We start from the raw sequence: 58,159 nt of genomic DNA, 5'->3' as shown, positions 1-58,159 counted from the left end.
TTTTTGAAATAGGCTTCTTATCCCCAAATGCCCTATACTGGTGGTATCTGCTTGCTTCTGAAGCACAGCTGTGAGACCTTAACTACAGTACTTACTGCTTGGTCCGTGTGACAGTAGCTGGTTTTCGGGGTTGGTGCTTGCTGACAAAACAGTATCTTGACAAACAGTATCATTTGGGAAGGTCAGTTTTGCAGCATCCTTCTCACCATGCTCTCCCACGTGGGAGATGATTTCGTTTGCCAGTGGGGTTAGGGAAAGGGCATTCTCTATAGCGGCTTACCTCTAAGGGCCCAGCTTTTTGGGATGTAGGACAGCAGCACAAAACAACCAGCCAATAACATCCTGCAATTTGCCCAAAAAACCTTGAAAAAGTGAAAGGAGCCTAGCCATGTGGCAACAGCTTTGGGATGAGGTGGGAAACCAGAGGCCCTCCAGATGTTGCTGAACTCCAACTCCCATGATCCCCAACCACTGGCCATGCTGGCTGAGGCTGATGGGAGCTGGAGTCCCAACAACATATGGAGGGCCACAGGTTCTTCATCCCTGGCATTCAGACTGCATGAAATGGAAGGCCTGAGCTGAGGAATTAATCGGGTGTTAGGTCCCAGTTATCTTTTACCTCTGCAACTAATAGGCAAGGGTGTATGAAGAGCAAAGGGAGCCTGGCCTCCTCACTTACCTATTTGGGCAGATGCTTGCTGAGCTAAATTTTGTGAGCTGACGTCAGGAGAAGATTATTCCTGGTGCTATACTTTATCTGGGAGATGTGTCCCCATTGTTCCTTTACCCAGTAGGGATCGGGGACTCAGTGGTCAGAGGCAAATCTTTGGTAGCTATTTTGTCAAGATTGCCCATGCATGTCAACACACCACTGGAGGGTTGGTGGCTGTCTTTTTTAAAAAAGTATATACCTTATTAAGGAGATGGAATTTGTTCACAGATAAAAGCGCTGTCATCCCTTTGCCAGTTTGTCCAGCAGAGGGAAACCAAGGGCATGCAACAGTTATGACTGTCATTCAAGGAACCGTGGGATTTGTGGTCCTGGGAGAGGCCTCAGGTCTGCATCTGAATTCTAGGAAAAGGACGGGAGCCATAAAGACAAACTTATTTGTTTGGGACTATAGATGTGGTCTTAGCAAAGATAACCCAACAGCCCCGAATGGGCTTGCACAGCTTGGAGAGCTGCAGCATGTCTCTTGGAGTAATGGGGATTCAGAGGGGTTTTGAGAGCAAACGCCACATTTTCCCAGGATTTATCTCCCATGTTTTCATGCAGTCCCCACTACTACCACTGAACTACTCATTCTGTGGTTTCGGGACTCTAGTGTGCATGAGATCCCTTCCTTCCTTCCTGTTACAGGTTCTCCAGTATCAGTAGCTTTCCATGCATCTTTCAGGTACAATTTTGAAGTTTTCTGTTTCAACACTGGCAAAAATAAGCACCTATCTTTAAAGCATGCACTCTCCCTGCCCTCCTCATCCTATGTTGACCGTCCTCCCATCCCTGTGAGAAGGGCAACTCCTTCTCCCACGTGAATAGTTATTTTGGCATGGCAGGCAGATCTGTGGAGGTAGGTTGAGACAGCGGTTCCCTATATATCCCTTTTGGAGCACATGCCAAATGCCAAGAGGTCAGGAGCTGAAGGCTCAGTATGTCTCAGAGAATTCACTACAGAGCTGCAGGTACCATCAAGTGACATTGAATTAATGGTGGCTGTTCCATGTAGCTGCTGTGTTTGAAACAGCCGAGTGAACTGGTCTGCAGTGGACCCCTTCTTGCAAAGGCTTCCTTCTTCCCAGGACTGAGCATTCAGAAAGAAATACAGAAGAAGGGCATGGGGGGGGGGCGAGAATCAAACTAAGCGCAGGTTCTGTCATTTTAGAAATGTTTCGTTGTCAATGCCAGCCCAAGACTTCTTGCTGCCTGCTGGAGAGCGCCAAATGGTGTCCCACAACCACCGCCATGTTGTGGCAAGCACACACACACACACACACACACACACACACACACACACAGTATTGTCACAGCATTCGGACATCAATTCCTTCTAAATCCTCCTGAAATAACCTGGTTCATTTTGCTGCCCTTTAGTAGGAGAAGCCCAGTGAGACCTGCAGTGTGCATTGTTTTTGAACAATAACACGGAACGGAGGCATTTGAGTCTCTGTGCCATTCATTTGGGGCAGGTTGTTCATCATGGCTCTCTATTCTGAGTTGGATGCCCTTTGTTTGTTTGTTTGTTTATTATTTATTCACTGAATTTATATACCACCCTTCATCAAGAGATCCCAGGACGATTCACAGAATGAAATACAAGATAAAACACAAGTAAATAATTAAACCAAAATCAAAACAATAGACCCTGCCCGCGTTTTTCTGACACCTTTTTTCTCAACCCTGCCTTGTGCTTTGTTCTGTCCTTGCCCAGACTTCACATCCTCCTCTCTACTCACTCAAGCAAACCACATCATGCATTTCCATTGGGACAAGTTTCTCCCTTGATGAGTTCCCTGAAGTTTCTGTCCTATTTCCACTTGATCCTGCTCTTCCCCAGCATATGTGTCCTCCTGATTCATTTTGTCCATCGGCTTTTCTGGACTACCATCAGCTGACTCGTAGTTTTCCACCTTTCCTCTTTTCCCTTCCATTGCTTAGGAGAGTCTGCTCTTGAACGATGTTTTTCTTGACTTTTTGACCTGTTTTCACACAACATCTGATGCTCTGGGGTCTTCAGACCGAGGCAAGTTCCAAAGGGCACCCCAGAGACTGTGCCATCATTACTGCTCTCACGTCTGACATGAGGGCAAGCTCTTGGCCAATGTCAGGGCAGAGCTGTGGGCTGATAGTAGTGTCCATCACACTGGAGACCAGTGGTACAGTACATATCTTGCATGCAGAATGCCCCAGCCTAAACCCTTGGCATCTATAGTCGAGAAGATCAGGTAGCAGGAGATAGCAAAGACCTATTCCTGAGACTCTGGAGTCCCACTGCCAGTCACAGTGCTAGGCTAGATGGAGAAATAATCTGGCTATGTCCCTCGTGGTAGAAAGGAAATAGGGTGACAATGAAGAAAGGAATGCAGAGACCAAGAGGGATAGGCATGGAGGCATGGATGTGTGGATACTTGAAATGCACACAGTGGTCTTTATCTCTGCAATAGCCAGGTGTGATACCTGGGAACCGACGGCACGGGTTTGCAGAACTTCACATAGCCTGCAGCTTAAGCCTCAGCCTGTAAATGCAAGTCAGAAGCCTTGCAAGACATCCAGATGCCTAACTCATTGCATGCCAGTGTCTGCATAGGTCCGTTCAATCTTTTGATTCTGAAGATCCCAATAACTTGTAGAACAAATCCTTGGAATTTCATTCATGCGGCAAGTTTCCTTTGATTATACACACACCCTTGTGATGAAATGAGTGCATCTATCTCTTCTGCATCTACACTGAGCAGGGCTGAGTGTCGTCTAAGCCGCCAATAAAAGCCGAATTCTGCGACCTGTATAAATTATGCAACTTAAGCACGTTTGCAAGTTTTGGCTTATTTTGCGTACATCATTCTGCCTCTACTAACCCTAGGAATGGTTAAGGCACTGAAGCCCCACCTCTTCACCACTGCAAATCCTCCAGAGCTCTCTGGCTTTGAAGATCATATTAGATGTTGCTCACATGCTTGGACCAGAAGCTTTCCAAAAACCATAGGATGCTACATTTGGTGCCCAATACCAGATTCTCTGGATTTTTTGTGTGTTTGTGCAGGATTGTAGAACACATAACCCTGCCTTAAACCATCAGGACCATATCAGTTGAGCAGCACCAATTTGAATCCAAGGTGTCTAGACTGCTCTGTTGCCCTGGGATTATATGGGATGCTTCTGCATAAACTGGGAATCTTATTTGGTCATCTGTTTGGGACGGGGAAAGATTGCCTGTAGCATTATATATGAAGCAGCCCTTAGAACAGGAGTTCCTTTGGCTCTCAACAAATGGTGAAAATTCATCACAATATTTTATTCCTCAGCTGAGATTTGTTTTTAAAGGATCGCATTTGCAAAGCACTTTAGAGACCTTTGACTGTCCCACAAAATGTAACTGTCGTCAGCCAAAGGTTATCTCATGATTCAAATTCTTTTCCAGCCTGTTTTATGGCATTCCTCTTCACACCCGCTGCTTCACATCAAACTCTGCATTTATTTTTCTTAGCCCCCAAAGGGAGTATGCCATTACTGGTATTTCTCAGCCCCCACACTAGCTAGGCAATGCAATTTCCACCCCACCCGCCCCTCACTTTACTTTGTTTCCCTTTTCTGCTTTTGTGTCAAGGGTCAGAGGTGAAATTGGCACCATTTTGGAGGGCCTGGCTGGAACCGAAACAGCGCTTTTGGCTTCCAGGTTTGGGTGGCAAGGAGGCATGTGTATGTGGGCAATGCGCACGCAACTTTTGCTCCTTTTCCAACCCCAGTGAGACTCCTCTGTCTCTCCTTCCCACAAAGCTATCATCTGATAATCTCTATCTTCTTTTGTACAAGAGCGTGGTCCCATGTAATTTTATCAGGCAATATGAGATGAGCAGGCCTATTGTTGTACTGCTCTTCACTCTGAAATGCAATATTTCAAATATCAGTATGTATATATTTAGCAAGGTTGGAAAGCAAGACAGCTTTCGTCTGCCATCCAAGGAGCATCAGTATTGGGTAAAGAAATGGGTACACGCCATCAATGCCTACCGTAGCAAAAAAAGATGACCCTATCAATACCATGAAGGGTTAAGGGATTATTGGTACAAGGGGTTTAGCTGCTTTTCCTTGGGGTTGTGCATCAGTACGCCCTGAATGAACATGCATTAAAGAACAGGGCCCTCATTGAGCCAAATATGGAAATGGAGACACAGTTTGTTTTCTTGAGAAGGAAGCCAAAGGGAGTAGCACTGATAGTCATCTGTTACGGCAGAGGAAGCTGTGGATTCTCCCTGGTCTAATAGGATTTGTTCCAGGGTTCTAAATAGCTTCTCTATGAAAGCTCTCCAAAATGCCATGGCAAGAATGTCGTCTCTTGGTTGCTAGTCAGCGACTGCATACTATGTATATTCATGTTTTATTAAAAGCAAGCCTAAACGCAGGTTCAAAAGAGGACGTCAGTCATTCTTCTTCCTAGGAGTACAGACTGTTTTGATGCATGCGCTTCATTATCCCTCCCTATCATGAAGCCCACTCATTTTGTGTCCTCCCCAAGACTTTCTTATTACACGGCCCTTGTCACCTTTTGGACATTTTGACTTTAACTGGTGAACACACCCGATACAAGTCTTTTTGCCCAGTCTCATAGCTTGTGTCAATCTCGTAGCCTGCTCAATCGGATAAACGGTTCTTTGAGCATCGTGGCAGAAAGCACACTCAGTCTTGCTATAGGTTCTGCGCTTCTGGTGCAACGGCACAAGTTAGGGACATCAATAGGTGTTTTATGCCACACATGAGTATTGACCTGCATTTCCGGCCCCCTTCCTGATGCTATACTCTTTTATTACTCTTATGATAAACAGCTAATATAAAAACATAACGAGAGACCTGCTGTGATCCTGTTCTCACAGTGGCCAACCTGGGGCCTAGGCAAAGCTCGCAAGCAGGACCTGAGTGTGACAGCAGCACTCTCCTTTCTTGTGATTTATAGTAAATGGTATACAGATTCATACCAGAAAGGAAACCGGAATATTTATTAGGCTTGGTTACTAAATGTGCCTGCCATTGACTCAACACTGCTGTCCTCACAAGTTAGCAGTGCTCTCTTACACATAGTTTTTTTGTTCATTTGTTTGCTGGTTTAATGAATATATGACTACCCCCTACTGGGGGGGGGGAGTCCTCACTCACAAGGTGGCGTTTCATTAAAGCGTTAAAAATGAAACAACTGAACAAACACAATGGAAGCAAAATCAGATCAACAACATAAAGGGGCTCAGCAGTAAGGTCTAGAAAAAAGCTCAGCGAAAAAGGAAAGTCCTTTGGGGCCACTCAAAGGTCAGAAGAGAGTGGGGCAATCAGAATTCCCTAGAGGGGGAATTCTGCAAGTATGAGGCCACCACTGAAAAGGCCCTGCCCCAAGGACCCACGGACATGATCAAACCAAGTTCTTCTACAAATTACCCATCTCCCCACTACTCTCTAGCCTCCAAAAAGCACTTCACCTACTCCCACCATTCTTTTTCTTATCTTTCATCAGCAGTGGCCACAGGAGCAGTGGAGGCACAGAGGCAAGATTGCCGCTGCAGCACCCTTTATAGAACTACATCTCCCCCACCGCCCCATTTTTCCTACATGCTGTTTACCTAGCACATCCGAGTGACCAAGGGGAGGGAGGAGAGCACCTACCTTCTCTTGATACATATCTTCACCGCAGTCACGGCCAATTAGAGGGAAGAAGTGAGTGTACTCTAGTATATAGGAGGGATAGCTTTGGGGAGTGGGGAACGCTTCCAGAGATTGCCAGCAGGGCTGGGCGTTGCCAGGAAATCCTTTGGCGCAGATTTCGTTTTGAGACATACAAATCTGGGGGCTTCCCTCTCATTTGAGATGGGTGGAATTCTGTTTTCGAGAGTGTCCTCCGGAGGCCTTGGACTACAATTTCCACCAGCCCCAGGAAATGCCGCTGATGGGAAATGTAGACCAAAACTCCTGGAGGGCACCAGGTTGGCAAAGGCTGCTTTGCATAGGCAACCTCCCTGTCCTATTGCCATCTCAGCAGCGCCAGGAGTGAGCAGTCTCTTTGGTGGTACCCATATAACTCTGCCAAGTGTTTGTCATCATCATCTCTAATTTGTAAAGCATCCAAAATGACGAAGGGGTTCACCATTTAAAATGAATGGACTTCATAGGATAGGAAAACATAAGCAAGTGAAAGAAGCCAAAGAAGGGATGGGAAAATGATTACTAACCGATGCACACCATACATTTGAAGCACATGACTCTATCCCCCCGAAAAATAATAATTCTGGGAATTGTAGTTTCCCTCTAACACAGCTACAAATTCCCAGAACCCTTAACATACTACAATTCCCATAATTCTTTGGGTGAAGCCATGTGCTTTAAAAATACATTGGATGTGCTTCTAAGTGTATGATGTGGTTCTGAACAGCATAAGCTGGAAGAAACTGCTATACAGAGTTTAAAAAAGATGACAGAGCTTTTAAGGGCCAACCTGCACATGATGCCAGGAGATCTGGGCTGGATTTCCTACTCGTTGTCCTTTCGAAAACCAACAAAAATTTCCAGTGGGGCACAGCTTTTTCCCTGTGAGCAGTTTCTGCCATTAAAACTTCACAGGGAGCTATGTTTCGCTCCCTTTGGGTTAGAAAACAACTTGTGGGGACTTTAATTGCAAAAAAAAAATGGCGCACCAGGAAAGTGTTAAGCTCCCCCCACCTTTTCATTTATAATATATAAAAAACACACCGCACCAGGACATCTGTGTCACATGTAGCTTAGCCTCGAAGAGGAAGTGAGCACCAAGTTCCAGAAGCAACCAGAGCAAATTATTGAAAATGGGACGGGATGGGAAGACACCAAGCTTTGTTGCAAGATTAGATTGAGCAAAACAGACAGATTCAGAAGGCGCATGAGGAGGAATCTGTGAGAAGCAGCAGGAAACTGCAAGGTGGTGGAGTGGCAAGACCAACACCCTCTGCTGAAAGCTGCCAAGGGTCTTCTTGCTGGTTTGTCTGTGGAGGCATCACAACTGTGCTATCTACCCATTTGTCTCTCCACCCCTTGGGCTGGAGCCCAGTAGCAGAACTTCTGCTTTGCATGTAGAAGGTCACAGATTCAATCCCTAGCATCGTCAGGGTAGACTATCCTGAATGAGATGGAGCAGGGGTCAGACTCTGTGTAAGCCAGCTTCCGACGTTTCTAAGCAAGTCCATGTGGTGCCTCTACTTGAACTAGGGGTAGCCAACATGGTGCCTCTGCAAAGTTGCTGGACTCCCAACTCCCATAATTCCTCACCATTGGCCATGCTGGCTGGGGCAGGTGGGGTTGCAGTCCCAGCACAATGTTGGCTACCTTGTGGGTGAACCTGGGGTCAAACGTGGCCCTCTGGGCCTCTCTGGATCCTGAGACCTTCCCCATGCCACACATTCTCCAGCCATTCCCCTTCTCTCCAAGACTCGGCCCTCGGTGGCCCTGCTACACACCTTCCTTGAGGATTTTTGCCTAGCTGGAATGTGCCCCTGAACTCTGATCATGCCTCTTGCAAATGTGGATGGGGGAAATAGGGGTGTGCAAAAACTAGCCTTCCATATAAAGGTAAAAAAAATTGTATCTGTCGCTCTGTCTACTTTTGCCTCAGACTCCCATCTGCCTATGAGGTTCTGGATGCGTGCAAGATTTTGGCACTTCCAGACAGTGGCGTAGCGTGGGGGGTGCAGGGGGGGCCGGCCGCACCGGCCGCAACATCGGGGGGGGGGGCGCTCGCACTCGCAGCTCTCTGCCCCTACTAAAACCCACAGGTTAGGGGGCGCAAATTACTTGCCTTGCCCCGGGTGCTGACAACCCACGCTACGCCACTGCTTCCAGAGCTCTTCCCTTTTGGCAGGAAAAAGTAGCGTAGGACTGAATATGAATTTAAATGCAGATGGTCTAACATTGTTTCAGGCAGTATATTGCTCCCCCTCCGATTTTATCCTCCTCCGTTGGCAGGCTGTGAACTTGGGGTGTTTCCAAGGCAGATGATTCAGGCTGAGCAGGATGGTAATCTGGGGAGGTCAAACTTGATTTCACACTAATGTATAACCTCATCTCGTCCCCCCCCCCCGTGTGCATTGTGACATCGTGTCTCCCTCCCACCAATAGCGTGGTGGGTGGGAGGGGCAACAGAATGGTGTGATGTCTTCATGACCCGTGGGAAGGTTGACCAGGAAATTATGGCGGCAGAGCTGGGAGTGGAGCCACCATTTACTATAACTTCTAAGCTGGGCCCTGGAAACGTATCGAAAGATTGTTCCTATATAATGCGCAGAGGAAGCTGTAAATATGAGAAAAGGTTTTTTTGGATCAACTAATGCGAAGCAAACTCATTCCCGCACTTGCACTAACGTTGCTGTGTTTGTGATTCTACTATGCACTTCGAGACACAAAACCTTCGTCCGAGAGATCACACTCCCCTCAGTCGCCAGGGCTGGGAAGAACTTGCTGATCTAGGTGGCAGATTTCCTGCAAACGGGGGGGGGGGGGGAAGGTGGGAGGAGAGGGGAGGGATCGACAGGGACCATAAAGTGCTTCCTGGGAGATTCTGTGCTTTTTGAAAATGAGATGTTCAATTGGAGCATGGGTGCACCTTTGCCAATCCACACAGGCGAGGCTCAGCTCTTGAGCGGCTACAAGACGCTCCACCTTGAATTGTCAGTCAAGAGGTGAAAGATGGCATGAATCATCCCTTCCGAAAGATGCAAGAGCAGGATGTGATATGTATGTAACATGTAAAGGGCACCGTGCTGTGCAATGTAACTTGTGTGGCTATTTCTTTGGACTGCAACTGCAACTGTAATGCAGGTATCTTTGCATTGGTAATGGATGCTCAGGCTTGCTTTCTAAATGGTCAGAGTCCTGTCAAGGAGCAGCTGTGTGTTAAGATCGTCTCCCACTCCACCAAGCAGGCTCTTCTGGTTTGGAGACAGGACTTCCGTCGTCTGGTATCATGTACTTAAAACATTGCCAGGCTCCAAAGTAAAAAAAAACAAAACGAAAAAGCCCCTCTCGGCATATCTCCTTCACATTCTTTTAGGAAAGCAGCTCTAGAATGTTTTACACATTGCAACTAGAATGTACAATTGCAAACAAGGAAATAAAAACAAAAACCTGATTTAAACTGCATGGCACATTTCTCAGCCACCAAAGCCTGGCATGCAATCACAGAGAAGCTATAATCTGTGTACAGATCCACCTGGCATTTTCATAACTCCAGATGATGACTTTAAAATAAAACAAACAAACAAATAATAGGGGATGTCTTGTTTGTATGAGAACCGGCAGTCCTAGTAGCTTTGTTATTCCAAGGGAACTCTGGGTCGTGCCATTAAAAAGGTCGCCTACCTTTTCGCTGATGTGTATTTCCCTGTTTGTTTAATGAACAGCCAACAAGCGAAGGCCGTCAAAATGGCAAACGGGAGTCACTTCCAGTACTTTCTCAAGGTTGCACCACAGAAGTGCTGGAAGTGGGGTCAGTGCGATCCCTTGTGCTGTCTATCAGAACAAAGCACATTCGGGCATCAGTTCTGGTAAGGGGTTGTAGGGTTCAGAGGGTTGAAGGCCCAGGAGATAACAATGAGACCTACCTTCACAGAGTTGTCTGGATGGGAGACCAGCTGTTCTGCTCTCTTCAGAGGACAAGGAAGATACAGCAGCTGAAAACATGGACAAACCCAATCACTGGCTCTAATTGGAGGGGGTGGGTATGACGGGCAAACTCTTGACTCTTCGGGGCCAAAGTGGACATGATGGCGAATGTGTTATTTGCTGCTGAGAGCAGCCATCTTGTATCTCTGGGCGGGAGGGACTGCATCCCCAGGGAACAACCCCTAACCCCTCTCTGGCCTTGAGTGTGTTTGTCTGGCTGAAAGTACAACAACAACAACATATTATTTATACCCCAGCCACTCTGGGCGGCTTCTAACAAAATATTAAAATACAGCAATCCATCAAACATTAGAAGCTTCCCTAAACAGGGCTGCCTTCAGATGTCTTCTAAAAGTCTGGTAGTTGTTGTTCTCTTTGACATCTGGTGGGATGTCCACAGGGCGGGTGCCACTACCGAGAAGGCCCTCTGCCTGGTTCCCTGTAACTTGGCTTCTCGCAGTGAGGGAACCGCCAGAAGGCCCTCGGCACTGGACCTCGGTGTCCGGGTAGAACGATGGGGGTGGAGAACCTCCTTCAGATATACTGGTACTCTGATCATGCCTGGATATAGGATAGAGAAGGTTGTGTGGGTGTAATAGAAGCTAGCCTACTGTACGTACAAAGGTGATGTTTGCATTCATTGCCCTGCCCACCTTTGCCTCTGGCCCCACCCAACACAGTCTTCAGTCAGTGCTGAAATAGGTCCTCCAACGTTCTTGCATCTCCTCCTGTCCAGCAGAAGATACCTGGCAGGGCATTGTTTCGCCCAAGAGGCTACACCCTCATGGTGACCAGCAGCCAATGAACTGCTGCAGCGGAATGGGAGTGTGGAAAGATGGCGTCATGGCTGGGGTTCTTGCTACCAGCCATGTGGACTCTTGCTACCACCAGCAGCCACACATTCCTCATGTTCTCTAGTCGGGCTTCAGAAAGAGGAAGAAAATTATACATGGATCTTTATAGCCCACTGTATCCAATGTTCAAGGGAACTGACGCGGCATAAAAATATTCTAAAAACCCAACACAGTGCCCAAATATGTCTAAAACCAAACCCTGCAAAAAAGCATCTAGCTGAAAAGAAAACCCTGAACTATATCATTGCACTTCCAAAATATAGTAAGATGCATTTGCATTGCTTAAGTGAGTGTAAAAGGGAGGCTACATTTCCGCACCTATCAAAGAAATTTCTTCCAGAGCCTTGCAACAACTATTAATGCCTTGCAGTGCAATCATAGAATGTAGAATTGGAAGGGACCCTGAGGATCATCTAGTCCAGCCCCCTGCAATGCAAGAATATGCAGCTGTCCTATATGGGGATCAAACCTGCAACCTTGGCGTTCTCAGCACCATGCTCTAGCCAACTGAGCTTATCCACTCAGAAGTAAGTCCAATGTAGTCCAATGGAATTTACTCTCAGGTTAACAGTTCGTTTCCAGGCCCAGCTGAAGGTGCCTAAATGACTCAGGCCCCAAATACTTGAAAGACCGCCTCCTTCCCTACAGACCTTCTCCACCCTCAGAAGCTCAGGGGGTTCTGGCCTGGGAGAGGGTATCTCCTAAGTGGTCCTAAGAATGCCTCCCCATAAAGATGCATCTGACACCTTCATTTTACAGGTGTAAATAAAGGTAAAGGTAAAGGACCCCTGGATGGTTAAGTCCAGTCAAAGGCGACTGTGGGGTTGCAGCACTATACAGGTGTATAATGAAGGTGTCAGATCTCTAAGATTCAGGCAGATGGCTAGGACATCTCAGAAGGGCCCTTGCACAAATGCACATGTGTGCAATGGTAGTGTGCTGGTCCCATGGGCTACCTGAGAGGAGGAGGAGGAGGAGTTTGAGGAGTTTGGATTTGATATCCCGCTTTATCACTACCCGAAGGAGTCTCAAAGCGGCTAACATTCTCCTTTCCCTTCCTCCCCCACAACAAACACTCTGTGAGGTGAGTGGGGCTGAGAGACTTCTCTGAAGTGTGACTGGCCCAAGGTCACCCAGCAGCTGCATGTGGAGGAGCGGAGACGCGAACCCGGTTCCCCAGATTACGAGCCTATTGCTCTTAACCACGCGAGATCCAAGTCCGGTCGAGGTCCAAGTCTGGTCAGTGGTCAGAAGTGCAACGTGGAGGCAGTCTGTAGTAGCTGAAGCTGAGTGCAGGGCAGGGAGTCAGGTGAAGTCAGGATGCAAGCATGCAAGCAGGGAGCCAGGGCGGGTCAGGAGCTCAGGCAGGAAAGCAGGACAGGGTTCAGGCAGGAACTAGCAACCAACAATGTTGCTCCCACAACCTGGGACTGGGACTGGCCAGCTTTTATCTGCCCCGAGGCATAGGGCGGCCCCGATCCTCCAGTGACTCGCCTCTCCTGGCCTGGAGGCGAGCACTCCTCCTGCAGGAACTTAGCTCCCTCCACCTCTCTGCCCTGAGCCTCTATAGCTCAGGAGAGGCTGGAGGGTTACCGGACCCAGAGGCAACCTCAGCTTCCCCTGACGGGGCTGAGAGTGAAGCACCTGCAGGCAATGGGTCCTCCATCACCTCAGCGAGCCAGAGCAGACTCAGCTGATGCCTGCACCTGAGGATTCAGCACAGGTGAGGACCTTCAGGCTCATGCCCCAGCCCCGGCTCAGCTGGTTCTGGAGGCGGGGAATCCTGTGCAGGCTGGGATCCCTCAGGTTCAGCATCCGAGTCCAAATCCGAATGTTCGTTTTGGGCTTCTCTGAAGTACATAAAGCCAAGAAGCAGGCAGGAGGAGGAGCGGCCTGCAATGGCACCCACCTCAGAGGTGCAGGAACTGTGCTCCGGCTGAAAGAAAGAAAAGAAAAAAAAAGCACTGGCTACAGCCCAGAGGTTGGTTTGAAGGTCATTTGTCACTAGCCCTGAACAAATAACCATGCAGTCTTAATGGGAAAATGATGTCTCAGTGAGAAAATCCGATTGACTGAATTGTTTCATTCCAGGAATGCATCAAAGCCACACACTAGACTTGCCAACTGCTGCTGCTTCTAGTAGCATGCGCCCATCTAGTCATGTGCCCATCATGCTCGAGTTAGCCATGCTCGTGGCACTGATGTGAAATTTCACATTTCCGCCAATTCTGGACTCCAAGTCGGGGGAAACGCTGCAAGAAATGTTGCTAGGGGGGAAAAACTTCACCGAAATTATCTGCAGGTCACATGGTGAGATTTAATTCAGGAGGGCGTACCATTACCGATGTGTGACAGGCCCAGTTAAATGAATAGCTGGTTCTTCACCTGTCAGAAGTATGTGCCTGAGATTTAGGTGTTCCAGTTTCAGTTTGAAATAGCTAATATGGGTGAGGTTCTGAGGCACTTGAAGAGGGGAAGTTCTGGCCTGGAATGGTGTGTAGTGCCGGTGAACAGCTGGACCTTCTGCATTCACTAGTGCAGAATTTTTGGAGGAACAAATTACCTCAAGTGTGATTTGCTTTGATTCGTCACTCCTCAAAAGATCCGAATTGCTAGTCCTGGGTTCAAAGTCACAGGAACGTTAGTCTCAAGACCCTTCCCTCAGGATAGAAAATCTGCCACCTGTGCCAGTTATAGACTTATTTTTCCCCATAAAATTTATATAACGCTTGATTGTAGAAAATCTCAAAGCAGTCACTGTAGAGGGGGTTAAGTTACAACAACTCATTGAGCTGTTGGGCTGTATATCTTCCTTGTGGGGTCTACAACCCCTCAAGACCCCTCAAGTGAGTTTTGATGGGTGGTGAGACATTTGGGTTAGTGTGTTGTTTCAGGAGGTGTGAAATAGAGAGATTCAGATAAGATTTACTCAGAGTAGACCCATTGAAATCAATGGACCTAACTTTGTCATGTTCATTCATTTTGATGGGTCTACTCTGAACAATGCCATCCATTAAATATGAATCAAACGGGATTCCCCCACCATCCCTACAGGCGGTCCCATTTTCGACACCGAAGGTAACTTGAAAGTTATTATTATTAAATGCATTTATATCCTGCTTTTCTCCCAAACTCGGATACAAGGTGGCTTACAACATTTAAAAACATTGTTATAAAATTCAGAATAATAAAACAAACCAGTTAAATAACAAATAGTAATTAACTGATAAATTAATTAATAAATTAAGTATTTGTTAATAAATTAACAAATAGTTAAAATACATTGAAACACATTTTGAACCAGCATTACCATTTGCCCTGGCAATAGTCCAGTGCTCAGCTGTGACTGTGCCTTAGTTTTCTGAATAAGAAGGTTTTAGCCTGTTGGTGGAAGGATAACTCCCAATCATATGGACGTATGATCATCTATTCTCCAGACTGATTTATAACATAGTTTATGTTTCCAATACAGCCACCAGATTCTAAAGAACGGAATGCTTTAAATAAGGTAGACACCTAAATATGGAAGCTTTTAATGATTGAGATTTCGTTGTGCTCCTTTATATTTCATTGGAAGCTGCCCAGAGTGGCTGGGGTACAAGAAATGAATTTAAAAAAATAATAAAAGGTTTGCAAACAGCTACACTCTTGGTCCCCTGTGGCAAGCATGAATCAATTCTGGGTGATGAGATGCAGAAGGGTCTCTCTATGGGAAGAGACTAGAGTTCATTCCCTGCTTTTCCCTGTACAGTACCGGTATTTTAAATAGGCTAATGATGCTTCATCCATTCTAGTATATACTAATGCCAGCTCCAAACTTTCCATACTTGTCCTTATGTAGCAAAACCCACTAGGGCACAAGCAAGGAAACCTGGCAGACTCTGAGGTATGCCCATGGGGTTTTTTATTTTAAAAAGTGGGCAAAAATACCAGTGAGAACATGGGGTGCTGACTGACTGTTGGGAGGCGAGGAGGAAAGCTGCAGGAATATAATGGAGCGGGTGGAACTCTGGTTGGGGAAAACTCAGCAACATTTTGTTGCAGTTCCTTTTTTGACATTAACAATGTTTGACTCTGTGAGAAGGCTGGCTTTTATTTAATTAGGAAAAACACACACATATACAGTGGTACCTCAGGTTACATACGCTTCAGGTTACAGACTCCTCTAACCCAGAAATAGTGCTTCAGGTTAAGAACTTTGCTTCAGGATGAGAACAGAAATTGTGCTGCGGCAGCGCGGCGGCAGCAGGAGTCCCCATTAACTAAAGTGGTGCTTCAGGTTAAGAACAGTTTCAGGTTAAGTACGGACCTCCGGAACGAATTAAGTACTTAACCCGAGGTACCACTGTAGACTGCTTAATCCACATGACCTGGAAGCTGTCTGCGGACAAACGCTGGCTCCCTCAGCCTATAGAGCGAGATGAGCGCCGCAACCCCAGAGTCGTCCGTGACTGGACGTAACGGTCAGGGGTACCTTTATCTTTACCTTTATAAACCAGTAACAACAACAACAGCTGCCCATGCCCACGCCATCTGAACACTTTTGCTCTCTTCCTGTTTCTTCTTCGGCGATCACTCATAGCCAAGTAAGATTGTCTTCCATAAACACGATTTTAACAATGAGTCTGTAAGTGACTGTGGAGGCCAATTCTGGATCCACACGACATTGGTTTTCAGGTGGGAGTTGATCATGGTTTGGATTTGCCAAGTGTGCCTTCCTCCCAGCAGCGGCGTAGCGTGGGTTATCAGCACCCGGGGCAAGGCAAGTAATTTGCGCCCCCTAACCCGGGGCAAGGCAAGTACAGTAATTTACTCTCCCAAGCAGCAGCAGCAGCAGCAGCGAGGCTTCTCTTTCCCCCGCGCTCTCCTGGAGCTGCCTCTTTTCTTTCCTTTTTTCCCTTTCTCCAAGGCTTTTCGCTTTCTCTCCTTAATTGATTCCTCCTCCACACCGCAGCGTTTCCTAGCTGCTTCCCCCCCCTTCCCCTCTCTCTCCTCCTCGCTCTGCTTGCCTTGCCCTGCACCGGCAGCAGCAGGCGCAGCCAGACCCCCGCCAGCCAGCCCGCCCGCCCGCCCACCCGGCTTCCTCTCCTTTTTTTGCCCGCGGCAGAAGGCTTCGCTCTCCCCCTTCCGCGACCTCCTCGCCAAGCCGAGCGAGCGCGGGCTCCCTAACCCGTGGATTTTAGTAGGGGCAGAGAGCTGCTAGTGCGAGCGCGCCCCCGCCCATGTTGCGCCCGGTGCGGCCGGCCCCCCTGGCACCCCCCACGCTACGCCACTGCCTCCCAGCATGTTTCTCCCTTGCGTCCTGAGTTCAAGTGTCTTCAAAGCCCATGACACCTTTGGAAAAGGCTGTTCTCCAATTGGAGCGCTTGCAGGCCAGTGTTTCCCAATTGTTGGTGTTTATACTACATTTTTTTTTTTAGATTTGCCTTGAGACAGGCTTTAAATCTCTTTTGTCTCTGATAGGATGGTATCCAGCTGAGAGTAAAAATTTTCTTTAACCTCTTCATCGGCATCCAGTGTTGGTGCATAGGCACTTATAATAGTTCTTACTGGTACTACATTAACTCTCCAACCAGGAATATAGGCTGGATCCAGTTATTTCAAGAGCTGCTTATCAGTTCAAGAGGTTAGATTCCTCGCTTCTGTCTGCCTTGGGCTCTATATTTTCCTCCAAGAAGCTGAAAAGAATACAATACCGCTCTTGTGAGCTCGCCATTAAGGGATTGTCTCTCCTGAACCACATGACTTGATAGGGTTCGGTCTTGTAAGGCCACTTGTTTTTCTGTGAAACTGCCATGTTAAACTTGCTTCGCTAAGGTACTTAATTGCTAAATGGCTGGAGCTTCTCCCCAGTCGCTCGGTCTGTTTGTACAGTGCACAGGCGTTTGCTCTGTACCAAACCTCCCTCCCTAGCACGATGATGTTTGAGGATGCCCTCCGGGAGGTGGATGGCTTTGGGAGATACCAGATCCTGGTCTTCTTGATGCTTTGCATTCCCAGACTGATGATCCCCATGCACTTCTTGCTCCACAATTTCATCTCTGCCTCTCCATCTCACCACTGTGCGCTTCCAGCCTTTGCTGGCACTTCCAATCTCAGCCAGGATGAGGTCTTCTCCATTGGCCTCCCAAGAGAGCCTGACGGGATACTGAGCCCCTGCAAGATGTTTTCTAGGCCACAGCTTCAGTTGCTGACAAATTCTTCCTGGGAGCTGGACAACGCCTCATCAATCCTGAGCTGCCAGCATGGCTGGGTCTACGACTCCTCACAATATGCATCAACCACGGCCACTGAGGTAAGCTTTTGTTGTACGTCTATTGCAATGAAAGGATCCGGGTGAGAAAGAGGACGAGCCCCTGTGATGCAGCCTGAAATAGCATTAGCTTTTTTTTGCTGCTGCATCACACTGTTGACTTGTGTTAAGCTTGTGGTTTACTAAGACCCCCTTTTCACATGTCAGCCAGGTGTCCTCCATTTTAAATTTGTGCAGCCAGTAAAACCTGACATTTTGTTAGCTTGGGCCCTGTTCTCCAATCTGTTAAGGTCATCTTGAATCCTGATTCTGCCCTCTGCAGCATTAGCCACCCCTCCCAGTTTGGTGCCATCTGCAAATTGGATGAGCACCCCCCAATTTGTTTTGTCATCCAAGTTGTTTATGAGGAACCATTAGAGAGCACTCTTTGGGCTTGGTTGGCTTCTCATGCAAACTACTCCAGCTGAAATCCCCTCTTCTGCCCAGCTATTCCTGTTTTGAATCTGGGCCACCTTAATTACAATCCATGATACTTCTTTCCAGTGGGATCTGGTGTGTGAGAAGAAAGGCATGAACCAGGCAATTGCTACCTTTTTCTTCATTGGTGTTACTTTGGGGTCTGTACTTTTTGGCTACTTGTCTGACAGGTGAGTAGAGTTTACTTTTGGTCTTTGGTGCATGGGCAGACAGACTTCTGGCGTGTGGGATCTACTGTGGTTCTTTTTTATTATTATTATCTCGAAGTCCACCAACAGCAGCCAGGTGGTTTGTTGGGGTGGGTCAGGGTAAAAAGCAGCATAATTATTGGAATCGAGGAATATGTTGCCTCTGGGCACATGCTCAACCCAATATTTTGTTTTCAGTATCAGGCCTGAAGGACCACAGTCCTTTCCCACACAAAAATCAACTTCTGGTTTTCACTCAAAGCTTTCTTCAACTTGGAGCCTAACTTAGATGTGTGGGGTTTTTGCCCGGGGGTGTGTGGAGATTATTTATTGTTGCTATTCTTAAACAAATGAGGATATTTGCTGATCTGCTGCAAGTGTTCTGAGAGTTGCCAGTACATCTCTGATCCACTTTTTGCCCATCTCTGCCTCACCTGTCTCACTGCCAAGTCTTAGGTAGATAAATCTTTAATTACAAAGACGTATATGAATTTTCAAACTGTACAACCTTGGACAACTACTTCCCTCCTCACCCCACCCCCCGAAACAGACAACCTTTTCCTATCAACCCTCCACGGGAATAATCCTAAACCCACCTCAATTGGAAGAAAACTTGGTGGGCACTGGGATGTATGGCGGGGAAGACATCATGGTGCCCCTGATTGCTGTTCAGAACTCCACTTCTTTTGATGCAATCAGCCCCTGAACACCTCTGCCATACATCTAAATAAAAATACTGTCTCTTTGCAGATCTAGTTCCCACTCAGTTTCTTCCCCCTCCTAATTCATTTCCTACGCCAATCCCACTCAAAATCGATATTTCTTTCAATTAATCCCATTTCTTCCATTACAAACATGCTAATAACTCCGGTTCGCTCCTCCAAAAGAAAGGTTTCCCCTGGTTGTCTCACCTCCTGGAGTTAAGCCAGATCTCTCCTTTCATTTTTTTTGAAGTTTGTGCCCAGGGCTATGCTAATGAGCTCTCTCAGTGGGTCGGGTGATGTCCCTACCCAGGCTGGCTCCAGATACTACCACAATCGCTGGACCAAGGCATGACTCCGGTCCACCTTTCCACCAAGAAGGACCGACTCTGAGAAATCAAAGTGCCATTTTGAAAAAAATATTAATGAGAATGCCTCTGCCCTTGCTCCATGAAGAAAGAAGACTATGATCTTCCAGCATAATCTGTGGAGTCAGGCCAGGAGTGGAACTCTGGAAAACTCATTTGCACACTTTCGCTGGTGCTGGATGGAGCCTTAGAACCCCTTGATTAGGTCCTGACCATCGTATTAAAGGGAGACAGGAGGGGGCAGACAGGAAGTAGAAATCAATGCATGTTGGAGATATATATATATTACTGTGCTAAAAATCAATGCACATTGATTGTTGCTGCAGTTCAGTGCGCAGCGTGCACTGAATAAAAGAGCTAAAGCTGACTAGAGGCCATTAATAACGCTATTTTTTCCAGAGATGCAGGAACTCTCCATGAACGCCTCCCTCATTCTCTTATAATTCCAATGGCGCCCACTTGAGAGGCGCCGGAACTGAATTCTAGTGAGTTCTGGCTGAGGAAAAAGCCCTAGTACCATCTCCTATTTCTTCAGAGAATTGAAAGTGGTGTTAATGGCTGCTAGCCATGATCATTTGATCCTGCAGCCAGGATTAAAGTGTAGAAACGATCTGAGAGGACTCCTGTGCTCAGAGCCTGTTTGTGGGATGAGCCCTGTGGGCAACAGGAGTGGGTAAGATAGGCCTCGGACAAGACTCTTCTTATGTAATCATGTACAAAGGAGGCATTGAGGCACCCTCCTCTCGCCATCATCTTTATCTATGGGTTTTGTAGGTTTTTTGTACTATTTCGAAAAGCTCAAATCCTCTCTATCAAGAAACAGCAGTGGGACCAACATGAAAAAGGTAACAAAAACTGCAGCATGCATGACATTGTACATTTGTCTTCCAGCAATAGTTGTTCCCGCTCTTCCCCCAAAGAATCCTGGGAAATGTAGTTTGTTAAGGGTGCCGAGAGGGTTGTTAGGATCCCTCTTCCCCTCACAGAGATATAATTCCCAGAGTCCCTGGGGAGAGGGATTGGTTCTGAAGCCACTCTAGGAATATGTTGTAGCGGCCTCTGCTTCAGAGTATCTGAAGAAGTGTGTATACACACAAAAGCTCATACCTAGAAAGCTTATACTTAGTTGGTCTTTAAGGTGCTACTGGAGTTATTTTTTAAAAAATGGGGGGCGGGGAGATTCTTTTGAAGACTGTCTTAAGACAAAAAGACTTGATTCTCTTAAGGGAGTTCTTTTTGGATCATCTTTCAATTATTATTCTTTTGTATTTCATCTTGTTATTTATTATGACTTTTTAAACAAAGTTTACCAGCTACGGCAAACTGGGGGAAATCTTCCTGGTTCTTTGTGAGATAAACCATTTCGGATGACTTGCGATGCGCTCATTTATCCACAAGAAGTCACTGTTAGCTTGTATTGAGAAGGATGGAGCGAGTGAGATATTAATGCTCAAAAGACAGCAAGGAAGCATTGGCTTCTTTTGCCCCTTATGTTCTCAACACATATAAGGAAATCCCTCTAGCAAATGATGGCCCTAGTCATTTCTCCCCCTGTCTTTCTGGGTGGGGGGTGAGCTCATTTCAAGAAGGGGAGGTAAGCAAGAAGGGGAAGCACTCGTGCCACTTCCCCAGAAACACAAAGGTATCCATGGGCCTAGGAAGGATGTCAACCCCTGTGCTAGACGAAGGCAAGCTTAGATGCTGTGAATGACATTGGAGAGATGTGCAGGCTGCGGCGGCCTTACCTGGCAAGGCAATTCTTCTGGCATTCTGACTGGAACGGAAACAGGTGCTGCTGGTTTACTTTTGGCTTCCTAGGTTTGGCCGGAGGCGGATGCTTCTGCTGTCTTTCCTTTCCACGATGTTCTTTGGGGCCCTGGCTGCGTTTTCAGAGTCTTACCTGATGTTCATCATCATGAGGTCGCTCTGTGGGATGGGACTCACAGGCGTGTCCATCATCTCCTTGATATTAGGTGAGAGGTTCCGAGATGAGAGGCGATTTCTTTCCATTTCAGGCCGGATGCCTCCGTATGTTGACACTGCAGATGGGAATAGTGATCGTGGGCACCCTATTTCTCTCTGGCCCCATCTAAACCTTACGTTTAAAGCAAGTACCACAGCATTTGAAACAGCCTTAGCTTCTCCTACAGAATCCTGGGAAATGTAGCTTTTGCTGAGAGTTGCTAGGAAAGCCCTGTTCCCCTCACAGAGCTAGAGTTCCCTCTGGAGAGGGATCAATGGTCAAACCACTCTTAGAAAGGTTGCTTTATGGCTGTCTTCCTTTTGCGAAGATTACAGTGGATGCTCGGGTTGCGAACGTGATCCGTGCGGGAGGCACGTTCGCAACCCACAGCATTTGCAACCTGTGACCTGCGCATTTGCGCATGCGTGGGCTGTGATTTGGCGCTTCTGTGCATGCGCAAAGTGCGATTTAGCGCTTCTGCCCATGTGCAAGCACCGAAACCTGGCAGTAACCTGTTCCAGTACTTCTGGGTTTGGTGTGGTGCACAACCCGAAATCACGCAGCCCAAAGCGTCTGTAACCCGAGGTATGACTGTACTAGCTGCAGCAAACTTCTGTCCCCACCCTCTGCAATCTGTTGCATCTGATCAGGATAGCATCCCGTGGGTGGCAATTTCCACCATGGATTTGAAATATGGAAGGGTCTTTGATCATAGGGAGGGAGTAGGGTGGCTTTGCTCCTCTTGCCCCACCCTAATGTTGAGCAGGGAGTGCAGCTTTGGCTGCTGAGTCGTTGCAGCTAGAGTTTATGGGGTTGACCGTGATTGTGTTGAAGGTGAACTGAGTCCAAACGTTGAGAGCTGCTGCTGTATATTAACTTCCAGCTGTAGAATGGACTGACGTCAAGCATCGCACCTTCTGCGGCACCATCAGCGGCATTTCCTGGTCTCTTGGGTACATGCTTTTGGCGCTTGTGGCCTACCTGATTCGGACGTGGCGTTGGCTCCTGTTGGCTGTCACCTCTCCCTGCCTCCTCAGCATCGTCATTTGGTGGTGAGTGACTGTGGAACTCCTCTGTTATGTATCCAGTGGTCTGGGTTTGCCTGAGCTTGAGTCTGGACTAAGGATTCAGAGCTCCTGTGTTCTGATTCGATACATGATGTCCAGTCACAGAACATTCAGAATTTGGGCCTCTGCCATTGGCCCTTGAACTCTTAGTCGTGATTCACAGCTTGGAAGTTTAGGCAGCCAATCACGTTGGGAGTGGGAGTGGCCCAGGCTTTCAGGAATGTATATAAGCAGTTGCTTTGCCCCTGTTTCTCAGTTATGTAGTTCAATTAAGGTTCTTGCTGTTATCACTGCATCTTGCCTCATGGGAACCTACCTACACTTCATCCTCCAAACCCTAATATTCACCAAGGACTTTGAAAGGTTTCCTGCACACTCAACCACATCTTGTCAGCTATGTCCTTTCTTCAACTTCCCTAGGTTCTTCTTTCTTGTACTCTTTACCTCTTCTTCCTGGTAACTTTGAGAACCAAAGTGTCAATGCCACTCACCCTATCTTGCCTTGACTGCTCGCAGGAGCTCACAGGGGCAGGAGTGTGTGCATAGAGATGATGTTTTCCTCATCTGCAGCAATCCCAGATGCAGCAACCCCACTTGATCTACAAAATGCCTTGTTTGTCCCTTGCCAGGTGGCTCCCAGAATCTGCCCGGTGGCTCTTGACAAAGAAGGAGGTGGAGGCAGCGCATGGCTATCTTTCCAGATGTGCCAAAGTCAATGGCAAGAAAGAGTTTGACTCCAAGATAACTCCAGACGTGAGTGCAAGGGGTCTTGCAGCACCTCAGGTGCAGTGATGGACCTCTAGAAAACAACCACAACGAGTAAGACCCGCAACAAAATGATGTGGTGTGGAGGGTTCCTGCTCAGGGTTCCAACAAGCCAGCCAATCTAGTACTCTGTTATCTCTCTTTTCCTGTCTTCCATGCTTGCCCTCCAATAGGTGGCTCAGTGGTAGAGCACTTGCCTACCATGCAACAAGGCTCCAGGTTCAATCCCCGACCTCTCCAGGTCAGGCTGAGACCCTGGAGAGCTGAAGCCTGCTTGTGTAGGCGATGCTAGTCAATTTGTATATATTTATACACAGTATTTATAGCCCGCTCTTCATTGAGTGTTTCCAGTCCTAGAGCTGGGAACCAAGCCATAAAAACAAAGAGCGAAAAGCGACACACCAAATTACAAAATCATATAAACAGGTTCAACCAACAACAACTTGACCCTTCCACCACCTAGGTGGACCAATGACCTGACTCAGCGTAAGGAGTCTTCCTAAGCTCCCACAGCTAGCCTTCTGTACCCGTCAAATGCTCAAAACTCCGTAATATGGCTCAGTTTGGGATCCCTCCCTCAAAATTTATTTTTCATGCTTCTGTAGGCTTTGGGGGTTCTCTGAAGCATGCTGACAATCTCCCTCATGTGCACAGATGGTACCATCTTGGCTACATAATCATAGAATCATAGAATTGTAGAGTTGGAAGGGACCCAAAGGGTCTAGTCCAACCCCCTGCCTCCATCCTAGGAGAATGAGTTCCTCTCTGATGTCATGATGGGATCTAGCCTTTGCAAAACAGCACTGAGGGGTATTTTCCCTCTTCCTTTGCGGTGAATGTAGGTCCTGCGGAGGACACTGAACATAGAGGAGTCAAGGACCTATTTCTACTGGCACCTGGTGAAGACTCCCAAGCTGAGGAAGACCACCTTGTGTTCTGTCATCGTATGGTATTAACAAAAACTGATGACTGTGCTTATTTCCCGACTTTGAAAGAGATGGAGCCAGTTTTCTTTCTTGGAAGGCGTTGCAGTTAATTGTGGTGGGAATTAAGCTGCAGAGTAACATTATCTGTAGACAGGCTTTCCTATGTTGGTTTTTTTTTTGGAAGTCAGATTAGATGTTTATTGTCTTCCTTGGGCGAGTGTGCAATATTTTACATCAAAGGAGGAATGCAAACCATCGTATTGCTGTGCTTTCTCCGGTGTCAACATATATTTTCCAAATGCTAGTTTGCGGTGATTTATGAAACTCCCACCACAAATGGCGCACGGTTCCTTCAGATGTCATCTCGCTTTGTAATGCTACCTCAACTGGGAATGAGTAATTCCAAATGACTGTTGACATAGTTGGTGGCTTTGTGCAATCCTGACTCTCTGGAACTTTACAGCCCCAATGGAACTGGTCTTTCCCCTGCACACGAAAACACAAACACACACACATACCTGAGCAGTGAGCCTGGAGAAACTAACAAGTTTTGGACTGGAGTTTATTGCGTACGTTTTCCACTGTTTGCAATTCCATTTCATTTGCGTAGCCCAGGTAGTATTACCCTCAAACAACATCAATTCCGGTCCTCCCCCTCCCCATAAAGTCGCATAAATCTGATAAATTAGGGGAAATTGGGCTCTGAACTGCTGCACTCACCTTATTTGTTTTGGTGTTTGGGGGCATTGCCCAAAGCAATAACCCAGCACTAGACAGGATTGCTCTCTCTACACATCAACTAGCAATGGACAGATGCACAAGGGAACTCTGTGTACCTGAGCCCAGCACTAATCAGGGTCTCTCCCTCTCCTCTGCACTCACACATTGACTGATGCGAGGGAGAGCGACTCTGCTGAGTCCCGCAGGGAGTTCGTTCACACACACAAACTGAGCAAGATTTGGACTGGTGGGCAGGACACCTGTCAATCACGTGATGCCGTAATATCATCACGCGATTGCCCATCCACTTGTCAACTTTGGCTTGCAAGGGCTGATCCTGATATTCCTAGCTGCTGAACCTAAGTCGTCTCTCTTTTCCTTGCAGGTTTGGTGTAGCGTTCACCTATTACGGCATCAGTCTAAACATCAGCGGTTTCAGCTTGGATCCGTACGTGACACATTTTATCTTTGGGGCCATTGAGATCCCTGCCAAAGTCAGTGTGTATGTTGTCTTGGACCGCATCGGCCGCAGGCATTGTCAGGCATGGACTCTGATTGGAACAGGAGGCATGATTGCTTTGAATGCAGCCATCCCTGCAGGTGAGAGGCTCATCTGGCTGGTTCTACAGCATCACTGAGCATCCTCCTAGTCATTACGTGAGCTGCAGCAGCATCACTTGCCTCCTGGGGCTCCTTCAGAAGACGTTGAGGAGCCATCCTTGATTTCTTTGCACAAAGATTACGCGGAGGTTGTACTCTTTTTTTGCACATTCATCCCGGTTTAACACTGAGATCCAGCGCCGAGGGCCTTCTGGCGGTTCCCTCACTGCGAGAAGTGAGGATACAGGGAACCAGGCAGAGGGCCTTCTCAGTAGTGGCACCCGCCCTGTGGAACGCCCTCCCACCAAATGTCAAGGAAATAAGCAACTATCCTACTTTTAAAAGACAACTGAAGGCAGCCCTGTTTAGGGAAGTTTTTAATGTTTAATGCTGTATTGTGTTTTTTATATTCGATTGGGAGCCGCCCAGAGTGGCTGGGGAAACCCAGCCAGATGGGCAGGATACAAATAATAAATTATTATTATTATTATTATTATTATTATTAATCTTCCCATCCATTTACCCTTATCCTACACCTTTTGGTACATTTCCCTAGCTACGAAAAGTCTTTTATTTACTTAAAGGTGGATCTGTTGCCAGAGCATCAGAGTGTTGCATAAACCTACATTTCCAGTATGCCCTTAAATCTTCATGCCTGCTGTTTCTTCCTCCCTCAGAGCATGGGCATCTCCGATCGGCAGTGGCCATCTTGGGCAAGGGTTTCTCTGAAGCCTCTTTCACCACCGTCTTCCTCTACACAGCTGAACTTTTCCCAACGGTGGTCAGGTAAGTGGCTTGGGCTCCAATCAGACCCACTGGGGGTGGTTGTTGTTGCTTTTTACAAACTTATTGATATCCAGTGACTTCCCTTCTTGTCTTCCCATGGTTCATTTTCTATCTCTCCCATTCCTGCATTTCTAATACTATAACCATTCAAGTCAGTGTTGCATTTTTACACCATTCAAACATTAATTACGCTGTGTTGAATTTATCTTAATGCTGCCAGCATTTTCAGTTGTGTACAATTATTTTCCACATATTCAATAAATGTTTTCCGCTTCTCTTTAAGTATATGTTCTTCTTGCTCCCTTATTCCATGTGTTAAATCTGCAAGTTCTGCATATTCTAACATCTTAAGTTGCCAATCCTCTTTTTCTGGGACCTCGCTCATTTTCCATTTTGGGGCTAACGAAACTCGGGCTGCTGTTTTTGCATACATATATAGGCTTTTCTGACACCTAGGAATTTCTCTCAGGGCTATTTCCAAGAAAAAGGACTCTGGTCTTTTGGGGAAAGTAATTTTAAACATTTTTTTCAACTCATTATAAATCATTCCCCAATATTCTTTTACCTTTTTACATGTCCACCACATATGAAAAAGGTCCCCTCCCTTTCTTTACATTTCCAACACATATCGGATTGTACTTTATACATCTTAGCCAACCTGCTCAGAGTTAGGTACCATCTATGAATCATTCCATAGTTTCAGTGTGTAACATGCAGTAAATTTCAAATCACTTTTCCAGAGTTTCTCCCAGTGGTTTAAATCTATAATGTGTCCTATATCCATTGTCCAGTGTGTCATTGAAGCTTTGACTAGCTCGTCTCCCCCCCCCCCCATTCTAATAGAAGATTATACATTCTAGACAAAGGTTTATCCTTTTTTGTAATAGTTCTTTTTCAAATTGTGAGCTTTGGTCCAAAAACCCCTCTTTTTTTTTGTCTAACTTGAACATATCATGTACCTGATGATGATGTAATCTGTAACTTGGCTCCTTAAGTTTTCCATAGGTTTCAGTCTGGATTCCCTCCCTGTAAATTCCAGCAAATCCCTGTATGCCACCCATTGTCTATCCATATTAACTCTCTTAATTGAAATTTTTCAATAGGGAATAACCATAAGGGTGTTTTTCTTTCTAGCAAATTTTTATATTTATCCCAAACTCTGTTCATAAAACTCTTATAAATTTTAGCTTCCCCATACCAAAGACATGCATGCCAGCCAAATTTAAAATCATGGCCTTCCAGGTCTGAAATATTTGCATTATCCAATACAATCCATTCTTTTAACCAACACAAACAAGCTGCCTCATTATACAGTTGCAGATCTGGCAGGGCAAAGCCTCATTTCCCTTTTATATCTATCAAAATTTTATGTTTAATTCTAGGCTTTCCTTCCTACCAGATAAATTTAGAAATACCCACCTTCCACATAAAGCAAAATCTTTGGGGATTTCTTCTGAGGCTACATTTCCCAAATCTTCTTCAAAAGAACCAAATACAGACCCATGCTTGATTTGTGCTGGAATCCAAGGCTGTTACTAAAGAAGAAGCAAGATCTGTTGGGGTGTGAATGCTGTCAGCCCCTCCATCTTAGGCTCAGGTTGTACAAATGTGCAAATAAAGCCATATATCCTAAAGACATCACAGTCTCCACTGACCGTCATTCCAAGGAAACCAAACTCTGGGAAAGTGCCTGGAACCCCTTGAACCTCTCACTGCTCAGAGACTGGGATGGAGTGTAACAGTTTGATGGATTTATCTCCAATTGAAATTGTTTTGCGTTACCTTTGCAGGCAGAGTGGTGTTGGCTGCTGTTCATTCATAGCACGGTTGGCCAGCTCCATAGCTCCTCTGATCATGCTGCTAGATGACACCTGGAGATACCTTCCTCCCTTGATATTCAGTGTGGTGGCACTGGTGTCTGGGACGGTGGCCTTTCTGCTAACAGAGACAACCAACATCCAGTTGCCAGAGACTATCGAAGATGTGGAAGATGGGAGGTGAGTGACGTAGACACACAAGGCACATCACTTGAATAAAGCTTTCCACTTCAAAGAGGGAAGCAGTCAGATATCAGCAGGTCCCCCCCCCCCAAACTGGTTCCTCCAGACTGTCAACATTTTGAGGGAGGGATTCTGGTGCATGTCAAATATTTAGACTTCCACCATGACACTGGATTAAAGTCCTTTGCCATTTTAGCATAACAAGTTGACTTCAAAACAATGGCAGTGGACTTTTTGCGATTTGGAAAGTAATGTACTGGAAAAGGTGGGATGAGAGAAAGATTAATGGGAATACATATAAACACTGTAGAAGCAAGTCAGGGTGGATGCTCATTGTTGCAGACAAACAAATCAGAACAAATACTCAACATAGGTTGGACTATAACCTGCAAGGAAGCTTAGTGCAAGCGAAGCAGGGTGAACGCTCAGTGATCAGGCCATTTGGAGGAAACCCTAAGTGTAGATCTAGGCGGCATCTATGCCGTATACTTAAAGGGCATTTCCTCGCTCAAAGAATCCTGGGAACTGTAGTTTATGGTCGTGTGGCGCTGTGGGTTAAACCCACAGAACGCTGCTGATCAGAAAGTCGGCGGTTCGAATCCCCGCATCGGGGTGAGTTCCTGTTGCTTAGTCCCTGCTCCTACCAACCTAGCAGTCGAAAGCAGGTCAAAGTGCAAGTAGATAAATAGGTACCGCTCCGGCGGGAAGGTAAACGGTGTTTCCGTGCACTGCTCTGGTTCGCCAGAAGCGGCTTAGTCATGCTGGCCACATGACCCGGAAGCTGTATGCTGGCTCCCTCGGCCAATAAAGCGAGATGAGCGCCGCAACCCCAGAATCCGCCACGACTAGACCTAATGGTCAGGGGTCCCTTTCCTTTACCTTTAAATTAGAGCTGTGTGCAAGATAAACTACAGCTCCCAGTATCCCAGCTCCCGTATCTGAAGAAGTGTGCAAGCACACGAAAGCTTATACCAAGAACAAACTTAGTTGGTCTCTAAGGTGCTACTGGACATTTTTTTAAAAAAAACTTTTATATACAGTGGTACCTCGGGTTACACATGCTTCAGGTTACACACGCTTCAGGTTACATACGCTTCAGGTTACAGACTCCGCTAACCCAGAAATAGTACCTCGGGTTAAGAACTTTGCTTCAGGATGAGAACAGAAATCGTGCTCTGGCGGCGCGGCAGCAGGAGGCCCCATTAGCTAAAGTGGTGCTTAAGGTTAAGAACAGTTTCAGGTTAAGAACGGACCTCCGGAACGAATTAAGGACTTAACCCAAGGTACCACTGTATTTCGACTGTGTCAGACCAACACGGCTACCTACCTGAATACAGCTCCCAGGATTCTTGGGGGGGCAGGGGGACTGTTCTTTAAATGCACGGTATTCATGCAGCCCAAGTACATTTCTGAACGCAATTCAAAGTACTGGTGCTCACCATTAAAAACTCCCCCCCACCCCGGAACCAAACCTGGTATCTTGAAGAATGCTTTTCCTTCTACTAACCTGTATTAAGGTCATTTTGAGAGTCTCTCTGCCAGGTGCTCCTTCATCTAAGGCAAGACAGGGGGTGACAAGAAAGAGGGTCTTCTTGACTGCAGAGCCTCATTTGTGAAAAATATTTCCCCAGAAAGGTTTGCCTGGTGTGAACATTCCTGTCTGGAGATATATAGCCTCTGGATAGCCATGAGGGGACAGGTGATGGAGTCGTTGAGGTGCAAAGGGAGGTGGGAGGAAGGAGCTTGGCAGGCAGAGTGAGCAGGGGCAGCAGCCCCTAGCCATTAATATGTCCATAAGGTATTTCCTAATCAGAATACCTAATTCGCATTTGATGTTGAATATTCAGATATCCCCTCTGCCATAAGTGAGCAAGCACGACAAATCTGTGCGGGAGGCTAAAGAGATAGAGGCGTACTTGTGAGATCTTAGAGCCTTCAGACCTCAGGGACCAGAGCAGAGCTTTATTCCATCATCTCTCTCGCTTGTCTTCAGAAACAAAAAGGCATTGGGAACCCAAGTACACGGACAAGGCATGGATGGAGCAATCCCTCTTGGGCTGATGAGTCAAACTGGCACAGATGCTCCCCTCTCTCAGCAACAGGAAGCCAGCACTGAGTGCAACGGGAAACAACACTGTAATCAGACATTGCTGGCCAACGGAATGGACGCTGCTGGATGCTCGGAAAAAGTCTGATATAATGGGAACTGGGTGTTAATTGGAGCTGAAAGCCAATAAGAGGATAACACTGTCGTGAAGTTAAATGCCACCGTATGACATTTTAGTTTGTTTTCAGCTTTCAGAGAGGGCCGAATCTGATACACTTACCCTATTTGCCGACATGTGTGATGAAATAAAGCGTTTGGGATATATTGTGCCTGCTAGACAGGTGTGATTGTGTGTGTGTTTGTGAACAGGAAGAGGGTAAAATCCCCAATAAATTTAGAAGCACTGACTCCCAAGTCTTCCTCCTCATTTGCTGCCCTTTTCGCTATGCTTGGACTCCGCGATAACTTACGAGATTTGTAGGTTTACCTCTTTTGGGAGCTTTGGCTGTTTTTCGTAGTCCAGATAGATGTAAATATTATGTGTTAGTGCTATTTTTAAAAAATCACATTGAAAGAAGTTCACTTTCCATTTATCACAATTAAAAGTGCTAGTCTTAGCCTTAAAAAAAGGTAAAGGTAAAGGTAAAGGACCCCTGACAGTTAAGTCCAGTCGCAGACGACTCTGGGGTTGCGGCGCTCATCTCGCTTTAAAGGCCAAGGGAGCCAGTGTTTGTCCGCAGACAGTTTTTTCCGGGTCATGAGGCCAGCATGACTAAGCCGCTTCTGGTGCAACGGAACACCAAAACCAGAGCAGCGCATGGAAACGCTTTTTACCTTCCCGCCGGAGCGGTACCTATTTATCTCCTTGCACTTTTTGGCGTGCTTTCGAACTGCTAGGTTGGCAGGAGCTGGGACCGAGCAATGGGAGCTCACCCCATCGTGGGGATTCAAACCACCGATCTTCTGATCGGCAAGCCCAAGAGGCTCAGTGGTTTAGACCACAGTGCCAGCCCGGCAAGGAAAGTTGCCTGAGTAATGAGATCATTAGCTGAGGTTTTCTGCAGGTGCCCCCACCACACAGAGGCACAGCCTCCTCTGCTGTGGCACCCAGCTTATAGAACACACTTGGCAAACATGCTTATATAGTGCCCCTCCTGTGTAGTATCGTTGTTTAGAGAGTCAGACCAGGACTGAGGAGACACAGACCCAATTCCCCTCGCAGCCACAAAGCTCCCTGGGTGACTTTGAGCCAAGCACTGTCCCTCCACGTAACCTGAAGCATGTATTATCCTTGGAGGAAGGGTGGCCTGTTGGATTTTTGGTGCCAGCTGAGCAGAGCTGTTGCCAGCTGCCTAGTAGAAAGCCAGACAGCCTGGGCTGCTCTAGTATATTTAACACTGATTTATTGTTCAGCTAGAAAATCTTTTCATTGCAATGAAGACCAAACATTTTCACCTGCTAATTCCTGCAGCCCAAGACACAGTTACAGAAATCAGCTCCAGCAACCCTGAAGGGAAAGTGGTTGAAAAACAAACATGCAGAATTTCCAAATCACCAGGAAAAGAATTAACCCAGCCTTTCCCTATGCATTCTGCAGCCTTTTTATCTACAGAAATCTCTGGTATGGATATAAATGGTATCACCATCTTCTGCAAGATGCTGCTAGAAGCACAGGTGCAGTGGTCAGCTGGGAAGCTGGCAACCTTGCACTTGGGCAAGGATCTGAAGCAGGAGTATAGGTTCGGGGACAAAACAGCCCTTTATTTCTGCAGCAGTAGGAGCAGCCGTCAGCAACTAGTTCTGCAAAATGGCTGTGCAATTTTGGGGGGCTTCAGCCTGCAGACAGCCTGGGCTTGTCACTTGTTTCAAGGCTGCATATTCCCCCTTGCCCCAGAAGACAACCCCAAGCAAAATTGAGTCCCAATCCATGGGGCAGGGCAATAAAACCTATGGAGCATATTGGTCCCCATCTAGGCTTTTTTGACCTCGCCTGCATGCCCAGGTTAGGTCATTTGTCTGGGGCAGAAACTAATCATTTTAGGTGCAATCTTCCAGAAGAAAAGCTTTATTGGCAGGAGAAGGTCTGTGGGCTGTGATTCTAGCCTGAACAGTTGCTGATATGCATTGACTAAAGTTTAACTTTGGGGGCAAGAAGTGGTGGATAACCATAATATATTTAATTTCTAGCCTGCTTCCTTGCAGCAGCACTAACGGTTACTCGTCAACTGCTAAGAGTTGTTGCGTTAAACATTCTCCTGCTCCATGGCACTGCCCTCGCCATTTCCCTGGGACAGAGAAAGCGAAAGGTCCTTTGGCTCAAGCGAAAGGTCTCTTGGCTCAGCCCCTACCGGTGAGGGCCAGATGCACGATCGACATCTCAAAGTCCACACGGACGACGGCGTGAAAAGTCATGGCTTCCTGCTCTTGTGGAGCAGAAGAGTTGTAGGGGATCCCTCCTGCGGCACCTTGACCCCTACGAGCAAGCGAGGGCCTTGGCAAAGATGAATTTCGAAGACCTCTTGTGCGAGGCTGGGGGCTTTGGCAAATTCCAGATCCTCACTTTGCTCCTGCTCTGCCTCCCGAGGCTCTTTCTCCCTCTGCATTTCCTCCTGCACAACTTCCTGGCGGCCACCCCGGCTCATCGCTGCGCCATCCTGCATCAGGACCGCTTTGCCAACCTCACCGAGGCAGAGGTGCTGCTCATCAGCATCCCGAGGGATTCAGAAGAAGCCTTCAGCTCCTGCGAGATGTTTTCGGAGCCTCAGTTCCACCTCCTGCTCAACTCCTCCCAAGAGTCGACCAATGTCACATCTGTACAGCGCTGCCAGAATGGGTGGGTTTATAACCGGTCCCAGTTCACTTCCACCATAGCTACCCAGGTAAGCCTAGCATCTTCCCGTACGTTTGGGGACCATCTGAAAGTGCAAACAAGTGCAAAAGAATGGGCTCTTTTGGAATTGAGCAGAGAGAAATATGTATGTGGCCATAAGGGACATTATTGCCTGGTCTCAGTCTAATCTACTTCATAGGGTTCTTGTGAGGGAGAGAAGTGGGGGAACCATGAAGACCACCTTGAGCTCCCTGGAGAAAAGTGCAATAAATAAATACATTACAGTTGTTACTCTCCCTTTCTCTGCCACTTTGAGAGTGCTCTGGGCAGTGAGCGTATGTTTCTGAGGGGATTATTTGTTTACTATTTATCACCATGATCATTATTTATTTCCTTTATCAGTTGCTTTATACATAATAAAAAAAATCAAAGTTACTAAATCCTAACAAATAAAAGCAATTTAAAACTACGGGGAAATGTAACACAGTGATCAATACAAAACGCTCATCCAGTAAAATATCCATAAGAACAAGTCCTCCTCACTCACTAAAGCAGTGGTTCTCAGACTTTCCCCCCCTGTGTCACACTTTCAGAATAAAAATTTGGTCGCGCCACAGCAGTTTTATTTATTGATAAGAAATACATTGGAATATGAAAGGAAACTTGCAGCAGTGCTTGTTTGGTAACATAGAACACAACGACTTCATGAAATGATTGTGAGGATATCCAGAAGGTATAAAATAATGCAGGACATGGATCTTTCCCAAAATATAATACAGTCATACCTCGGGTTAAATGTGCTTCAGCTTGAGCGTTTTCAAATTACGTTCCGCGGCGAAGTAACGGAGCGCGTTACTTCTGGGTTTTGCCACTCGCGCATGCACAGACGCTCAAAATGACGTCACGCGCACTCGCAGAAGCGGCAAAACGTGACCCACGCATGTGCAGATGCGCAGTCGCGTATTACATTCTACTCAGGATGCGAACGGGGCTCTGGAACGGATCCCGTTCGCATCCAGAGGTACCACTGTACTGATTGTCCTTGAATCTTCCTGCCACACTTGTAGGGCCGTCTTAAGCATATCTGGCACCGTGGGGCAAAGATCCCTCTGGCGCCCCCTCTCTTTCCCAGAATTTAGAACTCAGGGCCTAACTCATGGACCACCTCGTAGCTCCAGGAGCCGCTGCCCACAGAAGACGCCACCGATGTGGATGCAGTGCGGCTGGCCAGACCGCCAGAACCCAGTGCTCGCTTGCGAGGGTCCGGGGTGCCTCCTCCTGCCTGACAACGACAGCCCGCTGCCAGTGCTGCCCAGCGGCCTGAGGGCCTGAGGAGCAGGAGGCGGTTGCCATGCCACCGCCTGTGCCCCTGGGAGTGGTGGTGGGGCAGTGGGAATTACCGACATCCACATTTCTCAGCACATTAACTTGGTGCTATGTCACCCCGGAACACCTCAGCTGACCCTTGAAGCTGTTTGAGCGTTAATGTTTGATCATTAGATGACAAACTTCTATCCTGGCATGTAGAGTCAGGTAGGTAGCCATGTTGGTCTGATGCAGTCAAAATATATAAAAATTGTCCAATAGCACCTTAGAGACCAACTAAGTTTGTTCTTGGTATAAGCTGGACAATTTTTATTTTATTTTTTTATATATTTCTATCCTGGCAGTTCATCTGCAACATAGGAAGTCCAAGGGAAAGAATAACAAAGAAAACAAAGGAACATTCTCAATGATGTAATCCTGGCCAACTGGGCCCTTACTCATGGAGTAAGTCCCATTGAGTTCATTAGTGCTTACTTCCAGGGAAGTGGGTGTAGCCTGGTTGTAGCCTATATTATGTAACCTTTAGCTGCCATTCGAAAGCATCCCTAAAGAAAGGTACTCACATATTTAAAATGTTCAAAATTGAATTTATATTTAAGAATGAAGTACATGCTGCCATTCGAAAGCATCCCTAAAGAAAGGTACTCACATATTTAAAATGTTCAAAATTGAATTTATATTTAAGAATGAAGTACATGCAGTTGACACCTGGGTAGTCATAGCTCTAGCTTATTTGGTAGATATTATTTAATTGGGAAAGTCCTGATTTGAATCAGCTTGATAGATTGAACCTGCACCTTTATTGCAGTGTTCAGAATGCATCATTCAAAAGCCTCAGTGGGAAGCTATAAGTGTCTGAACTCAAAATCTAAAGAGGTAAAAGAGTTTCCCCTGATTGCTACTGAATAATTAATAATAATAATAATAATAATAATAATAAGCCATTATCTTAATACTCTTGGCAGCTTCCAACAGAATATAAAAACACATTAAAACATCAAACATTAAAAACGTCCCTATACAGCACATAGATTTAATAGGCTGTTTTCCCCACATCCTATCCCATTGGCCTGGCTTGCAGGGGCTGATGGGAGTTGTAGTTCAGCCACACCTGGAGGGCCAAAGATTCCACACACCTGGTATAGGCAATTCAATATCGCTCTTCCATACTGTACCTAATGTAGTTAGGGGAATTGCTGCAGTTTTGATTAATAAAGCAGATCTATTTGAAATCAACCCTGTGTTTATGTTCCAAAATCCTTGCCTGTGTATTTAAGGCACACAGGAGGCCTCCTGGGGGAAAATGGCGGCAACCCTGAGTTAAGCTGCCTATAGGTATTCTAAATGCTTCTCTGGGTCCTTTGTTCCAGTGGGACCTGGTCTGTGAGCAAAAAGAGCTGAATCACGCCACAGCCACCTTCTTCTTCATTGGCGTCATGTTTGGAGCTCTGATCTTTGGCTACCTGTCAGACAGGTAATTTTCTCACGCTTCTTCCTTATTGAAACCTTTTGTTCACATGACAAACACCTTTATCTGCCCAATTTGATTGCCACGCTTTATGGCAGTCTTCCCTTACAGGATGCCTTCCAGATATTTGGACTCCAACTCCCATCAGTCCCAGCCAGCATGACCAATAGCCAGGGATGATGGGACTTGTAGTCCATCAACATCTGGATAGCATGAGGTGAGGGAAGTTCTGGTCTACAGAACTTCCCATAAGTGAGATAGGGCAGGGTTGGCATACTAGGAATTTAGGAAGGAGTCTTTATTCTCAACCAAACCACTCATTATTAAATCATAGAAGTGATAGAGAATCATAGAGTTGGAAGGGACCACGGGGGTCATCTAGTCCAACCCACGGCAATGCAGGAATCTTTTGCCCAATGTGAGGCTCAAACCCACAACCCTGAGATCAATAGTCTGATGCTCTACTAGCTGAGCCATCCCTTCAAATGATTAAGATCTTTAAACGTTTCAAATACGTTTTTTTATTTTATTTAGTCATTTGTATCGCTTTGCTGCTTTGTCGTTCGTTGCCCTGGGCTCCTTTGCAAAGGAAGGGAATTCTAGAACTGTCAGGGGTTCAGGAGCAGAGGCAAGGGCAAGGGAGGAAACAGAGAGCGAGGGAGAGGAGGCAGAAGAAAAGATGAGTGATGACGACGACCCGAGATCTCCGAGTCTTTCCAGTGAATCAGAAGATTCACAGAAAGGAGCACCAGTGGCCAGGGCAAGGGGGGAGCCTAGGGGGACACCCCAGGAAGATAGAGCCAGAGGGGACTCAGAGGGGAGCAGTTGGAAATCAGGACCAGCGTCACCGCCAGAGAGCAGGGAAGAGGAAGGGCGCCAGGGATCAAGCGCTGGCAGCTCACAACAGGGGGGAGGGCACGAGTCAGGAGTGGCCACACCTCCATCGGGGAGCGAAGAAACGGTCAGACGGAAGGTGGAAGGTTGGGCGCGCGTGCCAAGTTCAAATGCACAGGAAGGTGGCGCAGTAGGCAGCCCGGAAAGGGAGCCAGGTCCTAAAGCCCGCCGAAAGGAGGGAGAAGAGTCAGGGGGGTCAGCGTCAGCGTCAGAGGAATCCCGGAAGGAAGAGACCCCGGGGGGCAGAGGAACCCAGAGAAGAACAGTCAGGCGGAAAAGGTGGAGCAAGGCTAGGATATTAAGTTGGTGTACAAGGGGCGGAGACTCAGATGGGGCTTCGCCGATCTAACCATGAGACGTAGAGTTGCACGCAGCAGCTTGAGAATGGAAACTGTAACTCAATAAAGACTTTTATTTAATGATCGCTGGCTAGCGTGATCCTCTGTGAGCTAGGATCTGGAAGCAGCTCTGACAGTAAGCCCCATCTCCTGATTGTGGGCATCTACGTCCTCGCGGAGAGGAGAGAAAGCGGGTGCCTACTAGCGAGCTCACGAACGGCAGACAACATGACGGCCGAACAGCAGATAGTGGAACTCAGAGAAGCAGTGACACGACTGAATGCCGAGGCTCTTGCATCCAGGAAGAGAGAGGAGGACGCAGCTGCCGCCTACAGGGATCTCCAGGTCAGGTTGGAAGTGCTTACGAAGCAAGGGCAACTGACACCCAAACCGGAGGGGATTGGGTTGGGGAGACGAACAGGCGGTCTGGTCTCTCACTTCGATGGGAATTTGCAACAGTACCCCAACTTTAGAGCAGATGTAATGTGTGCACTGCAACTGCTGAACAAAGACTTTAGAGATGAGCAAGAGAAGGTGGGATTCATCATGTCCCATTTGCATGGAGATGCTAAAGCATGGCTGCGCAATTTGTGGAGAGATAATGATCCAGCGCTCCAAAATGCGGATGCCTTTATTAAAGCGATGGATGGGTGCTTTTTATCAAGCATTGACGTGGATCTTGCTCGGCAGGAGATACATGGACTGAAGCAAGGGAGGGCCAGCGTAAGGCAGTACCATGCCCGCTTTTTCGCTTTGGTCAGTGCCCTGGAATGGGACAGAGATTCGGCTCCTGTAAGAGACCTGTTTTGGGAGGGATTGCACGGCTCGGTTAAAGATGAAATTGCGAGGGGGGAGAGACCCCGGACCACGCAGGAGATCGTTCAGAGGGCGCTGGCGGTGGGGGTGCGGCTGGAAGGACGTCCGTGGAGCAGGGACGAAGGGCGTGGAGGGCGCGAACCAGCCAGGGGCTCCTCCTTCCTTCCCAGAGAAGCAGCGCGTGCGCAATCCACGCCTCCGCCAGGAGGAGGAGCGGAACCTATGGAGGTTGGAGGTGCAAGGGCTCAGTCAGCAGCCAGAGCCCTAGCACCGGCAGCAGTGAAAGCGAAGCCTCCTAGAGGGAACAGGAAGTGTTACATCTGCGATGATCCACAGCATATGGCGAAAGAGTGTCCCCAGAGGCTCCACAAGCACACTGCAGCCTCAGCAATGGTAACTGCAGCAACGCAGCAAGGACAACCACAGCAGGGAAACGAAGGAGTCTGGTTGGAGGAAGAGGCACTGGGGCCCAACCAGACGTGTCAGTGAAGCAGTCCCCAGAGATTTTACAGCCCATGGACCCCCTCCCGCCCAAACCGGTAGTGAAGCTCACCGCGTCGCTCCAGCTGCCCAATGGAATCACCATGGACGTGCCAATCACCATTGACTCCGGAAGCAATGCGGACTTTATAGGGCAGGACTTTGTCGACCGGCACGCTATACAGTTGCTGCCTGCCACGCTGCCCCTGCAGGTTGTCACGGTGGATGGCAGGGAGCTGCTAGGGGGGCAAGTGGTGAAGCAGACGCCACCAATGGTGATGCGACTTGGGAATCACAGGGAAATCATCAGCTTCAATGTCACTCAACTATCGGACACGCCCATTGTATTGGGCATGAGTTGGCTGGACAAGCACAGCCCGACGCTGGCTTGGTACCAGAGGCGGCTGACCTTCGGCTCTTCCTTTTGCGCTGAACACTGCATCGTGCCCAGGCAGGAAGGAGGGGAAGAGGAGTCACAGCTGCAGCTAGGCACGCTGCAAGCGGTCCCCCACAAGTACGCAGAATTTTTGGAGGTTTTCTGCGAGAAAGAGGCAGACAGGCTACCCCCCCACAGACCATATGACTGCAAAATTGACCTGCTGCCGGGGGCGGCGCTACCCAAAGGGAAGCTGTATTCCATGTCTGAGGACGAACTGCAGGAACTCAAAGAGTTCATAGATCATAATTTGGAGCGCGGTTTCATCCGAGAGTCCAAGGCAGCGGGGGGCAGTCCGGTATTCTTTGTTAAGAAGCGGGACACGCCCCAAAAAAGACTTGTAGTGGACTTTCGCATCTTGAACAGTGTGACCAAGCCATCGGACTTCCCCATGCCCCGAATCGACGACCTCCTCGCAAAGGTACGGAAGGGCAGAGTGTTCACCAAGTTGGACCTGCGAGGGGCATACAACCTCATTCGCATGCGGGAGGGAGATGAGTGGAAGACAGCCATGTTCACGCCCCTGGGCACCTACGAATATAGAGTTATGCCTTTTGGATTGCAAAATGGCTCCCACGTTTTTCAAGCTTTCATGCATCACGTGTTGGCGGGGCTCCTCTACAAGACGTGCGTCTGTTTCTTGGATGACATCCTGATCTTTTCGGAATCGCAGCAGGAGCATGACAGACACGTCAAGGAAGTGCTGAGCAGGCTACAGCAACATAGGCTTTACGCCAAGCTGGAGAAGTGCCAATTCGACGTGACCGAGGTGGATTTCCTGGGCTACAAGTTGTCTGATAAAGGGCTCGCCATGGACAGCGCCAAGGTCCGAGCAGTGTTGGATTGGAAAAGCCCACGCAACCGGAAGGAGGTCCAACGGTTTGTCGGCTTCGCGAACTTCTATCGCAAGTTTATCAAAGGCTTTGCGATGCAGACAGCGGCCATCACGGACACGCTCAGCTCCAAGAAAAAGAAGTTCATCTGGACAGAGCAGGCGGAGCAGTCCTTTCAGGCACTCAAGCGTCTCTTCGCGTCGGAAGAGCAGCTGCTTCATGTCAACCCCAGCAGGCCGATGAGGGTGGAGACAGACGCTTCGGACAGAGCCGTGGGAGCAGTCCTGCTGCAGAAAGACCCGCAGGGGGTTTGGAGGCCGGGAGCGTTTTACTCAAGGAAGCTCAGCAAGTCCGAACAGAACTACACCATCTGGGACAGGGAGTTGCTGGCCATTCATGCAGCGTTCAAAGCGTGGAGGCACTTCCTGATCGGCGCCAAGCACACGGTGCAGGTCTGCACGGACCACAAGAATCTAGAGCACTGGCGCACGGCACAGTTCCTGAACCAGAGGCAGATACGTTGGGCTGAGTTCTTTGCGAATTTCGACTTCCGAATAGAGTATGTCCCGGGGGACACCAACATCATGGCGGATGCTCTCTCCCGTAAGCCACAGTATCTGGAGGAGGCAACGCCAGCGGCCGCCATGCACATCTTCGCACCGACAGTGTGGGCGTGCGCGGCGGCAACAGTTGACCTGGATGCGGTGCGACGAGCGTTGCAGGATGACTCCTTCGCGCAAGCAAAGATGGCAGAGGTGCACAGGGGCACGGCAGCGACCGACGAGTTCCAGCTGCGAGATGGTTTGCTCATCCGTAAAGGGGCCATCTACGTGCCGGGAGACGAACTTCGCGCCAAGGTACTGCAGCAGCTGCACGACGCGCCCACTGCCGGGCACTTTGGCAAGGAGAAGACGGTGGAATTAGTAGCCAGAGACTTCTGGTGGCCCGGAATGAGAGGGGAAGTCGCGGACTACGTGGCGAGGTGTGACACCTGCCAGAGGTCCAAACCAGTGCACAGACCGCCGGCCGGACTGCTGGAACCGCTGCAAACTCCGTTCGAACCATGGGAGAGAGTGGCCCTGGACTTTGTCACGGATCTGCCCAGCTCGAGGGGCAAGACGGCTGTGCTGGTGGTGGTGGATTTGTTCTCCAAGATGGCACATTTCATTCCGTGTGTGAAGGTGGCCACGGCGGAACAAACCGCCAAACTGTTCATAGACCACGTGTTCAAGGTTCACGGTCTGCCGCGGTCTATTCTGTCCGACCGAGGGCGACAGTTCATCTCAAACTTCTGGCAGAGGCTGATGGGCTTCCTGAACGTCAAGATCAACCTGGCGTCGGCTAGACACCCGCAGACCAACGGGCAAGCGGAGCGGGTCAATGCCATCATGCAGCAGTACCTGAGATGTTATGCGAATCAACAGCCTGCGACGTGGGTGGATTACCTGCCTCTCGCCGAGTTCGCCTACAACAACACGAAGCACGTGTCCACGGGGGTCACGCCGTTCTTCGCCAACAACGGGAGGCACCCTAGAACCTTCCCGGGACTGGAAAGAATGGGGGAGGGGGAGCCGCAGACAGCAGATGCGTTCGCGTCGGAGTTGCAGGAGGTCCACGATCAGCTGCGGCGGCACCTGGAGCTGGCTAAACACGCATACAAGGTACAAGCGGACAAACACAGAAGGGTTGGCGAAGAGATCCATGTGGGAGACTGGGTCTGGTTAGCAGCCCACGCAGTGCCGGCCAGGTCGTTGGCGAAGAAGAAACTAGGGCATAAACAACTGGGGCCCTACCAAGTCGACGAACAGGTCAACCCGGTGGCTTTCAGGCTGGCTCTTCCGGAGGGTTCCAGAATGCATCCGGTGTTCCACAGATCGGTGCTCACTCCCTACAAGGCACCTCACAGGTTTCAGGAACCAGGAACGGCACCGGGTCCGCTCCAAGAGAGAACCGGGCAAGGGGGAGTGGCACAGGAGGAGCGCATCAACGAAGTCACGGAGATTTTGGACTCCAGATGGGGGGAAGAGGGGGTAGAATACCTTCTCGCCAAGGAGGGCACCCCGGCCAGTGCCAACAGCTGGGTGCCGGGCTACGCTTTAGACGAACCTCTGCTCAAAGAAGAGTTTCATGCCCTCTTCCCACATAGGCCAATGCCAGCAGACTTTTTCGACGACTGGCTTTTCACGCCCACGCTTTCAGCCAGCACGTTCCGGGGGTTCGACTCGGACGAGGAACCGACACGAGACGCCCGTTCCCCAGAGGGGTCACCCTCGGGATCTGCTTCAGAACCCTCGTATTGGTGGGATGATCGACCAGAGGAGCAGTTCCGCAGAAGGTGGCTGGAGGGTCCAGGACGAGCAACGTCTCCTGAAGGCAACGAAGGAGAGACGGACATGGACGTTTTCGGGGACGACCCGGGTTTCGAGCACGGCGGCACAGAGATGGAAGCGGAGGTGACCGTCGTCAACGAGAGCAGGGAGGAAGAACCGGAAGACTTCGGATGGCGGCCCGCCACGGGAAGCGAACTGTATCCGACATTCGTCCCCCTGACACGGCAGCACCCAGATCCCGCACCGGAAGGAGGGGAGGGGGGAAGAGGGGGCTTCGAGGGGGGGATGGATGTCAGGGGTTCAGGAGCAGAGGCAAGGGCAAGGGAGGAAACAGAGAGCGAGGGAGAGGAGGCAGAAGAAAAGATGAGTGATGACGACGACCCGAGATCTCCGAGTCTTTCCAGTGAATCAGAAGATTCACAGAAAGGAGCACCAGTGGCCAGGGCAAGGGGGGAGCCTAGGGGGACACCCCAGGAAGATAGAGCCAGAGGGGACTCAGAGGGGAGCAGTTGGAAATCAGGACCAGCGTCACCGCCAGAGAGCAGGGAAGAGGAAGGGCGCCAGGGATCAAGCGCTGGCAGCTCACAACAGGGGGGAGGGCACGAGTCAGGAGTGGCCACACCTCCATCGGGGAGCGAAGAAACGGTCAGACGGAAGGTGGAAGGTTGGGCGCGCGTGCCAAGTTCAAATGCACAGGAAGGTGGCGCAGTAGGCAGCCCGGAAAGGGAGCCAGGTCCTAAAGCCCGCCGAAAGGAGGGAGAAGAGTCAGGGGGGTCAGCGTCAGCGTCAGAGGAATCCCGGAAGGAAGAGACCCCGGGGGGCAGAGGAACCCAGAGAAGAACAGTCAGGCGGAAAAGGTGGAGCAAGGCTAGGATATTAAGTTGGTGTACAAGGGGCGGAGACTCAGATGGGGCTTCGCCGATCTAACCATGAGACGTAGAGTTGCACGCAGCAGCTTGAGAATGGAAACTGTAACTCAATAAAGACTTTTATTTAATGATCGCTGGCTAGCGTGATCCTCTGTGAGCTAGGATCTGGAAGCAGCTCTGACAAGAACCTTAAATAATACAAAATAAGAACAACAGCTCCTCTGTATTTTCCACACTGAGTAGCAGTGACTCTGCAGGCCATCAGGAGAGAGAGCCAAGTACTGTTGTGGCACATAGCAGGAACCCGAGCTCACAACGGTCTCCTTTACCGTGTAGTTAACATTTTTCTCTGTGGTGTTGTGGCAGGTTTGGCCGGAAGACCATGCTCCTGGTGTCTTACATGTGCACCCTGATTTGTGGGATGGTGAGTTCTGCGTCTGTTACATACAGTATGCTGGCGGTCATGCGGACACTGACAGGAATGTCTATCTGCGGCCTCTCTCTCATCGTCGTGCCTCTGGGTAAGCACAACAAGAGTTTCAAGACTGAGAAGTCTTTTATAATATTTTACCTAGGATTTATATATTGTAATATTTGAAGTATGAATTTGGAATTATTGATTATGAAAAGTATTTTTTCTTTTCACTTTTTTTTTTGTTTCTTTTATTTATCGTCTTTCTTCTTTTCTAGCCAGCATTCTGGAAAATTGTGTAGATAAATGTCTTTATGTATGGTTATGTATTATTTCTATTTCTTTTTTTCTCTTTTCATTTACCAGTACTTTTGTAACGTCTAATAAAATTTAATGAAAAATTAATAATAATAATAAAAAAAAAGACTGAGAAGCTGTAGCCGTAGAGCTGGGAACCTTTGCAAAGATATGTGCAGGAATCAAGTATATCCCAAATGCCCATGATTTCACCTTGTAAGCTTGTAATTCTGGGTTCTAGCACAGAAATGGGTGTGTTAGGAATCCCTACTTTTTCTGTAGCAAAAAGCAAAAGCAAAAAAGGTTGCAGTCCTCATGATTTGGAAATGTAGGGGCCTGAACAAAGGAGGCAATGGAGAAGACTTTGATACCCTCTCCCCTTTTCCTGTGGTGCAACAGCACATATATTGAACCACCTTTGAAAAAATAAGTTGAAGAAAGACATGCTGAATCACCATATGTAGTTTCAGGAGACACATTCAGAATCTGGTCCTGCCTGACCCAAAGCTTGGCTGAGGTGGGGTAGCACTGTGGGGGGACTTTGGGGTCTCAAATTTCAGCGGTGCCCTGTGTGATGCCAAAATCCGGGGGGGCCACTCCTCACCTTCCAGTTTACTTGCAGTGCTCCCTGCAGAACCCCCAAGGCTCTGTGCCCATGGGTGCAACCAAACCAGTTGCACTCCCCTAAATCTGCCTCTGTCAGGGGTAAAAGGACTCAGTTCTACTGCCAATGAAAACAACATTCTGGGCCAGAGGAAACGTATTCCTTGATCCTGTGTCTGCCCCCTCAGCCACTATATTCTGCCTGCTTCCAGTTGGTGGACCTCAGTGTATCTGCAGAGAGAGTGAGTGGTGGACCTACATTTTTGAAACTCGAACTGTTATGGGGTCCCCTTAACAACCAATGAGGTCTGGGTATCCACAGTTATCTTCTCCGATATGGTTGTTGCATAACAGATTGCCACACCTTTACAACTGTTACAACATCTGTGCTACTGACTCTCAAACTTGTTGAAATATATATAACAAGCAATCAGTTTAGTTGCACAACTCAAATTGGGTCTGCTAGACCCAAATTTGTTAAGCGATGTTTTGTGCCCTTCCAGGGTTAAAGGCCCTGAAACTTAAGCTTCATTAGTTTCATAGTAGATCTGCATCTATCTATCATCTATCTATATCTATCTATCTATCTATCTATCTATCTATCTATCTATCAATCATCTATCATCTATCACTATCTATCATCTATCTATCTATCTATCATCTATCTATCATCTATCTATGTCTATCTATCTATCTATCTATCTATCTATCTATCTATCATCTATCTATCTATCATCTATCAATCTATCTATCATCTATCTATCTCTATCTATCTATCATCTATCTATCTATCTATCTATCTATCTATCTATCTATCATCTATCTATCTATCTATCTATCTATCTATCTATCATCTATCTATCTATCTATCATCTATCTATCTATCTATCATCTATCTATCATCTATCTATCTATCTATCATCTATCTATCTATCTATCATCTATCTATCATCTATCTATCTATCTATCTATCTAATTATTCCCTTCATATTATTTCACTTCCTGAAAATGTAAAATTGAACCATTGTGAAAATGTATTTCTTTTGTCCAAAATAAAGAGTCACCAACCTTAAAATCACAAAACGCCTGGAGAGATAAATGGGGCCGAAATGGAAAGGGTACTGGAGCCAGTCATACTTGTAAGTGGGGGGCACTTTGCAAATTGGGCACCTCTGTCCCATTTGGTCTATATTGTATTCAGCTCTTCCCTGTATTACAGATTGACACTGCACATGTAGCGGGCACCAGCAGAGCTGTCCTTGCAGCTGCTATGTGCACCACAAGGTTCAAGTCCTTAAAAAGAGGCTAGCTTAGAAGCGGTGCAAAAGCCAGTCTCCGCCAGAAAGCAAAGACACTGCAGCTGACTGGGCCTCTTTTACTGAGCATTGCTGCTTGACTCCAAACATGGGTGATGGTTAGATGAAGGCTTGCAAACAATGGGTCTGGGCGGTAAGATCTAGGTCTGTTCTGTTTGGCCTCTCACAATCAAGTGCGTTTGTGTGTGTCTGTTTGTGTGCTAAACTCCATTTCTATGTTCCAGGCATGGAATGGGTAGACATCCAGCACCGCACCGTTTCTGGGATCATAACCAGCATCTTCTGGAGCCTGGGGAATATGCTTCTCGCTCTGATCGCTTACCTGGTGCGAGACTGGCGTTGGCTGCTCTTTGCTGCTACTTTGCCATGTGCAGTGGGCCTGGTCTCTGTGTGGTGGGTGAAACTAACCCTGCATGATGGCTTGTGGTCCTGCCTTTCCTCAAGGGCATCTTCTTCACAGAACCAGCTGGCAACCTAGCTAGGCACACCGGCGGACTTCAGGGCTACTATAGATGCTTTCTTCAGTTGGCTGGTTGCAACTGTCTGCTTTGTTTTTAGCACTTGTATGATTTATATGAGTTTGTTTTCGTTTGCAACCTGCTCTGGGCTTGTAGGCCCCTCCAGACATCATTTTTTATTGTGCATTCATTATGATTTGTGCTCAGTACTATTTGAGCCTGCAAAAGTCTTGGGGCAGGCCTACGGCATCCATTCCATTCAGTGCATATCCCATAGCAGGCTTCCTCAACCTCGGCCCTCCAGATGTTTTTGGCCTACAACTCCCATGATCCCTAGCTAGCAGGACCAGTGGTCAGGGATAATGGGAATTGTAGTCTCAAAACATCTGGAGAGCCGAGGTTGAAGAAGCCTATCCCATAGTTTATGGCTGATCTCCTGTAACTTTTCATACCATAAGTGCTCTGGGTTACTTTTTGTCCCACTTTTGTTGCTCTACAGGCTGGCCTTATCCAAACTTGCCTTTCGCTCCTCTCTTTCCAGGCAGAGATCTGTGCTTTAATGCTCCTTGTCCAAAGAGATCCCCCCCCCCCCATTTTTTTTTTGCCCCAAGCATTCCCCACAAAACCCCCCCACTTTTTAAAGCTGAACCAGAGCAAACACCGATTTGGCTTTTCTGCAGATTGACGTTTGCTCCGATTGAGCTTGAAAAGAGAGGGTTTTAGTGGAGAAAGCTCCAGAGGAAAGCAAAAACAAAGGAGCTCAGAAAAGGAGATTTATACAGTCATACCTCGGGTTACAGACGCTTCAGGTTGCGCTTTTTCAGGTTACGGACCACCGGAACCCAGAAGTACCAGGATGGGTTACTTCCGGGTTTCGGCAACCGCCCATGCACAGAAGCACTAAATTGTGCATGCGAAAAGCACCGAATCGCAACCTGTGTGTGTGCAGACGCGCAGCTGCGGGTTGCGAACGCTATGGGTTGCGAACGTGCATCCTGCACGGATCACTTTCGCAACCCGAGCGTCCACTGTATTGTGGACCATGCCTGCAGGGGCGGAGGAAGGGGGCTGCAGTGGGTGTGGGCCGCCCCAGGTGCCACCACTGAGGAGGGTGACAAAATGCCAGGCGGCACTCACCGCGGGGCCTGCAGCGCGTCCAAGTCGCGCGTCTAAGTCGCGCGTCTCTCCTGGGAAAGACACAGTGGCTCCGCGCTGCCCAAACGGTCCGCCCACTGCCTCCCCCCCCAGCTGTAAGGTGGCTGAGTGGGAGGAGGCAGGCAGACACTAGAGGCCCCGAGGTGCGCCCTGCCCCTATGGGCGGCTTGCCCCATCACTGGGCACACTGCCCCAGGCGCCCAAGCAGCTTCCTCCGCCGCTGCATGCCTGGAAAGAGTGGAGGAATGGTCAGTTTGGATAAGCCATCTGGATCATGGAATTGTGGAATTGTGGAACTGGGAGGGGTCCCAAAGGTTGTCTAACTGAACATCATTCATGGTTTATCAGGAATGAGGCATTGGCTGGTGTGTGCTGCCTGATTACTCCCACTTTGTTCCTCCTTTGGCGTAAGAAGCTTCAGCAAACCAGGAAAGCCTGGTTTCCTATTAACAACTCAACCTGTTGTTGTTGGCATCTGTCTGCCTTGAGAGAAAATGGAGTGTGCCTGAAGGGGTGAAGTCAAATGGCTGCGTCAGCAGCACTGAAGTGACCTCTTTGGGGCGCAAGCCTGGGCAGTGTGTATAGAGGTCCTGGACTGCCTGGATGACAAGACCCCCTCTTGGCCTTGCTGGTGTGGTCCAAAGGAAAGCAGAACAATGTGTTTGGCACCAGCCTGGGCTGCAGGAGTTGCCGGAAGGAGGCGTACAAGGCGGCATCCAATTCTTCACACGCACCCCAAAAGTGTACATATATTTATACTAGGTGAAGTGTGTACACACAAAATCATAATTATCTTTGGGGGGAAATCGCTTGTAAAAATGTGTGTTATGCAAAACTGGGTAGAAAATGTGAATATTAGAAGACATGCCTAAGGAAATATGTGATTTTTGTGTACAGTGTGTGGATTTTATACAGAAATGACGTGAACTGAACTTGGGATTGGCAAAAGCAGAAAGCAGAAGAGACAAGTTTAACCATCTCATTTGTGAAGAACTGGATAGTGTGTTAACGCTCATGATTTTTAATTAACTTTCCCACCAGAATTACGTAAGGTAACAGTGGATGCATGCACAATGCACATTTTATTGAACCCCTGCAAAGGATTCTGGGAATTGTAGTTTGCTAAAGTGTTTGGGATTGCAGCTCTGTTAAGGGTAAATTATGGTCCCCAGGAGACTTTGGGGCAGTAATGTGTTTTAAATGTTTGGTATTCATGCAGCCAGTGCCTGTAAAGAGGACATCAAGGGGTCTCGCCTCTTTGACTCGTGCACTTTGCATCCAGTACACATTAATAGAAGGGTGTCAATCTATGTTAATCTGTGTCCAGCACGTTTGATATAAATGAAATGAACCATCTGACACCTGGAACCAAATGCTGAATCCACACGCACTGGCATCTTGTATAAGTAATAGTTCACCAAGTTGTTCCTTTGCCAAGAGCTGAATGTTCAGGCTGAACTAGAACCTAGGTGACAGGCAGCGAGATGGTCTGTTTCAGAATCCCACCTCCCCACTCCTAGAACTGAGAAACTAACAATTATCATACCTCCTCGTGCTGCTTACATGTTTTGGACGCACAAGATTCTGGGAGCTTTCAAGCACAAACCACACATTATATGCCAAGGTGTGTGGCTTACTCCTCCCTCTTTTTTTTAGTGAAAAGCATCCTTAGTAATAGTAATAATAATAATAATAATAATAATAATAATAATTAATACCCCGCCCTCCCCAGCCAATACTGGGCTCAGGGTGGCTTACATCAGTTATAAAACAATTGATTATAATACAATTTAAAAACAAGATTAAAATACAACATTAAAATGCAGCCTCATTTCAGTAGAAACTCAAATCAAAAACTTTTTGGGGATGAAAACGTCAAATCTTCACCAAGGCCAACTATCCAGACTGGTCCTACGTGGGCCAGAAAAAAGCCAAGGAAGTCCCCAAATAGGAGTTCCATCACAGAAGGAGAAAGGAGAAAGGAAAGAGGGGGAGGGGATCAAGTTGATTCCAAGCCAAAGGCCAGGCGGTACAACTCTGTCTTACAGGCCCTTAGGAAGCTATAATCTTGGACTAACGGAGGTGCCCTAGGCCTCACGTTCAAGGTGTTGGTACTAACATATAAGGCCCTATGCAGCTGAGGAAAATGTTACTTGAGAGACCACCTTATGCCTGATAAACCCAGCAGATCACTGTGGAATAGCATTCCTGTCGAGATACCACAGGTGCCCATTACCTGCACTTTCCAGAAGCAATTGAAGATTTTTTTTCATTATGACAGGCTTCCCTAGCTAGATAAACGGGTCTTTGCCGCGTGTGTCCACTTCTTAAGGTTTTAGACTTGTTTTTAAATGTATCTGATATTTTTTGTGTTCTTAAGCGTTTTTAATTATGTGTAAATTACCTTGAGATGGCAGTTTAGAAGACGATTAATGGAACAGCTCCCTCTCAGCTTCCTTCCTTGGAGGTTTTTAAGCAGAGGTGAGGCGGCCATCTGTCATGGATGCTTTAGCTGAGATTTCTGCACTGCAAGCGGTTGGGCTAGATGACTCTGGGGGTCCCTTCCAACTCTACCATTCTAGGATTCTAGGATTATAATAAATCAGTGATAATAATAATAAGACTAATAAATTGGCTAACCCTAAGCAGACACTTACTCCCTTCACACAGCTACAATTCCCAGGGTGATTTAACAACTGGTCTCCTTTCCCAAGGAACTCTGGGAACTGTAGTATCTTGTGAAGGGAAATACAGTGGTGCCTCGCAAGACGAAAAGAATCCGTTCCGCGGGTCTCTTCGTCTTGCGGTTTTTTCGTCTTGCGAAGCAAGCCCATTAGCGGTTTAGCGGATTAGCGCCATTAGCGGCTTAGCGGGCTTAGCGGATCAGCTGATAAGCGGCTTAGTGGCTTAACGGATCAGCTGTTAAGCGGCTTAGCGGATCAGCTGATAAGCGGCTTAGTGGCTTAATGGATCAGCTGTTAAGTGGCTTAGCGGATCAGCTGATAAGCGGCTTAGCGATCAGCTGTTAAGCGGCTTAGCGGATCAGCTGATAAGCGGCTTAGCGGCTTGGGAAAAAGGGGGGGGGAGGAAAAAAACCCCGCAAGAACTCGCAAGACATTTTCGTCTTGCGAAGCAAGCCCATAGGAAATTCGTTTTGCGAAGCACCTCCAAAACGGAAAACCCTTTCGTCTAGCGGGTTTTCTGTCTTGCGAGGCATTCGTCTTGCGGGGCACCACTGTATTGGTCTCCTAACAATTCTCAACACGCTTAACAATCTATCATTCCCAGGATTCTTTGGGGGAAGCCACGGCCATTTAAAGTGGAATTATACTGCTTTCAACATATTGTGTGACGTGGCCTTTTGAAAATAAGATGGAGGATGTGAGCAATGTATCAGACAACCTGATCGTTTTCTCTTTTAACAGGTGGATCCCAGAATCTGCCAGGTGGTTGCTGGCCAAAGGGAAGTTGAAGGAAGCTCGCAAGCATTTGCAGGCTTGTGCCAAAATGAATGGACGAAAGGAGTTTGCTGCCAAGATAAACCTTGAGGTGAAATGGGGCAGGGCTTTTATTTATTTTTTTTCATCCGGAACTCACCGGAACTCAGTCCTGGCTGCTCTCAGGCGGGCGCCATTGCCATTCTAAGAGAACAAGGGAGGTGTTTATGAAGAGTTCCAGAACCCCATTTTCTAGAAAAATAGCACTGAGTAGGGGCATTAGGAACTAATAATGAAGAAAACACCCCCCCCCATACAGTGGTACCTCGGGTTAAGACCTTAATTTGTTCTGGAGGTCCGTTCTTAACCTGAAACTGTTCTTAACCTGAGGTACCACTTTAGCTAATGGGACCTCCCGCTGCTCAATTTCTGTTCTCATCCTGAAGCAAAGTTCTTAACCTGAGGTATTATTTCTGAGTTAGCAGAGTCAGTAACCTGAAGCGTCTGTAACCTGAGGTACCACTGTACCACCAAGTGCTACTGCCATGGAAAATGCCACAGACTGCAACATAGAACAGCGGTGAGGGCTGTCTGCCCAGTGTCTGCTTTTCGGATATCGCAAATCATGATGTATGTGCGTGAGTGCACTATGCGAAAATCACGATGCAGGAAAAACTGTGAAGCCAGCCCGGGCCTCTGCATAGCACCATCCTTATTTCAGCCATCGTGATAATATCAGTATATCATAATGTTTAGCTAGTGATTTATCGCGATGTTGAAAACCAGATATGGCAGGGTTGCTACAAAGTTGTTCAGCCTTGCTTTGCACCCACAATTTTCACCTTCACCCTCATTCTCAGGGTGCCACCTCCCTCCCTTTTTCGATGCATTAGGATCCATTTGCAAATTTTTATCCTACAAGACTGAATGACGTTTTCTTACATTCACCTTGTATTATCAATACAGACTCCATTGGTTTTTAAGGATGTACATATTACGAACTGCCTTGTGGGAGGGCGCCTTCGTGGGTAGAAAGATGGGGGTAAACCATTATAAATAAAACAAACACCCAGCAATTAAAACCTGTTTAAAAATTGAAAATCCTGCTACAGAAACGGTTTGAGCCAAAGACCTGAAGAATATGAATAATATCTGACATTTGCGTGCTCTCTCTCTCATATATATATATATATATATATATATATATATATATACTCTGTTTATACTTTCCCCTGTTGCAACAGGGTTTACTAATGGAGGGAGAACGAGAGACAATTCCCCACTGAGTTGCCTGCTGTTGCTCATGCAAGCCAAAGCCCCTTCCGATCGTCAGGAGGAGGGGGGGTTGCGGGATCACGACCCCGCCCACTCTGGCTCCCGCGAGGCTGGGGCCAGCCTCGGGGGAGGCTGGGATTCCCCAATTTGCATCCCTTGTGGCGCCAGCCAATCGGCTGGCGGCAGGGGCGGGCCTTCCAAGGCCACTTAAGGTCGGGGCAGCCCTCGGCTCGCCCCTTTTGCCCTCAGAGACGACGCGGTTTCCCACCCACCCGCCCTTTAGGTTTTCTGCCACTGATCTTGCTATGGGCTTCGGCTGGTCGCCGCAAGGGGCCTGGTAGGAGTTTTTCCATTTGGCTAATTGGCTGGTTTTGTGAGCCACTTGGTTTTTTCGCCTACCTCGTAGCAAAATCGTCACAACTCACTCGGTTTTGGCGGTAGGCATTGGCCGGGGTATTGTCATGCAGATGAGGTTGGGGGGGGAGGAACGCCATCACCTCCCCCAATGCTTGAAGGGTAGTTCGTTAAAGGACTCCGAGGGGCGACGCCTCGTCCGAAACCTACGGAGGCTAGGGCCTAAAGCGCGCCCCCGAGCGGTAACCCCTCGGGGAGCGCCTAGGGATATGCATCTCGGGTGGCTCCCCCTGTTGGTGTTCAACCCTTCCCGGTTAGACCGGATAGTCGGTTAGGGGCCAATGCCTAAAGCCAATACCCTTCTCTCCTGTAATCAATAAAGTTGTGGCCATTTACGCCCATTAACCTAAAACTCTGTGTCCGTTGTCTTCATTTATTTCACCTCTGGGGGGGGGAGGGAATAGCCACGCAATAGTGAATTCTGATTTTTTTAAAAAATCGTGTCAGTGGAAGATTTCTTCATGCCTAATTGCCACAGGGGGTGGTTTTTCTGAGGGTGTCATGGGGCACCCCATGTGCTACAACAGCCCCAGAAAACCCCCACTGCTTGGGCCGGGGGAACCCCATTGGTGACAATGGAAAGCTTTGTTCCATGCCTAATAGCCTGGTGGAGCCAGGATGGGAGACAGCAGACCAGATGGTCTACCATGAGGAAGTCCTCCACTCCTGAACTGACCTCAGCTTCCCTTCTTCAGATGCTGAGCAAGACAGCAGCCGTGGTAGAGCAGAAACTAGGTGGGAATTATTCTTACGTGAGCATCTTCCGAACACCGATGCTGAGGAAAATCTCCTTTTGCATGGGAGCCGTGTGGTGAGACACCTCTTTCTCTCTCCCTCCTCACCTCACCCATGGGTTAACGTCCTCTCTGGGCCTGAGTTTGGGGTTCCTCTGCCCACCTCTTCATCTGCCTCCCCTTCAGGTTTGGGGTGGCCTTTTCCTACTACGGCATGAGCTTGAACATCAGTGGCTTCGGCCTGAGCATGTACATGACGCAGTTTGTCTTTGGGGCCATTGAGATCCCTGCCAAACTCATCGTGTACCTCGTGGTGAATCGATTTGGACGGAAGCAGAGCCAGGCCTGGTCCCTCATCCTAGCCGGGTTATGCATAGGAGTCAACATTGCCGTCCCAAGGTGTAAGTAGCTTGGCTTTATTCTTATTGCCTCTTGTTGTTGTTGTTTTCCTTTTAAAACATTGTTCAAGGCAAGAAAATAGATGCAAATGATCATGCCGCAGCTTCCCTGTCCTTCTGAGGGGGCTCAGAAGAATGGCTAGGAAGCTGCCCCACTTGCTTCTCAAGACCCCTAGGCAGCTGCCTCACTTTGCCTACTGATAGGGTCGTCCCCGAGTTGCTATCCTGCCATTGCCAGGCAGCCAAGTTGTGTTTGCGGTTACATGGGGAAGTGGGGGGAAAGCCTAGCAAATGAAGTCTCTACGTTGCAACCAGATCGCTTCACTAAATCAAATTCTGAGCATGCAAAAAGGGTGCGTTATGGGATGAAACTCCAACCCTCACCCCTCCGAGCTGTCCATGGGACAATCTGTACTGGATTGGCTTTCATTTGCTCATGGGTGGCACGGTCAGCTTTGGCATCTTTCTTGAGGGTAGGAGTACTGAATTCAGCCCCTGCATCCTCCTGACCAGATGATGGGTATCGAGGCCAGGTGAGAGTTGCTAGTGCAGCTGTGCCGTCAAGAACATCAACAAAGCAGTGGCTTTTCAGGATCCATTACAACGTTGCAGGAGGTGCTTGCGACAGCATGGCAACATGCTCAGGATTGTTAGCACTGATTTTTCCTGTTGCACATGCAAACGTTTTCCTTGTAGTAGCTCCTTTCACCTTTTCCAACTGCTTCTCCTCCCAGCACTGGGGATTTTGCGTTCTGTGGTTGCCATCATAGGCAAAGGATTCTCTGAAGCTGCTTTCACCACCGTCTTCTTGTATTCCTCGGAACTCTACCCCACTGTCCTCAGGTAAGGAGGAGCTCCCGACTGAGCTCACAGATGACTCCGCTGGAAGCCTGTGCATGGCCGTGGCGTGATGCTAGACCTTCTTATGCATGACCCTCCATCCTTCAGGCTGTGCAAACACCAAATAAATACAGTCCAATCATTGGCTTTTCTCAAACAATTTACCAAAAATTACAGCTGTGATGTTCAGTTGCTTTATTCAGGGATAGCCAATGCGCTGAGTGAGTTGAAAGGACCAGAGTGTTACACAATATTCCAAGTGTGGTCAGATCATAGATTTGTATTATGCTGTTATGAAGCAGCCACATCAGGAAGAATTGGACACATTTTTGCAACAGGAGCGGGAAACCATATATATATATATATATATGTGTGTGTGTGTGTGTGTGTGTGTACACTTAAATAATTTGGTTTGATTTGTTAAAATTTGGAAAACTTAGAAAAATTAAATAGGTACTATATTGGCCTGAATATAAGCCACACTTTCCCCCAAATTCCAATTGTGAAAAGTTAAAGTGTGGCTTATATTTGTGACCTTATGCTCCTGGCAAAGTGGCGCGGTTCCCCCTCCCCCAGCCCCAGGAAGCCCCGGGCTCCCCAGCCTCCCCCAAGCCGCCAAATTTTAAAGATGTGGTTTATTTGCAGGTGCAGCTTATATTCGGGCCAATACAGTATTATGCCATTATGATATCAGCAGTTCTATTTTCAATAGGGCACTAAGCTAGCAAGGCTTAGACACAAGTCACCTCAGCCCTTATTAATATTATTATTATTATTCGTAATTGAATTTGTTAGTTGCTTTCTCTTGCCCAGGACAACCCAAAGAGACTTACAACCAAACAAACAAATGCATGGGAGAAGCGGGGTGGGTTCCCCCATAACATGCATTCCCCTTTCCGACCCACCTGGATTCCCATTCTGGGCTCCAGCTCCAAGAAGAGCCAGCAGCCTCCCAAGGAGCCCCGGGCGCCATTTTGCCAAAGGTCTCCTCCAGTTGTCCTTAGACATCCCAGCTACCACTTTCCCGGCCGATAAGCTGAGAATGGAATCGTCCACCCAAGACATCCCATGCCCAGCCTCTCTTTGCAGGACTCAAGACTTATGGAATGCCTCTCCACTTTGCTTCCAGGCAGAATGGGCAAGGATACTGTGCCTTCATGGCACGCCTGGGTGGCTCGGTGGCTCCTCTCGTCTTCATGCTGGACAGCCTATGGAAGCTTCTGCCCCAAGTGATCTACTGCATCATGGCCGTGCTCTGTGGCTCAGCAGCCTTCTTCCTCCCTGAGACGTTAAACACGGAGCTGCCGGAGACTGTAGAGGATGTTGAAAAGCGAAGGTGAGAGCCGGGGAGAGGCAGAGAGGCAAGAAGCGGTGGTGAGGGACTGGCTGAAAATATACTCTCCAGCATTTCTCTGATGAAAATAGGGACATACTATTCAGTAATAATACAGTGGTACCTTGGTTTTCAAACGTAATTCATTCCGGAAGTCCGTTCATGTTCCGAAACGTTCAAAAACCAAAAACTGAAAGCGGATGCCTCAAAACGGAAGCCTCAGTATGGAAAACTCAAAACAGAAGCAGCGTTTCCTGTTCAACTTCTGAGGCACGTTCAAAAACCGAGGCATTTACTTCCGAGTTTTTGGTGGAGTTCTGAAACGTTTGACTACGGAGGTGTTTGAAAACCGAGGCACCACTGTAATAATAATAATTTTATTATTTATACCCCTCCCATCTGACTGGGTTCCCCCAGCCACTCTGAGCGACTTCCAACATATATAAAAACATAATAAAACATTACCCATTAAAAAAAAATTATATACCTTCTGATGTCTTCTAACTGTTGTATAGTTACTTATCTCCTTGGCTTGGGGATCGCATAACTCTATACCCTCCAACATTTCCCCGATGAAAATAGAGACATCCTAAGGAAAAGCAAGGCATTCTGAGATCGCATCAGAAACCAGGACGGCTTCTGTAAATCCAGGACTGTCCCTCCCTGGAAAATACGGACACTTGGAGGGTTTGTGGAAACTAACTGGTAGGAGACCCTGCTGCATTTGTGCTAATGCGCCAGCCTCCACTTCTCAGCAAACAGCACTGTTTTTTTTCTCTTTGTTGTTTCCCTGTAGCTCAGAAAGGGAGAAACACCTGCGTGGGAAGGTGTCTGAAGTCGTGCCTCTGCAGTCGTTACAGTAGTGACCTGCTGAGGGGTTGCTGCAGCTAGCAATGGGGGACTTGGGGCTTGCAGAAAAGATGATCAAGGGCAACATGGTGCGCAGGCTTAGATTTTCTAATGCAATAAAGTGAAGGGCGCAATCCGCTTTGGTGTCGTTCCTCAGCGTGGAGGTGAGTGGTTGGTGAGATCACTGATCTCCAGGTCTTGCTCTCAGCTGTTTAATTCATTCGTGGTTCGACTGGAGCGCTGGCAGTTATAAGCAGGGCTCAGAAGGACATTCCCTAACCGACCACTGCTTGTTTTGCCATTTGCACAACAAAAAGGGCATAGCACAAAATTTTCTTGAACAGCAAAGGGCACCAAAGGCAGGAAGCAACCATCCCCTCCCAGGTCAGTTCTCTTCTTTCTTAATTGCAACATCATGACTGGAAACACAACAGAAGCCTTACCTGTACAGTACAGTGGTACCTCTGGTTAAGAACTTAATTCGTTCTGGAGGTCCGTTCTTAACCTGAAACTATTCTTAACCTGAGGTACCACTTTAGCTAATGGGGCCTCCCGCGGCTGCTGTGCGATTTCTGTTCTCATCCTGAGGTAAAGTTCTTAACCTGAGGTACTATTTCTGGGTTAGCGGAGTCTGTAAGCTGAAGCGTCTGTAACCTGAAGTGTCTGTAACCCGAGGTACCACTGTATAGAAATGTGGCTCAAATGTGCAAGTAATCCTTCCCTTCCTAACCACCCTGCCAAGAATGAGAGGTCAGCATCTGCTGTGGCTTTGGCCTGAAAGAAAGGTGTAAGTTGTTGCAAAGATGTGGGCTTCAGTATAGCTTGGCTCTCACCAGACTATTATTTATTAAATTTGTATGCCACTCTTCAGCCATAGATCTCAGGGCAGTTCATGTCATCCCCCCCAACCCCCCCAAACCCCACAATCTATAGGATTTAGCCATATGCCAGGATCTACTCTAAATCCAGCCACCTGTCTGAGCCTCTTGGGCTTGCTGATCAGAAGGTCGGTGGTTCGAATCCCCACAATGGGGTGAGCTCCCGTTCCTCTGTCCCAGCTCCTGCCAACCTAGCAGTTGGAAAGCACACCAGTGCAAGTAGATAAATAGGTACCGCTGAGGCAGGAAGGTAAACGGTGTTTCTGTGCGGTCTGGCTTTGTCACAGTGTCCCGTTGTGCCAGAAGTGGTTTAGGCATGCTGGTCACACGACCTGGAAAGCTGTGGACAAATGCCGGCTCCCTTGGCCTGAAAGTGAGATGAGCGCCGCAACCCCATAGTGTCCTTTGACTGGACTTAACCGTCCAGGGGTCCTTTACCTTTTACCTAAAGGTATTTCCCAAACTGGATAACTACTTCGTTGATTTTACTAGAGCTGCATGCTAGCAGCCTCTCAAAATTCTCCACCCTGTCAGCAGGCAGAGGAAAGGGGGACGCTTTCACCACTGGGGCTCACCATTAGTAGCATCTGTGGCAGTAGCACAGCTTCCTTCTTATTTCTTCAGGGTTTGCTGTTGTGTTTTCAGCAGCAATTGAAAATTGCGTCCTGAACCTAGCCTTGTTCCAGGGTGTGTGTGTGTGTGTGTGTGTGTGTACAAACTATTCAGAAAAAATGCAAAGTGACCTTCTTTGCTAGGAGGGTTGAGAAACGGAAAAACCTCGGACGTTTTCTTAGGGGGAAATGACTTCTCAGCTCTAGATTTAACATGTATTGCTCATTGTGTACAACAGTGGTTCTCAAAAGGATTTGATGCTCCACACCAGTATGGCAGAAGAGGATGGCAAGTGTGGCAGGAAGATTCAAGGACAAAGAAACATTTAAATGTTTCAGTATAGTATAGTATCAAAACAATTATTTTTAATTTTCAGAATATGGCTAGATATCTTTTCAAAATGAGAGCAGAGACGGAAATATGGTTGACTGA

At 47.9% G+C, this 58,159-nt stretch overlaps 2 protein-coding genes across 3 annotated transcripts; both read left to right on the top strand.

The window, feature by feature from the left end:
• Positions 1-16,832: 16,832 nt before the first annotated feature.
• LOC308472905 (solute carrier family 22 member 7-like) lies at positions 16,833-30,432 on the top strand. Of its 2 annotated transcripts, none has more exons than XM_080998167.1 (10): positions 16,833-17,530; positions 18,032-18,135; positions 21,041-21,195; positions 22,069-22,237; positions 22,882-23,005; positions 23,860-23,966; positions 25,049-25,263; positions 25,941-26,049; positions 27,840-28,046; positions 29,897-30,036. In XM_080998167.1, exons 1-10 carry the CDS (start codon positions 17,153-17,155, stop codon positions 29,916-29,918), a joined length of 1,590 nt encoding a protein of 529 aa, XP_080854293.1. In that variant the 5' UTR covers positions 16,833-17,152; the 3' UTR covers positions 29,919-30,036. The 2 variants fall into 2 exon arrangements, with proteins under 2 accessions (XP_080854293.1, XP_080854292.1); XM_080998166.1 differs by lacking the exon at positions 29,897-30,036 and adding an exon at positions 30,043-30,432 and having other exon boundaries at positions 16,853-17,530.
• A 2,165-nt stretch (positions 30,433-32,597) lies between these two features.
• LOC308472946 (solute carrier family 22 member 7-like) lies at positions 32,598-56,373 on the top strand (the record flags this gene model as incomplete). The annotated part of the gene is made up of 10 exons (XM_080998242.1): positions 32,598-32,975; positions 35,623-35,726; positions 43,083-43,237; positions 45,569-45,737; positions 50,383-50,506; positions 52,779-52,894; positions 53,004-53,218; positions 53,950-54,058; positions 55,185-55,391; positions 56,185-56,373. The coding sequence occupies 10 exons, from the start codon at positions 32,598-32,600 to the stop codon at positions 56,249-56,251; spliced, it is 1,644 nt and encodes a 547-aa protein (XP_080854368.1). The 3' UTR covers positions 56,252-56,373.
• Positions 56,374-58,159: the final 1,786 nt, after the last annotated feature.

This window comes from Podarcis pityusensis (assembly GCF_964106645.2).
Source record: "Podarcis pityusensis genome assembly, chromosome: 3".
Classification (NCBI taxonomy): Eukaryota; Metazoa; Chordata; class Lepidosauria; order Squamata; family Lacertidae; genus Podarcis; species Podarcis pityusensis.
The sequence above is the reverse complement of the archived record's forward strand: the minus strand, read 5'-3'. Positions and strand labels throughout refer to the sequence as shown.

What these genes read in the sequence shown, in the direction of transcription:
- LOC308472905 (XM_080998166.1), top strand. Translation starts at nt 17,153, where the DNA reads ATGATGTTTGAGGATGCCCTCCGGGAGGTGGATGGCTTTGGGAGATAC. An exon ending in CATCATCTCCTTGATATTAG is followed by an intron (nt 21,196 to 22,068) that starts GTGAGAGGTTCC and finishes ATTAACTTCCAG; the next exon opens with CTGTAGAATGGACTGACGTC. An exon ending in GAAGATGTGGAAGATGGGAG is followed by an intron (nt 28,047 to 30,042) that starts GTGAGTGACGTA and finishes GCTTGTCTTCAG; the next exon opens with AAACAAAAAGGCATTGGGAA.